Source organism: Hyperolius riggenbachi, chromosome 4, assembly GCF_040937935.1.
Source record: "Hyperolius riggenbachi isolate aHypRig1 chromosome 4, aHypRig1.pri, whole genome shotgun sequence".
In the NCBI taxonomy this organism is placed as follows: Eukaryota; Metazoa; Chordata; class Amphibia; order Anura; family Hyperoliidae; genus Hyperolius; species Hyperolius riggenbachi.
Window position 1 is genome coordinate 205,910,329 of NC_090649.1, and position 72,089 is coordinate 205,982,417.

Consider the following 72,089-nt stretch of genomic DNA (forward strand, 5'->3'; position numbering starts at 1 on the left):
ACTGCAGCTTCGTGCATCAATCCCATTGTGCCTTTCCTGATAACAGGTGGACTGGGACACGCTTCCTGAGAAAACCGCTTAAAGGACAACTGAAGTGTGAGGGATATAGAGGCTGCCATATTTATTTCTTTTTAAGCAATGCCAGTTGCCTGGCTATCCTGCTGATCCTCTGCCTCTAATACTTTTACCCATAGACCCTGAAGAAGCATGCTGCAGATCAGGTGTTTGACATTATTGTCAGATCAGCTGCATCCTTGTTTCTGGTGTTATTCAGACACTACTGCAGCTGAATAGATCAGAAGTGCTGCCGGGCAATTGGTATTGTTTAAAAGGAAACAAATATGGCAGCCTCCATATTCTTCTCACTTCAGTTGTCCTTTAAAGAGAAACTCCGACCAAGAATTTAACTTTATCCCAATCAGTAGCTGATACCCCCTTTTACATGAGAAATATAATAATTTTCACAAACAGACCATCAGGGGGCGCTGTATGACTGATTTTGTGCTGAAACCCCTCCCACAAGAGGCTCTGGTACCGTACGGTACTCTGGGCAAACTGCCACAATGTAACAATGTTCACAGACAGGAAATGGCTGTTTACAGCTGTCTGCAAGGCCAGAACAGCTAGAAACAGCTAAATAACCTGCCCACAGTAAAAATGTCACCATGTAATACATGTCAGAATGTGAATCTGGGAGAGGAAAGATTTTACAATGAGCAAACACTGCCTAAATCATTTATACATAATTATGGTAAAAATGAAGCACTTTTTTTATTACATTATTTTCACTGGAGTTCCTCTTTAAGCTGTGTCAAGTTCCTTTTCCAGACTGCATGTTGTAGTTAATTCCATAGAAGTTCAGGGCTCAAAGAAGGCCACTTCAGAATAGTCCAATATTTTATTCTTTGATATTAATGAGTGCTATTAGCTTCATGTTTTGGGTCAGTATTATGTTGAAGGATATCAGACCTCTGATACTGAACAGTACATAGAAGTCTATATTTTATCATCTATTGTTCCATGCACAGACTCACAACCACACAGTAAGGGCCCTTTTTCACGAGCAGTTGATAGGCAGTGAAAAGACTATTGAACTCTCACAACTGCTTTCTGCTGCCTGGTAACTGCTCACTGAGCACGCAGTTCAACCGTCTGTGGAAAAGGGCCGTTAAAGCGGACCCAAACCAAACATTTTTTTAATTCAAAATATGTATTTGCACCACTCTGACACATACAAAGATAAATAAACACTCCTTCAAGCCTATGAGCATTTCAGTGCATGCTTTTCACCCTACTGTTTTCATAACTAGGTTTATACTGGGGGCAGCCATTAGCAATTCCTCCTTTGCTAGACACCTGCTACTCCACCAGTTTGCCGGATTATTTGCCGGCAATATGAAAGGAAGGGGAGGGGTTTCTCCAATAAATGTCAAATATTTTATATTTGTCATCATGCAGCTGAAAAAAGGCTGCTATTTATTATCATAATTTAGAAAATAGATTTTATTTCTGAAATCTTGTATTTTTAATTTGGGTCCACTTTAAGCATTTTACAAGAGATAAGGTAATTCTTCGACTGTCACTCAAAAAGCAAAGAATGCTTAAATGATATGCAGGTTGGTCTTGACCTTGGAGTTGTATCTCTTTTGAAGTTATTCTTGGCTTGTTGTCTAAAATTCTCAGCACCTTTACGCACATTCTGTGTTTGTTTTACCTCAAGCATTGGTCCACAAAGAGATTGGCTATAATCCCATGGACCTTAAACTTTGTAATGATATTTACAACTTTTGCCACAGGAATATTTAGCTGTTTGCCTTTAACATAATAATACACTATTTTATTTTTAAACTCTTTAGAATAGTCCATCCTTTACTTTCTGTGGTTAAAGCTAGATCACACAGCTTACCAAATAACCAGGCTGAAATTCAGTAGCCTAATATTAAGGTGGCCACTAACAGTACAATTTGCTGAACGATCCTTTGCGAACGATTCTTCATATGAAAAATCTCCTAACCAATCCGATCAGTTTAATGAAATCAATGCGATTTTCAGATCTATTCCGTCAATCTGATTGGATTGGTTTGAGATTTTAAGCCCAAATGGTCATTTCCGATCGTTCATGTGAAGAATCGTTCATAAACGATTGTTCAGCAAATTGTATTGTTAGTGGTCACCTTTACATGCACAGTAATTATATAGATTATTATTAATATAGTTTTGTTTGTTTTTTTTAAATACTGATTTAGCTACATTTTTATGATTTTTTTTATAACTTTTATATGCAAATAATTTGTTACTTTCATGCAACTGTGTGAAGAGCTTTTGGTATGCCTTTTATAAGAGCGGCTCACCAGATTGAAGCCACCTAAGCACAGGTGGGAGCCTCGCTTAATATGTGGTGCACTAGGAACATCAGCCTGCCACATCCAATGATCAAGTAAAAAGGCCTTCTTTTATTCTTAGATAAAACATAAAATAAAACTAATTGCGCAGTATTCAAATACTAATTAAAACAATCCTGCGCCTCTCGCGCCTGTATCACACTCACAAGATCCACATGAAGAGATCAGCTTATCACAGCGGCTGGGCTTAGGGCTCCGTGCGTCTCCTTCCACTGGACCGTTCGCGGCGTCCCGCTATGTCCTGCTCCACGCACTCCTACAGCACTTCCGCGTTGTGCGTCAGGCGTACTGGCTCCTCCCTACGCGTTTCGTCACAATGACTCACCAGGGGCTGATGAGTCATTGTGACGAAACGCGTAGGGCGGAGCCAGTACGCCTGACGCACAACGCGGAAGTGCTGTGGGAGTGCGTGGAGCAGGACATAGCGGGACGCCGCGAACGGTCCAGTGGAAGGAGACGCACGGAGCCCTAAGCCCAGCCGCTGTGATAAGCTGATCTCTTCATGTGGATCTTGTGAGTGTGATACAGGCGCGAGAGGCGCAGGATTGTTTTTAATTAGTATTTGAATACTGCGCAATGAGTTTTATTTTATGTTTTATCTAAGAATAAAAGAAGGCCTTTTTACCTGATCATTGGATGTGGCAGGCTGATGTTCCTAGTGCACCACATATTAAGCGAGGCTCCCACCTGTGCTTAGGTGGCTTCAATCTGGTGAGCCGCTCTGATATTAGAGGTGGTGGGGTCACGATTGGACACATTGTTTGGCACGAGCACGATTAAAGAGTAGCATTGAATGCATGCTTGAAACAGTATTACACTATTTTAGGATTTCGTTTTAGGTATAAGCGCGCAGTGGATCGTTTTGTATGCAGAGTATTTCAAGAGGACTGGACACAGCGCACTTTAGTATAATAGAGACTTGTGGACTAAAAGTGGGGTGGCGCAGCATTGTTGTATGTTATATGCCTTTTATAAGCACTGACATCTTAGGAAGTGGGCTCTTACCAGGGCTGTGGCGTCTGAGATTGAGTCGAGGAGTCGGAAGTTTCAGAAACTGAGGAGTAAGAGTCAGGAGTCGGATGATATTTGTACTGACTCCACAGCCCTGGCTCTTAGCCACGAAACGTGTTGTTCTAGTGCTTAATAAAGTTATCTCCAGCAATTGTGTCTCTTAGGTACATTGATATGCTTACCCTCCCTTTTTTTTTTAATTGTTGAGAATAGTAATTTGTGTACCTTGTCTAATGATTTTTTTCTCTTTATCCCTCTGTACATTGCAGAGCAGGATCATTCACCAGGCATCTTAGGCAGGTGCCAGGTGCAGAGTGGGTGTCAAGAGGCCCACCTGCTGAGCGCTCTTCACTTCTTCTTACCAAAAGGACCACAAGGGGCACCAAATCTACTACCTTGCACCTTTTCCATCTTAATCTATCTATGGTACATTGTATGTCTAATAATCTGCCTTTAGAGGTTTTCTGGAACGATGTGTGAAGATGGCTCCATACAGTCTATCACCTCTCTCTTGCACAAATTAGACATTTTGTATGCGCAGTACATGGGATGAAGTGCGGCCCCGTTCAGCACTCGGTGGCAATGCGATCTGGTTATTTGCCTTCTTCATTGGGTTATTACCTAAACCTGGCTGCTTGCTCACATATTTCTGTACTTACAAAAGGTGAACACATAGGATAGGTAAGCGAGGGCATGGGGTGACAAGGGGGTTATGGGTGGATACAGACCATTCAGTTGCAATTAAACTGAGATAGAGCCAATCGCCTGTCAGTTAAGCCTGGTACACACATACAATGTTCATGGCCAATGACTGGCTCGATAGATATATTTCCAACAGGTGCGATCTAATTTTGATTGTTTTTCTGATAGATTTTCTCATAGAAGTGAATGGAAATCTATCAAAAAAATGTATTACAAAAACGATCGGACAGTATATTTGCTGAAAAAGCTCATCGTGCATTCCCAGCATTAGAGCCAACAGATTTTGAACAGATCATGTAGATAATCCCTCATACTACATGGAAGTGGTAAAATTGGCCAAACATTGGTCAATAAAAGTTGGATGTGTGTATGAGTGTTTAAAGAGGCACTTAAGCCAGGGGAAAAAAATTAGTTTACTGGCCCTGTGTCCCGTCCACTGCCACCAGCTACTTTCGATTCGCTGACAGACCTGGCCACACGTCTCCTTCTACGCGTTCCCGTCCGCAATAGTGTCCTGCGCAGGTGCAGTGAGACTGTCGTCCGGAATACAAAGTAGCTGGTGGCGGGGGACCAGAGGATCCGTGAGTGACTGCGAGGGCACGGGGCAGCTACAGGGGGTTGGTAGAAGCTACAGGTGACTAACTAACTTAAGTATCTCTTTAATCACAAGGTTAACTAAACACAAAACTAATAATGTGGAGAATAAGGATCAGTGACTGTGTAAGTACATTCACAGTTGTAGATGGTGATAGGTTTATGTTATTCATTTTAAACTAGCTCCTTGTCCATTTTAAAGGATACCCAAGGTGAGTGTTATATAGAGGCAGCCATATTTATTTCCTTTTAAACAATACCAGTTGCCTGGCAGTCCTCCTGACTCTGTCTCTAATACTTTTAGCCATAGACCCTGTACAGGCATGCAGCAGATCAGGTACGCTGACTCAGGTTTTATTGGATTATCCATATGCTTGTTCCAGGGTTTTGACTCAGACACTACTTATGCCAGAAGATCAACAGGGCTTAGTTTACAAGGAAGTAAATATGGCAGCCTCCATATCCCTCTCACCTCAGCTTCCCTTTAAAGACTTAAGACATTTCAGTAATTCAAAACTGCAAAAAACCCATAGCACACTCCATACATATTTCAAATTGAATAGTTTCTACTGAAGCAATTTGGTGAAGTGCATTTTTAAACAATGTGTGCCACAGTTCGAAAAATATGCACCTTTGGCGTAGTAGAAAGACTGTAAATGTATATGTGCTCATATAATCACAATGGGTTTGTACAGTATTCCTATTGTTCCACTTTCTTCCTGTATCACAAAAACCCACTGGTAGGTAAACTGGTTTCATTTAGTTTAGGGTCACAGTGGTCAGTTGCATAACGCACACATTAAAGAGAGTCTGAAGCGAGAATAAATCTCGCTTCAGACCTCATAGCTAGCAGTGGCATGCGTGCCCCTGCTAAAACGCCGCTATAGCGCGGCTTAACGGGGGTCCCTGTCCCCCCAAACCCCCTCCGTGCAGCGGGGGAGCGCTTCCTGGTTGGGGCAGGGCTAACCGCCGCAGCCCTGCCCCATGCGCGTCTGTCAGACTCGTATCTCCGCCTCTCCCCCGCCCCTCTCAGTCTTCCTTCACTGAGAGGGGCGGGGGAGAGGCAGCGATGCGCGTCTGATAGACGGCGCTGGGAGGCAGGGCTGCAGCCGTTAGCCCTGCCTCCAGGAAGAGACAGCCAGCGACCATTTTACGACCAAGTATTGCGGGGGGTGGGTTGGGGGTGAAGGGACCCCCGTTAAGCCGCGGGATAGCGGCGTTTTAGCAGGGGCACACGTGCCCCTGCTATATATGAGAGCTGAAGCGAGATTTAGTCTCGCTTCAGTGTCTCTTTAAAAAGGCTGGACATAGACAAATGCAAAGCCTGCATGTAGTGAGTTAGAATAACACGATCTGTTACTCTGAACAGGCCCATAGAATTGCATGGGCAGTGAGTTAATATGCAGGGTCATTCTGCAATGCAACTGACCACTGAACAGGGCCTAAAACTGATAGCCATATAAAGAGTCATTTTAAAATGAATTAAAGAATGTTGAAAATATGATTGCCTAGCTGAAGAACCAGCATTGCTTGGGTATGTATTTGGTTGTTGTTGGGTCCGGCCGGCTACATTTTCTAACTTTGACACACAGTCAATCAATGACCGAATTTCTGAGTTTTGGAGTCCTTGACATCACTAATGTGAGACAACACAAGACACAGAACATTTCTATACTGATTTTCTCCTGGCGGACCAAAAGCACCAGAGCTGCAGCCACTAGGGCAGGCATGGGCAAACTCGGCCCTCCAGCTGTTACGTAACTACAAGTCCCACAATGCATTTGCCTTTATGAGTCATGACTGTGGCTGTCAGACTCCTGCAATGCATTGTGGGACTTGTAGTTTAACAGCTGGAGGCCCAAGTTTGCCCATGCCTGCACTAGGGCGTGCTCAGTAGGCAGTAGCAGTGTTAGGGAGTCTTGCCTAAGGACTCCTTACTGAATAGGTGCTGGCTTACTAAACAGAAAGACCAGAGATTCGAACCCTGGTCTCCTGTGTCAGAGGCAGAGCCAGTACACTATCCAGCCACTGAGAATGGAAGCAAGCAAACAAACAAATCTGACTAGCTGTTTGTGGCTCTACACCTTTTTCTGAATTTGAACCCGAGTCACCCAATCACCAACCCTTCCAGGTTTGAGGCCTCTGCCGTTAACAGTGTAAGAATGGCAAGATATTCAATATTCCTCTTGAAAATCAATAAGTGAATTTTGATTGGCTGTTGTATGCTCCACCCTTATTCCTGAATAATAATCCCAGTCACCCAGTGAGCAAGTGTGCAGAGTTTGAAAATCCTGCAATAAAGTCTAAATTGTGTACACACTTAAAGGATTAATGAAAGACCAATTTTACCACCTTCCATGTAGTATGATAGCTATACTCTACACAGTCTATTCTATTGAGCTGAACTCCCCATCAGATAAACCAGAAAATTGAATACTTAAGGCCGACCCGTCGTTCGAAAAAATCCGACGTGTGTATGGGCCTTTACGTTCTGAAATTTTCTTTTCTTGTATAAACAATGGCGGCATACTTATGGGGCGTGGCCTAACCCATAAGTATGCCGCCATGTTTATGCAAGAAAAATCTTTGCAAGATGCTGCACACAAATATGCTGTACACATTCAAAAGATCAGTATCTGAAAAAGATCGGTCCTGCAAAATGCATTCTAGTGCTACGTACACACTTGAGATGAAAGTCTTTGGAAAAGGCAAGATCACAGACCAATCTTACCCATCTTCCATGTAGTATGAGAGCCATACTCTACAGTCTATTCTATGGAGCTGAACTCATCAGATAAAAATCTTTGCAAGATGCTGCACACAAAGATGCTGTACACATTCAAAAGATCAGTATCTGCAAAAGATCCGTTCTTGCAAAATGCATTCATAGTCTATGATATCTGCATATCCTCATACACACCTTGTTTAACAGACATTCATCTGCATATCTGACAATCATCTGCAGATCTGAAGATCCATCCTGGTGGATCTGATCTGCAGATGAATATCTGTTAAACAAGGTGCATATGAGGATCTGCAGATATCATAGACTATGAATGCATTTTGCAGGAACGGATCTTTTGCAGTAACAGTTCTTTTGCAGATACTGATCTTTTGAATGTGTACAGCATCTTTGTGCACAGCATCTTGCAAAGATTTCTGTCTGATGGAAGGTTCAGCTCAATAGAATAGACTGTGTAGAATAAGTTCATATACTACATGAAATGTGGTAAAATTGATCTAAGATCTTTCATTAATTTTTCAAGTGTGTACACACCATTAGAACGTCAGCAGTTCACATTTCCTATTTAAAATGTATGGCTGAAATTTGATTGGATCTTTTATGCTCCACCCACTTGCACGGTGGTGAAGCCAGCAGCAGACACTGATAGGTAAAGTATTTATGCACGGAGCACATTTTAAACTAGGAGGGACAGCGCCAGGGCCGGTGTCACTAGGCCGATTCCTGCAAGCTTTTATGCTGAAATCGATCGGTAGTCAGCCTGTGGTGTATGGACAGGTGACAGATCAGAGAGAGGTCTCTTGGTTGAATCTGCTCATCATGGCTAGATGTATGGACTCTCTCCCGCCCCCGGCGCACTATGATTTTGTGTTAAGTGCTTTTTCAAAGCGCAATTTGTTTTCTAACTTCCTGACGCAAATCAGGAAGTGAACTCTTTGACCTGGAAAGGAATACAGTGGTGTGAAAAACTATTTGCCCCCTTCCTGATTTCTTATTCTTTTGCATGTTTGTCAAACTTAAATGTTTCTGCTCATCAAAAACCGTTAACTATTAGTCAAAGATAACATTATTGAACACAAAATGCAGTTTTAAATGATGGTTTTTTATTATTTAGTGAGAAAAATAACTCAAAATCTACATGGCCCTGTGTGAAAAAGAAATTGCCCCCTGAACCTAATAACTGGTTGGGCCACCCTTAGCAGCAATAACTGCAATCAAGCGTTTGCGATAACTTGCAACGAGTCTTTTACAGCGCTCTGGAGGAATTTTGGCCCACTCATCTTTGCAGAATTGTTGTAATTCAGCTTTATTTGAGGGTTTTCTAGCATGAACCCCCTTTTTAAGGTCATGCCACAACATCTCAATAGGATTCAGGTCAGGACTTTGACTAGGCCACTCCATAATCTTCATTTTGTTTTTCTTCAGCCATTCAGAGGTGGATTTGCTGGTGTGTTTTGGGTCATTGTCCTGCTGCAGCACCCAAGATCGCTTCAGCTTGAGTTGACAAACAGATGCCCGGACATTCTCCTTCAGGATTTTTTGGTAGACAGTAGAATTCATGGTTCCATCTATCACAGCAAGCCTTCCAGGTCCTGAAGCAGCAAAACAACCCCAGACCATCACACTACCACCACCATATTTTTCTGTTGGTATGATGTTCTTTTGCTGAAATGCTGTGTTACTTCTACGCCAGATGTAACGGGACACGCACCATCCAAAAAGTTCAACTTTTGTCTCGTCGGTCCACAAGGTATTTTCCCAAAAGTCTTGCCAATCATTGAGATGTTTTTTTAGCAAAATTGAGACGAGCCTTAATGTTCTTTTTGCTTAAAAGTGGTTTGCGCCTTGGATATCTGCCATGCAGACCGTTTTTGCCCAGTCTCTTTCTTATAGTGGAGTCATGAACAATGACCTTAATTGAGGCAAGTGAGGCCTGCAGTTCTTTAGATGTTGTCCTGGGGTCTTTTGTGCCCTCTCGGATGAGTTTTCTCTGCGCTCTTGGGGTAATTTTGGTTGGCCAGCCACTCCTGGGAAGGTTCATCACTGTTCCATGTTTTTGCCATTTGTGGATAATGGCTCTCACTGTGGTTCGCTGGAGTCCCAAAGCTTTAGAAATGGCTTTATAACCTTTACCAGACTGATAGATCTCAATTACAGTACTTTTGTTCTCATTTGTTCCTGAATTTCTTTGGATCTTGGCATGATGTCTAGCTTTTGAGGTGCTTTTGGTCTACTTCTCTGTGTCAGATAGCTCCTATTTAAGTGATTTCTTGATTGAAACAGGTGTGGCAGTAATCAGGCCTGGGGGTGACTACAGAAATTGAACTCAGGTGTGATAAACCACAGTTAAGTTATTTTTTAACAAGGGGGGCAATCACTTTTTCACACAGGGCCATGTAGATTTGGATTTTTTTTTCTCACTAAATAATAAAAACCATCATTTAAATAAATTATGTTAAATAAATTATGTTATCTTTGACTAATAGTTAACGATTTTTGATGAGCAGAAAGATTTAAGTGTGACAAACATGCAAAAGAATAAGAAATCAGGAAGGGGGCAGATAGTTTTTCACACCACTGTAAATCCAATGTATTCTTAAAAGCACGAACACAATAGCCAGATAAAGCGATTTGTGAGAGTTTTGCACTTTTCCCATACCTTCCATTGTAGCAAAATTGCCTCGAAAATGGTACATGCAGCGCTTTGCTGAGCAGAAAGTGGATGAAACGCGCTGATGTGAACTATCCCATAAGGATTCATTGCACTCGACATTTCAGGGCGTTATTAAAAAATCACCAGCGCTCAAAAAAAAAAAAAAAAAATTAAAAAAAAAAAAAAAAATGCCCTAGGTGTGAACAAGCCCTCAGTGATTTTTCAGAGTGATTTTAGGCATGTGCCTAGCGATTTTCTAATCATGCCTAGCGATTTTTGGAGCATTTTTTTGTTACAGTACAGCTGGAACTGAACAACTTCTGTAACAAAAAATGCTTGGAAAATCGCTCTGTTCTAGTGCTTTTAAGAGCGATTTTCCATTTTCCCATACTTAACATTGAGGCGGAATCACCTCAGAAAAGCGCAGAAATGTTGCGTTTGGGAGAAAATCACATCGCTCTGGTGTGATCCATCCCATTCAAATACATTAGCCAAGCACTTTTTAAAGCGCTAGCGTTTTTAAAAGTGCTCAGAAGCGCTCTTGGTGTGCACCAGCCCTTATCCTGTGCTAGTCTACTTTAGGGGCCCCAACAGGAAACCTCATAGTGAACAGTTGTCTAATCACAGCACCCAGTGTTTTCCAACTTTTTCAACCCAAGTAACCCCAAACGCTATTCAGTTCCAGCAAAGTATCCCCTGAATTCAGATGAATATACTTTGACGAAATGTAAACATGCAACCGTTATTTGAGTATAGGTAGCCAGTATAGCTGCCACCCAGTATACTGACTACCTATACTGGAGGCTACTGCCTAGCTAACCTATACTGTCTACGGTAGACAGTATAGGTTAGCTAGGCAGTAGCCTCCAGTATAGGTAGTCAGTATAGTAACCACCCAGTATACCGTGTTTTCCCTAAAGTTAGAGCTACCCCGAAAGTAAGGCCTACCTTATATTTCAAGCGTGCTTGAAATATAAGCCCTACTCCCAAATTAAGACCTAGCTGGGGGACGCTTTGTGTATGGGGAGGTGTGTGGTCTCTTAGGCCTGGTGCACACCAAAAACCGCTAGCAGATCCGCAAAATGCTAGCAGATTTTGAAACGCTTTTTCTTCTTTTTCTGTAGCGAATCAATGTGCGCCTGGGACGCACATAATGACAGGGTAGAGAGCGCAAGCGCAGAGCCCGACCTAGCGTACTGCGTGAGGATCAAAGGGCGCCCTCACAGATGAATTACAATGCCGCCGCCACCGGAGGAATTACTAGGAACGGAGGGGGACGCAGCCACAAGGGAGGTACGGTAAGAGCCTCCCCATACACACAGCGTCTAGCCCCTCCCACCCCCGAAAATAAGCCCTAGCACTAATTTTTTCCCCAAAAAGAATATAAGACAGTGTCTCATATTCGGGGAAAGACGGTACGTTAGCTAGGTAGGTGCCCCCAGCATAGTTGCCATCCAGTATAGGTTAGCAAGACAGGTGCCTCCAGTATAGGTAGCCAGTACAGTTATTATTATTATTATTTATAAAGCGCCAACATATTCCGTGGCGCTGTACAATGTAAGAAAACAAACAAGGGATACATAACGATACAGACAATGATATACATCAAATATGAATACTGATACAAAATACAGCACTGCTGATTACAATTTGATTTAACATGATGACTAAAGTGTATAAATGTCTAACAGTGTGCAAGCAATTAAATTAATAACAGTCCATGACACATAAGGATGAGAGCCCTGCCCTTGCGAGCTTACAATCTAAAGGAATGGGGTGGAAACAAGAGGTTGCCACCCAGGATAGGTTAGCAAGGCAGGTGCCTAAATTATAGGTAGCCAGGGGAATAGGCAAAGCAGCAGGGGAGTCGAGCATAGCTTAACAACTCACATTCCGGGAGTCTACTTCCTCTCCCGGGTGTCCCCTGTGATGACATGCGGTTACGTCATCACGGAGGTCACTGTTACCAAAGCAAGGGACGCCTGGGAGAGGAAGTAGAAAGAGGCTGCGGTGGATCCTGGAAGGTGAGTTGTTAAAGGGAAGCCAAGGTGAGAGTGATATGGAGGCTGCCTTGTTTATTTCTTTGTAAACAATGCCAGTTGCCTGGCATACGTAGTGTCTGAGTCAAAACCCTGGAACAAGCATATGGCTAATCCAGTAATGCCTGTGTCAGAGCATCTAATCTGCATATGCTTGTTTAGGATCTATGGCTAGAAGTATTATAGACACAGGATCAGGTGGACTGCCAGGGAACTGGTATTGTTTAAAAGGAAATAAATATGGCAGCCTCAATATCACTCTCACCTCGGGTTCCCTTTAAGCTGTAGAAACAGGCCTGGCACTGGATACCCCTGGTTGTGGTCTCCAGGAAATACACGAACCACGTGTTGAGAAACACTGGTCTACAATGCAGAGTTGTGATTGGCTAAATAGTGTGGGCTCAATTTACCGGAGCAGTGCTTTTCAGCCCTGCTAGATTTGGGCGCAGCCGGCGCTTCCATAGACTACAATAGGAATCATTCCTAGTGCAGCGCTCAGTGAGTAACGTTGGCTCCGTGAGAAGACGGAGCCGAAGTTGCTTAAAAAACACAATAATTCGGCCTCCAGCAATCGCTGGAAGCCGAATTATTTCATTCCCCCACTATCCATGGCGGCCTGGAGGGGGAATAGTAATTAAAACGGCTCGGACTTGTGCAGAAGCAGGATCAGCCATATACCGCTGTATCCTGCGCCCAAGTCTACCGGCGCCGATTTCAAATGTACTCCAATTTACTACTACCTATTGGAAATCTAGATATAATAAGATATGAGGGGTTTTGCTGGGTGCCCTAAAGTAGAATAGTGCCAATTCTACAACGCAACTGAGAACTGAGCCGTTAGCTTTATATTGCTCAATGCAGTACAAAGCAATGCATTCAGGGGTCTCAAACTCGTGGCCCGCGGGCCATTTGCGGCCCTCGATACAACATTTTGTGGCCCGCGCCGGCAAAAGCTTCCTTATAGTACACTTCAGTGCTCCCAAGTAATCCGCCGCATCCCCGCCGCTAAACGAGGGCTGCAGAGCACCCAAATCACCCGGGGGGCAATCCACCGGCATTTCCTGGAAGGGGCAGAGCTTTCAGCTTCAGCTCTGCCCCTCCTAACGTGCATCGCCGCCTCTGCCCGCCCCTCTCTGTGAAGGAAGAGAGGGGCGGGCAGAGGTGGCGATGCGCCACGATTGACGTCAGGAGGGGCAGAGCTGAAGCTGAAAGCTCTGCCCCTTCCAGGAAATGCCGGCGGATTGCCCCCTGGGCGATTTGGGGCTCTGCAGCCCTCGTTTTGCGGCGGGGACGCGGCGGATAACTTGTAATGGAAGCACTGAAGCGAACTAGAAGGTAAAATAGGCAAAATAGTTTGCTTCAGTGTGAATTCGATTTTGAAATTAAAAATCAATGCAAGGGACGGGGGGACGTGATTTGCTGCTGATTGATTGATTCCCTTATGCGGCCCAGCCTCATCCTGACTTTGCCTCCTGCGGCCCCTAGGTAAATTGAGTTTGAGACCCCTGATTTAGAGTGAACCTAAAGCCTGGGAAAAAAATGAGATTAACTCACCTGGGGCTTCCCTCAGCCCCCTGCAGCCGATCGGTGCCCTCGCAGCCCCGCTCTGACGATCCAGAACCCGCCGGCGAACACTTCCGGTTTGGCCGTCACCGGCCGACAGGCATGGGAACGCGAGTGATTGTTCGCGTTCCCAGCCTGTATATCGCCCCCTATGCTGCTATTGCGACCAGGAGGCCGCAATAGCAGCATAGGGGGCAATATACAGGCTGGGAGTGTTCGCCGGCGGGTCCTGGAGCGTCAGAGCGGGGCTGCGAGGGCACCAATCGGCTGCAGGGTGCTGAGGGAAGCCCCAGGTGAGTTAATTTCATTTTTAGCCCAGACTTTAGGTTCACAACTGCCACTTCATGCCCTCATTCAATAATGGTACAGGCGTTCCAGACAGTTTTGATCAATATTTACATCAAAAATTGGTCGAGAGAACCTTTGTTTTTAATAGATTACTGCCTTAATTACAGTTTTATGAAATTCAAAGTCTAATATAGTACAGACATCTAATAGTATATGAGATTGTCCAGAAAGCTCATGGTGAACCAGAACTACTAGGAGTGTGTATGAGGCTATAAGAGATCAAAAAGCCCTCTTACTAAATACTAATAGTGTATGGCAAAAAAAAACACACACAACCAACCATGTTCATTCATAAGCCCTTAAAAAATAGATTCAAATGCAGTCACAGAAATACAAACGTACTAACTAAAAACAATGAATTTCAGTAGATTTATGTGTCCATTGTTTCTGAATAAAACATACTGACCTAAGCATTCACTTCCATCTGAGCATGAGCACGGTTCACTGGCCAGTCAGCCACCACTTAAACAAATCGCTACAAGCCCATCTGTTCCACCAGAAATGCATGCGGTGGAGATAAACATTAGGGATTAGCAACGTTTCTGGTTTAAAACAACACTCTCAACACGCAGCCAAGAGTTTTTATTTAACATGCTATGCAGAGAATAAACCCACAGCTCACATAACAATACATCCATGTGGCATACTTATACAGCATATACACCGGGAGGAAAACGAAGCACGGAAAACAGATCGTAAGCAGCACATCATTATATTTGCAGTAAAGAAATAGAAGCACCATAAGAGACAGGCGTGTAGAGTATTGGAATTATAGTTTAGTGTGTGTTGCATGGACCCGCATTCCAGCTCGCCTACTGCTTTTAATATTTTTCCGCACCCGCAGAGGCAAAAAAAAAAAAAAAAAAAGAGAGAGGCAGGCAAACTCCCCCCAGCAGTACAGATTTGGTGGTATAGCCTGCTCGCTGTTACCATATTGGGAGAATTTCTTCACAGCCGCCCAAAACGGACCGTTCCATTTCCCCAGTTTAGGGGAGCTCAATACTGAAAATCGCACTTCTCGTGAAGGCTGTACAACGTCTCCTGTGACACAAGATTGCATGACGCGCCGCCTACTTCTCTTCCTTAGAAGAGGAAACCCCCCAGGTTACCAGAATACGCATATGTGTGATTTCATACTGGAAGATTAAATGCTATAACTGATCCTGCAATCACTAGGAGAAGCTGTGTCATTTCAGCGCACGGTGGTAGCTTAGACACGTGGGATCATCTACTTGCCGTCTTTGGTTAATTTGACTAATCAGCGCATTAGCGCGCAGTGTGAGCAGCGGGCTTCTAGCCTGCGTACAGATGACATTTTTGCTGGGATCCTCTAGCTGTGCTAGTGGTGAACAGCTCTCGAAGCTGCCCACACTGCACAGCTAACAAATCAACAAAAAGTAAATAGATTATGCGCCTGTGAGGGTAGAAGGTTGCTTATGTACCATATGTATGGTTTATTTCAATATAAAGATGGCCGCAGCAACTCACTCACTGCAGACCTGATCAGACCGCCCTCAGGCTGGTCAGGTGACTGCTGACAAGTTGAACTAGCAAGCTAATGATAGTAGCTGCTGCTGCTGGGCAGCTCAAAGGCAAACTGGCAGGGCAATTATTTCTAATAAACTGCAACCAAATCTTCCATGATGCATACTAATAAATAGAATGTAACAAAACAAAGAGTTTACTTTATACGACAAGGCCGTTGCATTTAATGATCTTTGAGGGTTAGGGCCTAGATTTGTGCATACTACCAAATTGCATGTTGCCTGCTTTGCTTTTAAGTAGAAAACAAACCTGTTCCGTACATTATCCGCATCTCCGCTAAACACAGGAATCGGATCCTGTTAGGATTGTTTCCCACTTGTGCAGAAAACATAACTGCTTGGTACGTTTTCTGCACCTCTGCTAAACGTCAGGAAGCGGATTGTATTGCCTTGTTATCTTAGGCCCGGTTCACATTAGCGTTACCTGTCCGGATTCGCCGGGCCGGATCCGGACCGTATACTGTACAAACGGAACGTACGTTCCGCATAGCAATGCAAAGGCTATGCGGACGTTCACATACGTACGTTCCGTACAGTACGGAGCCGGACCGGATCCGGACACTTTTCCAACATGCGCTATTTTTTGGGTCCGGATCTCTGGCCCACGCACCCGGACCGGAGCCGGACCTGAGCCTGACAGCACCATCCGGAACACAGAAACCAATGGGAAACGGAAGGCACAGAACACACTGCCTACAAACACCTGACGTTCTGCCCCACTTCCTATGCGTATCCAAGCGGCCATTTCGGATGGGGACACATGGGCCGAGCATGTCTGGAGTGGAGCAGCAGTGACAGACGTGCTGGAGCTGTTTGGCAGAATGTCGGAGGTGGAGGTGAGGCCTACAGCGGAGGAACCTGATTCTACAGGTGCACCTTCTGCTGACCCCAACATTTTTTTATTTAAATTTCGCTATTTTTTGCCCACGGATCCGGATGGCAACCTGATGCATGCCTGATGCAAACGGACCGGATCCGTACGGTTCTGATCCGGATCAGGTCCTGATCCGATCAGAATCCGGTCCGTTTGCATGGCAAAACGCAAGTGTGAACGGGGCCTTATTGCTATGCCTTGTTGATCTAAACCTAAGTGTCATACCTGTAAGTCTCTACCCCTGCTGGTCCAGAGGCTTCCCAATATTCCTACATCCCTCCTACTCTGCTGGGCCCCTTTACTCAATCTTTGACAATAATGTTGAAGATTGCTCGCGGCTGTGCTCCCGTCTGTGTACGCGTGTAGCTGCACTGCACACATGCAAAGTACTGCCTGCGCAGTAGCGTGGACACCCATCGTACACAGCTTTTTTGTCATGTACAAGCAGCTCTGTGCTACTGTGCAGATGCGGGCCATACTTTCCCCCTGATCAGCGTGGCCACACTCTTAAATGGACATTGGGGAAAACGCTGGAGCAGCCAGAGGCTTCACACAGATGGGTCCTGTGCCTGCTCAGTGGAAACCAGCTCTTAACCACTTAACGACCAGCCAGTGCCGATAGGCGGCAGCTCGTCGCAGTGGTGTTTCCATGGGGCTGTTCCATGTCCGGTGTTTCCATGGGGCTGTTCCATGTCCGTTCACGGAGGGAGTCTACGTGAACAGCCTGTGAGCCTTCGATCGCGGCTTGCAGGCGAAATGTAAACACCCGGGTAAGAAATCCCCGGTGTTTACAGCATACAGTGCTGCTGTCACAGCAGTGCCGTAAAGGAGATTGGCGATCCCCCGCCTCTGATTGGCCTAGGATCGCTGCCGTCTAAAAGGCTGAAGCCTATCAGAGGCGGTACAGGACGAATCGCCGTCCTGTACAGCCCATAGAGGGGAGGGAGGGGGGAATAGCGCTGCGGAGGGGGGCTTTGAGGAGCCCCCCCCCACTAAACACAGATAGCCAGCGATGATCAGACCCCCCCCCCCAGCTGGACATTCCCCTAGTGGGTAATAAAGGGGGGAAGTCTGATCGCCCTGGCTAAAACCTGATCTGTGCTGTGGGCTGAAGAGCCCACCCAGCACAGATCGTATAAAAATCCTGCGGTCCTTATGTGGTTAATCTATCCTTTTTCTCTTGCTTTGCAGCCATTAGTGGTGAAAGTCTGTCATGCAGAAAGTGGCTGGTGTCTGGACTCCTCACCAAGCATTAGTTTTACCAAGGATTTCATAAACCATAATGACCGTCTCCAGATAATGCCAAGAATGTAGTGCGTACAGCAGTCCCTAAGTGATCGGTCTGGTGAATAAAGGGCTGTTTCAAATGGACGGCAGGCCGCTTCAGGCGGCAGGAAGCCGCGTTGTCCTGTGACGTCTCGTTCGGTGGGCGGCTTCCGCTTCCGATCAGTGTTTTTCGTCCCCGCAAGGGGATATGAAGCCGCGGCTGCTAGTCGACCCTGGACTCCCGCATGCAGCTTCTAGGGCCGGCTGCAACGACACAGTAAATCGGGATTGGAACGCCGCTTTTGCGCAATCGATGGTAATCGCCGGTAACCGCGCAAGTAGCCGACGAGTCCCGAACGATTGTCGGTATTCTTCGCGTTCCCAGCCTGTATATCGCCCCCTATGCTGCTATTGCGGCCAGGAGGCCGCGTTCCCATGCCTGTCGGCCGGTGACGGCCAAACCGGAAGTGTTCGCCGGCGGGTTCTGGAGCGTCAGAGCAGGGCTGCGAGGGCACCGATCAGCTGCAGGGGGCTGAGGGAAGCCCCAGGTGATTAAATCTCATTTTTTTATACTTGACTTAAGGATCACTTTAATAACTAATGGGGGATTTTTTGGGGAAGTGTATTTTTATTTTTTGACCATTAGATATCCCCACACTTTCTCCTGTGTACTGTTCTCAGTACATAGGAAGTGTTGTGTATGTGTCTTTTTCATTCATGTTATGAATGACTACAGGCATCTCGCTGATGCTGGTGGTCATTCATGGATCAGCGGGACGGTGACGGAGGAGCACACGGCAAGGAAAACAAACAGAGATGCATATCTACATCCCTGATCCACAAGTGAGGTTATCAGCGGCTTACATATGCGTAGGAAGGATCCGGAACTGGTTAAACATCAGGAATGCAAGTGACAGTTTCTGTCCAGTCAGGACCAGGTCTTGACCTAGTAGGACTATAGCATAATCCTCACTGATGAGGAATGACAGTCATAAAACACTCTCCTTGCAGAATATGGCTTCTGAGAGCAGGAAAGAGATACAAAGAGTCAATAGTTCATAGATTTTTAACGCTGGCATACTTCAATGAATGTGTCATTGAGCAGAGACAATGAAACAGTAAAAACTTTAATATCATATATAATAAAACCCCTGTGTCCCTGCGTCCTCCTTTGTGTCCATGCGTTTAGCGTAGCACACATGCGCAGCATGCAGGCGGATTTGGGACAGCAGGAGGACGTGTGTGCGTGGCGCGCTGGAGCACAGCCATTGCAGGGAGAGGAGTTGCGGCAAAGACTTAGAGTGTGCTTATTACTAGTAAAAATATAAAATGAAACTGGATGGGTGGTGCCAGCACTGCTATTCTATATGCAGGCCGCTGATATTTAAAGGTGCAGTGGGCCACATTTATAAATAATTCATCTTGTGTTTGGGGGCCAGTGAAAAAGCCTTGGGGGGCCGCATTCGGCCCGCGGGCCGTAGTTTGAGGGCCACTGGTCTAAAGTCTTATAATCCTATGTACAATGAAGTGTCACTGGATGTACTTTACATGAATCTTTAAAGAAACAAAGGTTTTACCTTACAGATTGTTTTTTTTTTCCCCAATGCTAGGAGTTCCACTTTAAAAGCCCATTTCCAGGAATTACAGTGTAGGAATTAAAGAACCTCCAACTTCTGTCTGCAAAGTTCTATTGTTTAAAACAAACAAACAAAAAAAAGCCTCCTATAGAGCACTGTAGGGGTAAGTGATGGACCTGAAATGCTACACTTTTCAATTATAAAGCCAGAATGTGAGGACAACACTAACGTGTTTGTTATATTCTTGAAGATCTGCTTTTATGTGTCATTGTATTTTCCTTTAGGCTTCTTACACACTAAGACGTTACGTTAGGTGCTACGTTAAGGTCGCATAACGTGCACCTAACACAACGCATGGTGGTGGTGGCAGAGGACTATAGCAAAGAGCCGCGTTAAGCGGCTCTTTGATGCGTCCGTGATGCGTACTATAGTACGCATGCGATGGTGGAGACCACGTGAGCGGAACACTCCGCATCACGTGGTCCCGCCAGTGACGTCAGCATAGTGCAGTGAATATTAATTAGCCATGTGGCTAATCACTGCGCCTGTGCAGGCAGGCTAACGCGGCAAAGCCGCTCTAACGCCGTAGCATGCTGCACTTTAGATTGACGTGCAGCGTTACAATGTAAACAGCCCATTGCAGTTACATTGCTGTGCGTTGGGGAGAGCGTTACAGGCTGCACTAACGTGCGCCTGTAAGTCTCACTGTGAAAGCAGCCTTAAAGTGTACCTGAAGGCAAATTAAAAGAAAAAGTTAGATACTTCCCCAGTCCCCCTCGAGGTCGCCGTTCCAGCACTGGGAAACTCTGAACCTATTTGAAGACACTTTGTAAAAAAATGTCAGCCTTATTTCTTCTATCCTATAAGTTCCTATTCCTGTTCTAATGTGGTCTGGCTTATTGCAGCCTTCTGTAGTTTCACCGTCTATGAAATATCTTTATTTGGATCTCATCCAAATTCCTTTGTCAACCCATGTCGAGGCTCGGGAGGACGGGGCTGCCTCTGTTGTAATGGGGACAAATTAGGCACGCCCCGTCCACACCCCCTCTAGGCTCGCTCCTGTGTGCTGTGTTTATGTATCACAGACAGCCTCTGTGCTATCAGATTTAGCTGCTCTGTGAGGCTGTCTGTGTGTCTGCTGGGGGAGGAAGCTGTCTGTCACAAGCTTCACATGCAGACAAGCTGTGAGGAGTGCAGAGCCTAAAGGGGCCCATACACTCAGCCGATTTTGTGGCCGACCGATTGCAAATCGGTTGGCCAATCGACCGATCGATGGCCGATTTCGATCGATTTCGATGGATTTCCATCGAACTGGCAGGGTGGAAAATTTAGGTCGATCTGATGAGATTGCTTATTATTTTGCATTGGCCTTAATGGAAATCTGATGGCAAAAAAATGCCATCAGATCGAATTTCAATAGATTTCAAACTGAAATCTATTGGAATTCTATCCTGGTAAAAAAATGTTCTAAAAACACATCAGATAGATCATCAGATGCATTTTTTATCTATCTGCTGCCAATCTGACGAGTGTATGGGCACCTTAATAATACCAGAACGGAGGGAACAGCTGTGTTTACACAAGATAAGGATTGTCACACTTATGCCTGGCAGTTTGTTTCTTATCAATCGAACCGCTGATGGCCCGATTGATAATATCCGACAGGTCCGATGACCTGCCAGATAGATTCCCCGCTCAATCCCCACCTGCGGACAATAGCGGGGAATCGAGCGGCTGATAAGGAGCGCCAGCGGGGACAAGCGGGAATCGATCCGCGCGGACGAGCGGGGATGCAGCAGGAGTCGATCCGGCGACTAATCGGCCGCCGGATCGACCCGTGTATGCCAGGCATTAGGCTCGGTTCACATTGAGGCCGCATCCGCTCCTGCGCTGTGTTCCTTCGGCAACGTCTGCTCCGACGAGCAGAATGCAGGGAGCGGAACTGAGTGGAACGTAGCAATGTGAACTTTCCCATCGGGAAAGCATTGCTTCTGCCGCTGCGTTCCGCTCATCGGAGCGGAATGTAAGCTATTTTAGGCTCAATGTGAACCGAGCCTTAGCAGCACAGATCCCCAGCAGGAAGGAGCAGACTGAATGAGTGAATCATATAAGCTTGTAGTACACAGCAACAAGATTGATATTGATAATATATATATATACACACACACACACACACACACACGCTCCCCGCCGCTGTTCAGCCCATAAAAAAACACTTTTAGAAAATGGCCGCCAAAACTAGAAGTACATCACATGCACTAATATATGTGTGTGTGTGTATCTATCTATCTATCTATCTATCTATCTATCTATCTATCTATCTATCTATCTATCTATCTATCTATATATATGCATACATTCATACATATCTATACACACACACACACACACATATTAGTGCATGTGATGTACTTCTGGTTTTGGCGGCCATTTTCTAAAAGTGTTTTTTTATGGGCTGAACAGCCGCGGGGAGCGGCAAAAATAACACAGGGGACAAGGAGATGTCCCCCAACAAGGTGATATGTTTATTTTCATGAATTTTTTGGGATACAGATTCTCTTTAACAAGTCTTCTTGAATAGGTTGACGTGGCTGCGCTCCTGTCCATGAGCAAGTACTGCTGCACTGAGCAGGCGCACTGATAGCCCCCTTTCCTCCGTGTACGAGCGGCTCTGTGCTACTGCACAAGTCATCAGTGCAACTGTGCAATGCAGCTGTGTTTGTTTATGGAGGGATGTGCAACCGTGCGGAAGAAGAGGGTTCCCATGAGCAGCATTGGATTTAAGAAGGTTCAGAGATTTTACCTTAATGAGGTAGGTATCTAACGTTTTTCTCAAGAAAACTAGTTAATGATATACAGTATGTCTGTTCCAGGAACTTTGAGCATTTCCTTGGAAATCGGACACATTTCTAAATTCCAATAGTTAATTTGCATATAGTCAGCAGTGATGCACTGGGAGACATCTCATGCTCACTCCAACCTGAATTATCGCAAATTCTTTCTCTTTTAAGAAAGCAAACTTTTGTTTTTCTTTAAATTCCACGGATAAATGTCCTAAAGACTCTAACTGCTTGAGCTTGCAGTTGAAAGACTACTGAAAAGTCGTACCAAAAACTTACAGTGAACCACTGCTAATCTGCTGCAAAAATTGTAAGTGAAACTGCTTCTGGTTAAAAAAAAAAAAAAAAAGCTATAAGAAACATAAAGTCTTTTTTGTAATTTCATTAAATGTTTTAAAAGATTATCTTCATTTTCAGTCAGCTATGAATTTCCAAAACTGACTAAGGCCTAGTTCACGCTGGCAATTAAGTGGCCAACGGATCTGTCAAAACGGATCTCATTACCGGTCGATCGGATCCGTTTTCACTCCATTGCCACTCGGCTGCTTCCATTCCGTTTTCCCCACCTCCCCCCGACCTCCATCTCCAAAGTGGATTTTGCTGGCTAGAACGGTCTGTTTCTTCACTAGTGTGAAGAAACGTTCCATTTTCTCCTTGCCCTCAATGCTCCACTGGGCTTAGTGGTCCGGAAAAGTTGCTGCAGAACCAAATTTGCGCTGAACAGACTGCAAGTTTCGGTCTGCATCGATTTTTCCAGATCAACGTGGCTGTCGTATTGACTGTGCCCTAATGGAACGGAGGTTCATGGATCAAAAACCAATGCCTATTAAAAACTGATCAGTTTTTGATCCATCCACTGTGAACTGGGCCTTAGGGATGTCAGAGTGCCCCTCTCAAAATCTCTGCAAGAGATGGAAATATGAGTCTGCCATAAACTGCTTGGACAGCTTGCAACGTATTTACTGGTCTCGGTGTATTTTTTCCCAAAACCAGAATGACACGTGTTTATATATAAAGAATAGTCACCTGAGGCTTATAGGCTGAGGCAGTCCAGATGATGGCAAAGATAGCAGGCTGTGGCTGAGGTATTCAATCACTAAACAGATGCATGGTCAATAACAGGCCAGAGTCTGTCCAGGCAGAGTTCATGGAAGTCCATTTAACAAGCAGGGGTCAATCCAGGCGGCAATCAGGAAAATCCAGGTACTAGCTGAGTCGGCAACGGGTAATCCAATAGAGAAGAAAAATCGGCAGCAAGACAGGCAACTCGGCAACAAGCCCAGCATAGGCTATCACGGACAATAACTGAGGGCGCTCACCTTACTTTTATACCAGGACTAACCAATCAACATAAAGGGAATCCAAAGTAACCAATTGCTAAGCGGCGTGTCAGCAGGTTAGCTGACACGCCATGCACCCATGCTGTCACTGTTTACAGCGGCGGAGCGCGTACTGAGGACGCGTCCGCCGCCTAGCCACTGGGAGTTGAGTGCTTTGCGCTCCACTGACATCAGAGCCTCGCCGAGACCCGGAGGCTTGCACCTCAGCATGGATCTTGGGGTTCTAGCGAGATCTTACAGATTCATGAAAACATGACACAGAGTGGTAAGAAGGTCCTGTCTCATCAGCCTTGCACTATGAGAGTTGGGAAAAGACTGTATGCAAAAGGATATGCAGATTGCAAGAGCTGGAGGACTGTCAAAAAATGTTAAAGGGACTCCGAGCAGTGCAGAAACTATGGAAAGATGCATATCATTTTAAAGCTCTCTTTCTCCTCTTTCCAATGATATATAAACCGCCGCCCTACGCCTTTTAGTTTTTGCTATTTTCGCAATTGACATTGCCACGGCCGCGATTTCGATCGCGAAAATAGAGAAAACTAAAAGGCGTAGGGCGACGATTTAGGGGTCGTCAGAAAGAGGAGAAAGAGAGCTTTAAAATGATATCCATCTTTCCATAGTTATATTGTATTACACAGGGCGACTTTTTCCTAAAGTCAGCAGCTCCATTCTGTTGAATGGAGCGGCTGACTGAGAAAAAGTCGCTCTGTGTAATACAATGTAACTATGGAAAGATGGATATCATTTCTCCTCTTTCTGACGACACCTAAATCGTCGCCCTACGCCTTTTAGTTTTCTCTATTTTCGCGATCGAAATCGCGGCCGCGGCAATTTCAATCGCGAAAATAGCGAAAACTAAAAGGCGTAGGGCGGCGGTTTATATATCATTGGAAAGAGGAGAAAGAGAGCTTTAAATGGAAGGTACAGGGAGGGTGGGTAAAAAATAAAAATCAATTTCCACTTACCTGGGGCTTCCTCCAGCCCGTGGCAGGCAGGAGGTGCCCTCGCCGCCGCTTCCGCAGGCTCCCGGTGGCCGACCCGACCTGGCCAGGCCGGCTGCCAGGTCGGGCTCTTCTGCGCTCCAAGGCCCGGCACTTCTGCGTCCCACAGCGGCGCGCTGACGTCATCGGACGTCCGCCGGGCTGTACTGCGCAGGCGCAGTAGTTCTGCGCCTGCGCAGTACAGCCTGGCGGACGTCCGATGACGTCAGCGCGCCGCCGTGGGACGCAGAAGTGCCGGGCCTTGGAGCGCAGAAGAGCCCGACCTGGCAGCCGGCCAGGTCGGGTCGGCCACCGGAGACCACCGGGAGCCAGCGGAGCGGCGGCGAGGGCACCTCCTGCCTGCCACGGGCTGGAGGAAGCCCCAGGTAAGTGGAAATTGATTTTTATTTTTTACCCACCCTCCCTCAACCTTCCCTTTAAAATGATATGCATCTTCCCATAGTTTCTGCACTGCTCGGAGTCCCTTTAAAGGTGGTGGAAAATTTTTTGAGTGGATGTGTCTTTGGAGATGTTGATAGAAGCACAGAGACCTTAAGATGTGATTTGAAGAATGAAGGGGGTGTCTAAATCTGGTAGCTACAGTATATGGCTGCTGTCTTGTGATGCAAGTCGAATTACTGTGCTATTTACAGACTGAGAAATGTTGAAAGGTGGGTCAACGCAAGATAATAAGCTCAATGTTATGCAGGGTAAAGAGTAAGCCCTAGTCTTCATATGCAAAAAAAAAATTAATTCTTACTGTACAAGTCAACCCCCCTCCAAAGTGGACATAAGAAAAACTTTGGAAGTATGAGTTGAGGGGTGCAAATACATAACTGTGTGTGGGGGATGTTTGATCTTTAATACATGTGCTCTGGCATGGAGGCAAGGGTAAAGCAGGGAACACACTTATTCCTCTGATATCATGATCAGTTCTTTGTTCTTCCTTTGCTCTGGGATTGCATTTTCTGCACAGTTTAAGAATTAGCAACACGCATGGTATGCAGAACAAGACAGAAGTTATCTGAAAACGCAAAAACAGAATGTAGGCAATGGCAAATACACCCAATTCTTGGGCAGCCCATTGACTTTAATTCCATGTGTGGCAGTGCTGGTTTCCCATAGTTTGGCAAAATGTCCATGATTTTTTAATAACTGCTGCCTACCTAAGGTTTTTTTTTTTTTTCTGTAAACACGTGTTTTAGCAATGTGGCACTGAAAGGAGTTACCAGTTTCTTTATTCAGGTTGGTGGGTGGGTAGAGGAGGAGCTCCTTTATTTGTATGACTCTGTACTAGCAAACAGCAGATGAGGGAAATGATTGGAGGCAAAAAGCAGCAGGCACAGGAGCAACTACAGCAGCGTATGAGAGGAATCAGCGCGGGAGACTTGTACCAGTTCCCAGCCGCTTAAATACTATTCCCCCTCCAGGCCGCCATGGATGGTGGGGAATGAAATCATTCGGCTTCCAGCAATTGCTGGAGGCCGAATTATAGTATCTTAAAAGTAACTTTAGCTCTGTCTTCTGACGGCGCCAAAGTTACTCCCTGTGCGCCCAAGTCTCCTGCGCTGAAATGGCTGTGTTCGGCTGTAGCAACCTGGAAGCAGGAAGGCAGGCAGACAGACTCACGTGAGATCTGGCAATTAAGGAGGTACGGAATTGGAGACATTTAACAGGAATGACCATGTAGAATGTATGTGGCAGTAGTACAATGCAATTGTATGAACTGAACCAGCCTATTGATTAACATGGAATGAAAGCTCTATTCTGCATTGTGGAAAAAAAGCATCAGGTAGAAATAAGCCTTTTAAAATGAACCTAATGGCCCATGTGCAATTCACTTTTTCTCCTAGGTGATATTTTCAAAATTGTCAATAAAATGCCCTTTAAGCCACCAGCAAGCAAGAACATACTCAGAATAACTTTGACAGTACTTTTTCAACCCATTTTTGGTACTTTTTCATTTTCAAAGTGCTTGGAAATTTTTTGTAAATAGAAGATGAAAAATTGTCTCCTAGTAGAAAACTCGGGATAAAAAGTGAATTGCATATAGCCAAAGGTGTCAAAAAGTAAAAAAAGGAGGAAGTCTCTGGATTCTATAGAAGCTTCCCACACCGTCCTCTGCTCCAGTTTCCTATTGTGGACCCTCTGAAGATTACTAACAAGGACTGCCCTCTTCAGGCAGGAGTGCGGCCATACTGCGCCTGTGCAAGTAGGGCCAAGCCTGCACAGTAAGCTGGAGCAATGAGCAGCTCTGTGCTACGGCGCAGGCATGATCACACCAGTAGAGCAGTGCCGCCCTGATGTTAAGGAGTGTCTGGGAGTGGCACAGGACCGGAGGACAGTGTAGGAAGCCTCAGGAGGATACTTAGGTAAGTATTTGCTTTTCAAACTTTATTATGCACATTAAGTAGCATAAAATATGTTTTCAGCATTGAAGGTTTTTTGCGAGTGAGTAATCCAGTGAAACAACCCACTCAGTGAATCATACTTTGCATACATTTTCTCCCACAAAGTATTCAGGTTGCAAATGTTAACCTGCAGACATTTCTTTTTAGAAAAATAGATACTAAAACCTATAAATGTTTAAAAGTAAAAATTACAATCGAATAATAGTTATTTCACCCAAAAGCAATGTCCTGATTTGGTGGGAAATGGTCGAAAACGGATGACTGCAGATCTACACTGTGGCCTAGCAGGAATATTCCGGCCTGCATTGATGCCATAGCTATGATTAAATGTAGCATCAGACTGTATATACTGTTTACATTGCTCTGCAAAGCCCATGAAAAAGTACACTTTCATGCCTTGCTTTGTCCAGTGGTCTGGAATATATGGATGCAAAGGACAATGAAAATAGTGTCACAGCTGAATAGTCACAGGGCACTGCTGAGAAATAAGGTGGGGGCCTCACGCCACTAGTGCATCTGACAGATGCTTATACAAGTCAGTGCATCCAACTACACTCGTAACAAACAAAATGCTGTCCATGAAAAAGGCACTTTAAAGTATGGCACTATAAAGTATGCAGAAACGAACAATGTAACAAATGGAACATATACACTACATCTTCCTAAAGCTGGCCACTAATGGTCCAATTTCTAACGAAAAATCGTTTGAGCGATCAGAAATTCTGATCGAATTGGTTGTAAATAATCGCAGTTGATGGGCACAATCAATAATGAACGATTATAAAAACAATCGTCCAATTGAATTTTCGTCGAACCAAAATTTGGATTTTCTTGTTGGTCGTGATAGATAGGAAGCAATGATTGGTTAGTTGATGGTGTAGTGAACAATTTTTCATCTGATCAGAATTTCTGATCGCTCTAACGATTTTTTGCTAGAAATTGGACAGTTAGTGGCCACCTTTAAGGTGAGTCTAGTAAGGCCTCATCTGAAATATGGGATTCAGTTCTGGGCACCACATTACAGGAAAGACATTGCAGTTCTAGAGCAGGTGCTGAGGCGATTAACAAAATTGATACAAGGGATGGAAGGTCTCGGTTACCAAGAAAGGTTAGATAAACTGGGTTTATTTAGTCTGGAGAAAAGACGCCTTAAAGGGGATCTAATTAACATGTATAAATACATCAGAGGGCAATATAAAAGCGTGGCGGTTGAGCTTTTTGTCCCTAGGCCTTCTCAAAGGACTAGAGGACATGATCTGCGCATGGAGGAAAAACGGTTTAGACATTTACTGTAGAGAACCCTTTCATAAATAAGAGTGATTAAGATGTGGAATGCATTGCCACAGGAAGTAGTTATGACAAATTTTATATCTGCATTTAAAGGGAGCTTAGATGCTTTCCTTGCGTTGAAAGACATCCATGAATATAATTACTAGGTAATGTCCAGTGGTGTTGATCCAGGGATTTTATCTGATTGACATCTGGAGTCGGGAAGGATTTTTTTTACCTTTTGGAGCTAATTGGACCATGCCTTGTAAAGGTTTTTTGCCTTCCTCTGGATCAACAGGGATATGTGAGGGAGCAGGCTGGTGTTGTACTTTGTTTTCTGGTTGAACTCAATGGACGTACGTATGTCTTTTTTTCAACCCAAATAACTGTGTAAGGGATCTGTCACACTAGCATAATGAAACACATGTATTTTCCACCTCATATCCGTATGCATCTTTGTTGAGGGCACAAACACAATGCCCACTGCAGTGTGTGTAAGAGTTCATGCGACTTCATGTAAAAAAACATGTGCATATGAATTTTAAAAAATACCTACACCTGAAAAAAATAAGTACAAACCACACATCTAGTATGAAAGAGCCTCAAAGGAGATAAGCTGTGAACTTATCTTTCTGGTCATTCCAAACATCCAAAACTATTGTCCATAGTTACTGCATGAAATCAGCAATAGGAAGAAGAGGAGAGGTCCGCACTTGTCAGTAAAACGTAAATCCTTTATTATGGACGTATCCAAGAACAACCATGGCAAGCATACGGACCTCTCCTCTTCTTCCTAGTACTTTGGATTTGCTGCCCAGGTCGAGCACTGCAGTAAAGAATGGTGGACTAGAGCGGTGTTCACCTTGTCCTGTATACATGAAATCAGCAATGTCCCAGCCTCTGGAGCAGACATCTGGGGAATAACTCAGATCACACATCAAACATACAGTAGGAGAGAGAGGGTCTGAATGTAGTAATAGATGGGCCTGTAAAAGTTTCACAGGGGATATAGTAAGACATAGTTATGCCCCTGAGTAGAATTCTCCTCTTTCTAACAATGCTTTAGTGATTGGTTAACTGCACAACGTATACATCACCTGAAAAAAGAGAAACAATGAAAGGTGGGAACAATGGTGAAAAGAAAAAAAGGCATAGGCTAAAAGTCTATACTGCCTCTTGACATATGTAGTTCTTTTTCAAAGTAGTGGTTTATAGCATACTTGGAAAAAGGAGTACCCTGAGGTCAGATGGTGGTGCAGGAAGCAATACAGGGACCAACTGTCGTAAAAAAGCTTTGCAGCTTCCCCACTTAACAAGCTGACACATCATTGCATTCTAGTGGTTCTGGAGGTGTGGCTAGCTTACAGGGACAACAAAGGATAATTTCCATATTTAGCAGTGATGCATTGTGGGAGACATCATATGCTTACTCCAACCTAAATTTTAGCAAATACCTTCTATTTTAACCACTTAACATCTCAGTCGTTTTCAGCTTATGCATCCGAGCAATGTTCACCTCCCATTTATTAGCCTATAACTTTATCACTACTTATCACAATGAACTGATCTATATCTTGTTTTTTCCGCCACCAATTAGGCTTTCTTTGGGGGGTACATTTTGCTAAGAGCCACTTTACTGTAAATGCATTTTAACAGGAAGAATAAGAAAAAAAATGAAAAAATTAATTATTTGTCAGTTTTCGGCCATTATAGTTTTAAAATAATACATGCCCCCATAATTAAAACCCACGTATTGTTATTGCCCATTTGTCACGGTTATTTCACCATTTAAATTTTGTCCCTATCACAATGTATCGCGACAATATTTTATTTGGAAATAAAAGAGCATTTTTTCCGTTTTGCATACATCACTATTTACAAGCTTATAAAAAAAAAATAGAGAGAAATATTTCATCTTTACATAGATATTTAAAAAGTTTAGACCCTTAGGTAAATATTTATGTGTTTTTTTTTTTTTTATAGTAATGTTTTTTTTTTTATTTATTAAACATTTTATGTGGGTATTTTTTGGGAGGGTGGGATATAAAAGTGTTTTATTTGGGGAAATATTGGTGTATTGTAATGTTTTTTGGCATTTACTTGTAGTTTTACTTTTTGGCCACAAGATGGCAATCTCGAGTTTGTTTACATGACGTCACTCTAAGCGTACAATGTACAGGACACAGCTTCAGAAAGAGCGAAGCTTCCGAGAGAAGCTGTCACTTTTTCAGCGGGGGAGAGGAATCAGTGATCGGGCTCCATAGCCCGATACATTGATTCCGTGGCTACCGACTCCGCGGCCGGGAGTGCGCGTGCACGCGCGCGATCGGCCGCGGGAGCGCGCGGGGGCGCGCCTGTCCTCCTTGACGTTTTTATACGTCAAGGAGGACAAAGTGGTTAAAGAGTACCTAAATTATAAATTACAGTTTGCTTTAAACCTAATAAGTTGCCAAGATATCTAAAATAACACATGATAATGTGTGATTTTTTCACCCCCAGGGTCCGTATTCCACATATGGTCTTGAAATCCCCGCCCCCAGTGTGAAATTGGGCCCTGGCATTTTTTTTCCAGACCATAGGTGCAAAGGATGCTGGGGAATTGATGTCATAACTCCATCCTTCATGTCCATGTGATCTAGGCAGGCAGACAAACATCTGAAATAAGAATTATAGCAAACAGACATGCTAATGCTAGGTAAACACGATGCGTTTTTTCAGTCGATTTTCCGCTCAATTCTTTTATCTTCTTATCAATTTCCATTTGCTTCTATGAGAAATCGACCAGAAAAATGATCGGAAATAATATCAGATATGACGGAATTTATCTATTGAACCATCTATCTGCGGCAAAAACGTATGATGTGTACCTAGCATAAGACAGGCTACAGCAGTTCTTACACACTGTGAAAAGAGAAGTAATTTGATCCAGGCAGGCAGAGAGTAGGGGAGGGAGGGTCAGAGGAGGGAGCCAGGCTGTTGGGGGAGACACAAAGCTTCAGCATTAGGAGAAATAAGGAAGTGCTGCTACAAATATAAATGTGAGTCTGTTCTATCCACTATGATGTACCAGATGTAGGCTTTATATGTTCAACTAACTCCACACAGTGCATAGACTACATATATTTATTGCCATTCAGACCTTTTTTTGGGCTGGAAGTGGTCTTTAAGAAGACAAACTTTTGTTCAGCTTCCCCACTGAAGTGCAAAATCCACAAATTATTCACACAAGACAGAGACAAAAATCTCACACATCAACCCCCAAATGGTCAGTAATCAAAGCCACATAATTTAAAGAGCTACTTGCCACAAAGTTTTCTAAATGGACAAGTGCTGAAAATGATGATCTGAGATTGCCTTGTGTGTAGCTGTACTCGGCAATACTTTCAGTAGCAGTGTTTTTGGTTCCTTTGGATCCACAACTAAGTTGGGTAGCTCTCCACAACAACTGGCTGCCCTGCATTTTTCAGGAATCAAGTCAGCTATTTGTGAAAAAATGCTGCAGCAGCTTCTGAACATACATGTGCAAGCATGTGCTGGAATTCCACCAGAAGCACTATATGAAAGGCAATTTAAGGTAAACCAGTTAAAGCTCAGGGAATTCTAAGCAAATGTCATCTCACTGGATGACAAGCACTGGACAGAGTGTAGTGTTTGTTCCTGTTATAGATGGTGGAATTCCCCCTCCCATGCAGACATCTATTGTATGCACAACAGCTGCGTCCGGCAGACGTTGCGTGGACCAAGATATAAGGAATCCTAGGCACTTGGCTCTTGCATACACCAGACTATACCCCCATGATTTGTCAAGTATTGGAATTAAGAGAGATCATATTCCTGGCTAAAGCAAAAGTAACCGAACAGCAGCTTCTTACTAACAAAGTGGCCTCAGTCCAAATGTGTGAGGTCTCCATGAATAATGAGCCATGAAACTGGGCAGCAATCATGGAAGGGGATTCCCAGCTCCCATGACAGAATATGAACATGCACTTTTAAGTAATACGCATAATCCGCAAACAATTTCCATTTCATTAAGGCCAGAGCACACTGACACAGTTGTGTCTGCTCTTCAGTTACACATCAATGTTATAGATACTGAAAAGCGGACGGAAGCGACACAACTGTGTTAGTGGGCTCAGGCCCTTAGGAAACACTGAGACCCAATTATGTTACTCAGGATTACTGATTCCTTGCTCACAAATGTACAAAACAATTTCCCAAATTTATTAGTGTGGATTCAATTCACACTATTCAGCTAAATGGCATTTCTCCTGAAGATGGCTACAGACAAATAGATTAAGGATTGATTTACAAAGCAGTGAGCTAATGGTGGCCACTAATGATCCAATCTTTTTCATCAAATCTTACCATTTCTATGTAATAGAAGAGAACTGCCTAAATTATCCATTCAATATATTCACTCAATTTACCCTTCTAGATTTGAATTGGTTGAAAACTTATGTTGCCTATACATTAGATCAATTAGTTCGATTATTGTTAGATCGAATATAAAGATTTTTCCAAGATGGATTTTTACTGAAAAAAACGAGATAACCGTTCGTTTTTCTTGATGGAAAAAAAAGATTCTTTTTGACTTTCTTTTGATTCGATCGTTTTGGTCAAATAAGGGGGAAAATCAAACGTTTTTATTGTATTGTGTATGGGCACCATTAGATGATAAGCCACAGTCCTGTGTGGGAGGGTACACACTAACTACGTGTGGGAATTGTACGCATAATTTTTCCGCACACTATGTTCAGTTCCTTTACAACACACAGTTAAGCAACCATAGACCTGACTGTCAAGGGGAAATGTGGGTGGTGTGCGGTAAAGTAGTGATGTAGTACGTTTTTTTTTCGCCCACACTAAATGTGAATCAGCCCACTAATTAACATGGGCTGCCACATGTGGTGTGATTCTGCATGCAGGACAATATGTTCGATTCCCTCAAGTTGTAACCCAAGAAAAAATAGTGCCCATACATGTGACCTGCGTTTGTGCAATCACTCAATGCAATTCCCAAACCATTTATCAGCCATCTGTACAGTATCATATGACCCATGCACATAACAAGCAATGCTGCTTTATAGTCACTGAGGCTACTTTCACACTGGCATGTTGTGTCGGACAATATAATCGCATAGCAAGCATGATTATATTGTAATGGTACATTTACATTGGCACGTTAGCAGTTCTGTGGAATCTGTTAGAATAACAGTGTGTATGGTATTGCACAGTGATGCTGTGCAGTACCATACCACATACATATTTTCAGTTGCGGTGAAGCATACTTTTTAAGTACTGAGTGCGTTGCATCGCATGTGTAACACACGATTTGACTTTTCTCACCCATTGCCTTGCAGTCAAGTCTCTACAGTAGTAGATAGGGATACACCGCTCTCACTCCCAGAATCCGGACAGTGCCCGACCACAGATAGCCAGTCCACAGAACAAATGTAAGAGAAGATAGTCCGCACTTAGCCCAGAATGTCCAAATGGAAATCTTTATTATGGACATATCCAATAAAAACAGCAACCTGCATACACCATCAGCTTACATGTTTCGGACCTCCATGGTCCTTAAAGAGACTCTGAAGCGAGCCGCTATCCCGTGGCTAAACGGGGGTCCCTTCACCCCCAACCCCCCCCCCCTAAACTTGGTCGTATATTTTCTCTTCCTGGAGGCAGGGCTAACGGCTGCAGCCCTGCCTCTATCAGACACGCATCGCCGCCCCTCTCAGTGAAGGAAGACTGAGAGGGGCGGGGGAGAGGCGGAGGTACGCGTCTGATAGACGCGCATGAGGCAGGGCTGCGGCGGTTAGCCCTACCCCAATGCGGAAGCGCTCCCCGGCTGCACGGAGGGGATTTGGGGGTGAAGGGACCCCCGTTAAAGCCGCAGGATAGCGGCGTTTTAGCAGGGGCGCACATGCCCCTGCTATTTATGAGGTCTGAAGCGAGATTTATTCTCGCTTCAGACTCTCTTTAATCATAGCCAGTGGACATTGCACCTATCCCCAGTTTATATGCATACAAGGGTACATAGCCACTCCCCTGGTGGGATGAAGTGATCCGCCTCCAAAAGGCACCTCCTAAAGGTGAACCTTGATATAAGGAGGGTTAATAAAAAAGGGAGCACTTCCTCCAATCCAAAGTCGGCAAACCTTCACAAGGGAGGGAAAAGAAAACAAGGGATTCCTTAAAACCTCAGATATATAAAAAAAAAATTAAAAAAAAATTACTATATATACACACACACACACACACACACACAACCATGCATATATATATATATATATATATATATATATATATATATATATATATACACAACGTAACCTGAAAATCCACAGGGCTTCTCTACTTAGCAGCTGTTTGTATTGGTCACCTCCCCTACGGGAGGGACAAATCCAAGCCATGGAATGAAAGCCCTGCCCTGATGGACTTGGCGGAAATGTTTGGCTGCATTGGAGATATTATTACTTTGCCTTGAGGTTCCCTGTAGTATTACCCTAGCCTTACCCTGAGGGGTCTAGTAGTACAGCCTACGTATTGGAGCATACACTCCTTACATGTAATCGAACACACCACATTAGTTGAATTGCAATTTAAAAATTGCTTAACCACTTCTCTACCACAGGGTTTTTCACCTAAAAACCACAGCAATTTTCACATTTAAGGGAGGCAAGGGTTAATGGGCTTAATGGGGGTATAATTTATTTAAAAAAAACCTCACTGATGCTGATCAGTCACTAATGCTGTGTTAGTTATCTGAGATCCTCTCACGAGTGATCTCAGTTAAGCTGGCCACTAACGGTCCAATTTCTAGCGAAAAATCATTCGAGCGACCAGAAATTCTGATCGGATTGGTTGTAAATAATCTCCATTGGTGGACACAATCGATTATGAACGAGTGAAAAAAATGTCACCCGAATGAATTTTCATCGAACGAAAATTTGGATTTTCTTGGTGGTCGTGATAGATAGGAAGCAATGATTGGTTAGTTGATGGAGTAGTGAACGATTTTTCGTCCGATCACAATTTCTGATCGCTCGAACGATTTTTCACTAGAAATTGGACCGTTAGTGGCCAGCTTAACTGTAACAGCATAGAGACTGATGCAATGTTTACACACATTCTGCATGAATGAGCACCGTCATTGGCTTTGTGAACACATGTTCACATCAGCCAATCACGGACCAGCAGGTGCCCGACGCGTATCCACATCCGCGTGCACGCGAACGCGCACGCGATCGCGCACAGCAGCAAAATAAACAGGAGTTGCCTATCTACGCCCCTGTGACTCAGGTGAAGTTTAAAAGGGCGTAGATAAGCGTGGCAGAGGTTGTTAAGTGGTTAATGGGGAATGGACAGAGTTTACCATCATTCCATGGCTTGGTTATACAAATTATATATCAGGCGAGGATATGGTTTATCATTATTTTAAGTGGTTTTAATTTGTTGACCTAATGAATATTGCTATACATGTATACAACAGGCGATGAGCCATTATTTTCTCTTTTCTGAATGTCTTTCTTTATGGCATAGCACATGTAGTGATTTGATTGGTGCAGCACATTTCCTGAGTTTGTTTGGTAGTTTGGTTATGTGGATGACCACCAGTTAAGTACAGAAGCAATGGAAATTAGGAACTTGCTGGTGCCTGGATCATTTCATTTTGATTTGTACTACTGTATTTGTACTTTTAGGTCTTGCCCATTATTTGCCCATTGCCCACAATCTGTCCTGACAAGGCCCACATTTTACCGTGACACACCTTGTCAGTCACACAATTTCCCTTACTTGTGCCCAAAGGTGCCCAGATTTTTTGGTGTCATTCACACCATGGGCCATATGCAATTCACTTTTTCACCTGAGTTTTCACCTAGGAGATAATTTTTCATCTTCTATTTAAAATAACTTTCCAGCACTTTTCAACTAAAAAAGTACCAACACGTAAATGAAAAAGTACTATCAAAACTATTTTGTGTATTTTCTTGCTTTCTGGTGGCTTAAAATGGATTTTATCAACAATTTTAAAAATATCACCTAGGAGAAAACTCAGGTGAAAAAGTGAATTGCATATGGGCCCATGGGCCATATGCAAGTCACTTTTTCACCTGAGTTTTCTCCTAGGAGATAATTTTCATCTTCCATTTTAAATAACTTCCCAGCACTTTTCAACTAAAAAAGAACCAAAAAGTAGGTGAAAAAGTACTATCAAAATTATTTTGAGGATTTTCTTGCTTTCTGGTGGCTTAAAAGGCATTTTATTGATAAGTTTAAAATTATCACCTAGGAGAAAACTCAGGTGAACAAGTGAATTGCATATGGGCCCATGTGTGGTGTGTGTACAGAAAGAACATAACATTAGCATTTATTGGCATCATGTGTTCACACATTTGTGTTGTAACAGATTGCATTAAAATAATATGCAATTTACAGTGCGTTTTTGGATAATGCATGCAAGTATTTAAGCGTATGAATTGACCAGGCTTATGACATAACAAACCTGTTCTATAACGTAGCGCGTTAAGCAATACACATAGCAAAAACAAGGATCGTAGCAGTGCCCCGACTAACACTGTGGAACAAGCACTGGAATTATAGCAAACATTCATATAAGGTGTTAGGATATGGCTATAGACTTTGTTGTTAAGTATATCCAGTAAACCATGTAAATGATTTCAGCATCTTCATGAGAGCACATTGATTACAGGCTCTTTAAACACAGTGAATGTGTATGTATAAGGAAGTGCACACAAATATAATAGAGAACTAACGATAATCTCAAGAAGCCCATCTTTACAGTACTAACTGCAGCAGCTGTATACTTCCTTCCACAGGGCATTCATTTTTAGACAACTGCTTTTGTGGGCAATAAAAAAAAGTGTAATCACCCATCTCAGCTGGCTAACAAATAGCAAAAAGCGGGTATTTATTTAGCATCTATTTGTTGTCCTTTATAAAACAAATTGTAGGCCTAAAGATACCGGTTTCTGCAAATGCTGAATTCTAACCTCTAACTTTTAGCCAGTTTTCCTATTGGATACCATAGGCCTCAGCACACTGTGTTTTCAGTTCTTTACCGGCAAAAAGTACGAAGTTGGTAAGATGAACTTTAACTGCTGTGGTGGAGATAACCAGTTGGAAATGCTTGAAGAATGATAGTAAGGAACTTGCTTAAACTTAAAGGAAACCCCAAAGTAAGAGGGATATGGAGGCTGCCATATTTATCTCCTTTTAAACAATACTAGTTGCCTGGCAGTCCTGCTGATCTCTTTAGCTGCAGTAGTGTCTGAACCACACACCTGAAATGAGCCTGTGGCTAATCTTGTCAGATTTTTGCCAGAAACATCTGATCTGCATGCTTGTTCAGGGTCTATGACTAACAGTATTAGGTGTAGAGGATCAGCAGGACAGACAGGCAACTGGCATTGGTTAAAAGAAAATAAAGATTGCAGCCTCTATATACCTCTCACTTCAGGTTCCCTTCAAGGTTACTATGGACTTTCAAGTTAATTCTGCAAATAGTAGTTTGACTTCTCATATTCAGAGCAATGTCTGGCCCTATTTCAGCCGACAAACTTTGACTGGTGGTGTGTCAGTGCAGCGGTGAATGAATGTTTTTTTTACCCATGTACTGCAGTCTGGCTCTGTCTTGGTGTAACTGTTGCATTGTTTGTTTTTTATTGTTATACCTTGTATGCTGATGTACAGCGCCACAAGTTGGCGCTATATAAATCAATAATAATACAATCTATACTGTGGGTCATTCAATTTAATAATTGGGAGGTGATACCATTTATTTATTGAATCATGTAATTATCCATAGTGCTACCTCCTACAATTGTGTACTGCATTTTGTACAAACTTAATGATATAATGAATTAGTTGTGTAGTACGGCTACTTAATAGAACATTAGTAGTGAAGAAAATAGTGTTATTTTATTTTCAGGTATATCGCTTTTTTTTATATAACAATACATCATTCTCTAATAATTGCAGTTCCCACAATACACTCAGCATTTTAAATTATTTCACAGAGAAGGCTACTGACCCTTTTAACTTTAACTTTTAACCTTTTAACTGAAGTTTTTTAACTCTTCCTGTACTGGAAACAATATGAGACTCATATCTGTGCTAGTAATGTTTTATTTCTTAGCTGTACTACACATACAAATCATTACTTCATACATTTATTTTCACTTTAGATTCCCCTAATCAGCAGCTAAGTACTATCATTGAAAGGAAAAATAATGTAGCAAGAACTGCACTTTGCAAATAAAGAGTCAACATCTATAGATCCTATTTTCTTCTAATAACATCATCGACATATAATATATAAACTAGAAACTTTTAACCTGTAATTCTCACTATTTCCACTAGGTGGCACCCTAATCTAGATAATAAAAGTAATCGCTAGTATGTAACATCAACGTGCTATATATGGTAGAGCAACATTTCCTTGTTTCTGATACTTGGCGACAGTATGACTTTCCGGTATGATACTTTACACTGTTTTAATAAGTATCTTTCTAGGAAACTTTATCTTGAAAAGATATTTACTTTTGCGTCTGCTAGCCTGAGTCCAATACCAGAGGATCTTCCAGTACTCTCCATAGAGCAGTGAGAGAAGGAAGCAACATTTTTTATTTTATTTTGATGGTGGTGGGGGATAGTAGTAGTAAGGTAAAGAAAAAATACAGAATCCAATGATTCCAGGGGGTTGATGCACTAAATTGTGTAGCATTGCTGTACATATACAGTGCAGGCAATATTACATTACTACCGGCAGCATTGTACCTGCTAGCTATTAGCGCGATCCGCAGTATTTGATTAGCGCAAGCTTTGCTACAGTAACATGCATTATTAACAAGCGTTAGGGCTCATTCACACTACAGAACACATGCACGAATGGGACTTCATGCATGCTTTGCTTTGAATGCACGTTGTGGTGCACTTAGGCCCTGTTCACACTGCACGCGTTTCCAGCCGCGTTTTGGAAATGCGTGCAGGTGGCCGACACGCACGACATCAGACATTGCATAGAGTGCAATGTCTGATGTTCACATTGCATGCGTTCCGGACCTGTGCGGTCCGGGAACGCATGCTGCATGCATTTTTTGTAAAAACTCATGGCTGTCCATTCACTTTTCAGTGATGGGATCAGCCACGCAACGCACACAAACGCGGATGGCGTGCGTTCGTACGCGTTGCGGTCCGCACGCGTTCCGCACGCATGGCCATCCGCGTTTGTGATGTGAACGGGGCCTAAATCGCAGATTTCGGCCGCCGATCCATGTTGCCACATGGATCGTACACTATGTGCGTTGTGTCAATACTGACAGCGCAGCACATAGTGTGAATGAGCCCTAACTGTAATGCATGTTACCATTGCAACGCTTGTGTTACCATTGCAACGCTCACACTACCCGAGTACTGCGTGTTATGCTAATAGCTTAATGTGCGGTACAATCCTGCCAGTAGTAACAGTGATACTGCTGTGTGCTGTCTGCACACAATAATATTACTGCATTCTCGTACATCAACTTTTTGTATATAGAAAGGACCATAAAAGTTTATGCAGAGGTTTTGTAAGGCAAAAATTATCAAAAAATGCTTTATTGACACAAATTCATAAAAAATCCAGGAATGCTCTCAATGAAAGGGCTCCTTATAGATATACAGAATCTTCCAAAAACAGGAATAAAACAATTTAGTGCAATACAGAACAGGCAACGACACGCTCGTTTCGGGCTCAAGGCCCTTCGTCAGGCCCAAATGCACAGAGCACTATCTATTAGTCCTTAGGAAATGTATGACAGGAGCATCACAAAATGGAGAGGACATCTGAAGCAACCAGATGTATATAGCACAATCCTGAAGGCTGGTAGAGGATCAATTCAGCTGCTAAATCTCGTACATCTCGTACATCAACCCCCAGGACACTCATCTTTAAAGAGGAACTCCAGCCTAAACAAACATACTGTCATTAAGCTACATTAGTTATGTTAATTAAAATAGATAGGTAATATAATCTCTTACCCACACTGTTTTAAAAGAACAGGCAAATGTTTGATTTCATGATGGCAGCCATCTTTTTGTTTGAAAGGAGGTGACAGGGAGCATGAGAGACAGTTCCAACTGTCCTGTGTTCTGAGCACCTCTCCCAGTTGCTAGGCAACGTGAATAACAACATAGGAAATCCCATCATGCTCTGCACAGCATCAGGGGAAAAAAGCCCGGGCTTTTTTTCTTTGATGGGTGGAGCATAGCTAAAAACGCAGCTAAAAATGATGCTTTGGTAAGAAAAACAAAGTTCTGCCTTTTCAGTTCTGCTGAGTAGATTTTTAGTCCGGAGGTTCACTTTAAGCGAAGTTCACATTGAAGCCATTGAGATGGTAACGTGTTGCAAGGCACAATACCTTGTCACCATTCCTTTGTAGCACGGGCATAACATGCTTGTTATACATTTGCGCACAGCTGGGCTTGCGCTACAATGTGAACACATTAGGAGAAACTAACGCACTACAGGAGAAATTCACTATTTTAGACGATTGCTGGATTGAAAGTTTGAGACAATAGAATGAGTGGCTTCCAAAGTAGGGAGATTTTTTTTTTCTACTATATTATTGTTTCTTATTTCTGTAGCCCAACATCTTCTTTAGTGCCGCATAAAGCTAGGTCCACACTACAGCGGATGCACAATGGTGTGATCTCAGCATATCCTGAGCAGATACGCCATGCTCCTTTGCAGCATCTGCCACCATTCAGGTCCACGACAACGCCACTGGACTAGGGGACAAATGCCAGTAAGCTCAGGGCACCGGGAGAAGCACAGGGCTACCATTGGTCCCCAAGCCCAGCAGTGGTCAGTGCGCTTGGAGGGCCCAAATTGTTACCCGAAGAATACAGAAGACAGGTTAGTAGATCTGGAATGGAGGGGGAAAACAGTCTAGTGAGAATGGACACTGTACATTCTCATAGATTTGCACTGATTCTGTGAGGATCTGCAGCGCATGCGGGCTCCCGAAAAATCAGGCTAGTTCTCCCTGTCATTAGAAGGGAGCATAAATACAGGAGTAGTTCCACACAGTTCAAGATGTACATCCAGCAAGACAAGTACAAATACATATCATATGTGGTTTGGAACATCACCAATACTGGTAAAAGTTAACTTGATAAAGTACAACAGAAACAGGAAACACTAGAGGGAGGACTCTGCCATGACTGGCTGATAGCAAAATTAAAATTAAATAATTTTGTGTGTGCAACAGACATTCATAAATATTACACCGATTTGTTACTCCTGGTCAAAGGTGGCTACTGGCTGAGCACAGATAATACCACACAGTACACACCATAAGTAGCCCATTTTCTACTGCCAATTGTAAAAAATGTACCTTTTGTAAAGCAGAATGTGGAAAATGCTTGCACATTCTGCTTTTCTCTACATTCAAATGATTACCTACATAAAGTTTCAATTTCAGCATAGGCAAAAAAAAGTACCATCAATAATTCTATTTGTAAAAGTATTGTGTATTATATAGGACAGTGTGGTGGGTTGCACTATGGTTGGCCTCTTGCACACTACATGCGATTCCGATTTATTTTTTTATACAATCCGATTTTTGATTCAGATGAAAAAAGTACTGCATGCTGCTATGTTTTTTAATCGGAATCAAAAATCGGATCATATAAAAAAATTGGAATTGCATGTAGTGTGCAAGAGGCCGTAAGGTGGTTAGAGCTCTGACCTTGCTTTGCCGCAGATAGTGGTTCTGCATGGAGCTCATATGTTTTCCCTGTCTTTATTTATGGTTCAGGCATTCATCTGCATATCTGACAATCATCTGTAGATCTGAAGATCCATCCTGGTGGATCTGATCTGCAGATGAATGTCTGTTAAACAAGGTGTGTATGAGATCTGCAGATATCAAAGACTATGAATGCATTTTGCAGGAACGGATCTTTTGCAGGAACAGATCTTTTGCAGATACTGATCTTTTGAATGTCTACAGCATCTGTGTGTGCAGCATTTTGCAAAGATTTTTACCTGATGGGGAGTTCAGCTCCATAGAATAGACTGTGTAGAGTATGGCTCTCATACTACATGGAAGGTGGTAAAATTGGTCTAAGTTCTTTCATTAATCTTTCAAGTGTGTATGTAGCATAAGTGTGGTTGTGGGTGGAGCCAAAGTACACAACTTAGAAGCTATGTAAGTAGCCCTGCACATCAAAACATTGGATGAAGCCCCCTCTCCTTTAGTATAAGAAAATAATACCCACAAAAAATATAGCATATCACATAATTAGGCAGTGTCCCTTAAATACGCCTTCCACGCTCCCCTCATACCAGTGAGTCCATGATTAATGTTTAAAATACCAGGCTAGTATCTTACAATGTACTTTGGTTAGCTCCACCCAACAGATGTGACATAAATAGCTCAATAGGTGCAGTGTAAAATGTCAGGTATATATAAAAACATAAAGATAATTAGATTGTGATCCCCACTGAGAGGCAGTGTGGCTCACTCAGTGTTCTCTATAGAGTGCTGAGGAAAATGTGTCAGCACTATGTAATGCATAACAAAACATAGCAATCACCTTTCTTGTTTCAGCTCACTGGTTGAACACAAACAAAATGAGTAAAGATGCAAAATAAAGGTAAAGGACAACTGAAGTGAGAGGAATATGCAGGGGCAAACCCAGGATTTTCAAGGGGTGGATTCCTGAAAGGTCTCCCTCAGCTATCCACAATACTGTATAATAATATGGTAGGACATCATGCTGGGTACACATAATGCAATTTCCCATCCAACCAATCGACAACGGGATCGATCAGGAACAGTTTGGATACAGATAATAATGAGGACAGCCTACATCGGTAGTGAAGCATTTACCCAGCAGGGCACAGGGCTTTGCTCATACCGGACTCTGTTATGTTCCGCAGAGCTGCTTGATGCTCAGTGCACACGCTGCTGCTCCATCCAAAGTCAACTGTAGCAGGAAAAGAAAGGGGGCAGTGCTGTGAGCTGCAGTATGCCTGCAGATATTCTGGTGTCTCAACTTGTGCCTGTCCACAAACACGGCACCAGCCCTGGTTTGAGGGGGGATTCCGGGCATCGGTAATTCCCCCCCCCCCCCCCCCCCCCCCTGCGCTTTTGCCTATGATATGGAGGCTGCCATATTTTATTTCCTTTTGAACAATACCAGTTGTCTGGCAGTCCTGCTGATCTATTTAGCTGCAGTAGTGTCTGAATAACATTAGAAACAAGCATGCAGTTAATCATGTCAGATCTGACAAATGTCAGAAACGCCTGATCTGCTGCATGCAATAGAGGCAGAGGATGAGCAGGATAGCCAGGCAACTGGTATTGCTTAAAAGGAAATAAATATGGCAGCCTTCATATCCCTCTCGCTTCAGCTGTCCTTTAAGTACAGTTTGAACCTGGGCATCTTTTAGATGTTTCAGAGGCAATACAAAAACAACATTGACACTTTCAGTCTGTCCAAATAAAAGTGAAGTAATTAATAATGCAGAATATGTTGGCGCTTTATAAATCAATAATAATAATAATAGCTTACAATGGTCCTGGTAAGACGAGAGTAAGGCCCGATTCACATTAGTGTTTTTTGACGGAACTGGACATACGGATCAGGCCAGCTGGATCCGGTGAAAACGGTCCGTTTTACAGCCAGTGTGATGTAAAACATCCGTTTTCATTGGTTCCTATATGCTGCAAAACCTTCCGTTTCCGTTCTGCTGAGTGAAACGGTCCGGAAAATTGGGTCCTGAAGCATTTTTTCGTCCGTTCAGCGGAACAGACCACGGAACAGTACGGCGGATTGGGTTGGCAAGCGCTAATGTGAACCGGGCCTTAAGCTGCAACCCAAACCTTTTGTTATATATTGGGTAAGGTGCCGGATCACTGTCTGTACCCCTGCTGGACAGATGCCTCCTTACTTTCTGTCCTATATTTACACAAATATTTCACAAAAATGTAAAGGAAAGCTATCAGATCATGGATTTATGAGGCTTTGATTTGCTTTCATCACTACTTGCTGTAGCCTTCACAGGTAACAAAACTGACCCATGATTGTGAACAGAAAATCACGATTACAGTATACCTGATGAAACTATTCACATGCTTTTTCAAGGGTTCATCTACAGAGGAAATTCTACTGGCAACTATAATGTCCCGTATTTTTCGATTATTATAAAACGCCCCAGACTATACGATGCACCTAGGTTTAGAGGACCAAATCCAGGGGAAAAAATATATATAGACTAAACCTGCTGCATACATGGTGCATGGGCGTCTTATGGTCTCCCTGTGTCTTCCTCTGGCCCCCATGTCCTCCTCCGTTCTCTCTGTATCCTTCTATGGTGCCTGTGTCCTCCTCTGGTGCCCCGTGTCCTCCTCTGGCCCTCCGTGTCCTCCTCTGGCCCTCCGTGTCCTCCTCTGGGCCATTAGGGTCCTCCTCTGGTCCCTGTGTCCTCCCCTCCCCCATGTCCTCCTCTGGTCCCCCAGGGTCCTTCTCTGGGCCCTAGGTCCTCCTCTGGTCCCCCTGGGTCCTCCTCTGCCCCCCCCATGCCCTCCTGGTCCCCCTGGGTCCTCCTCTGGCCCCTGTGCCATCCTCTGGCCCCCCCGTGTCCTCTCCTGGTGCCCCTGTGTCCTCCTCTGGTCCCCCTGGGTCCTCCTCTGGTCCCCCTGGGTCCTCCTCTGGCTCCCCGTGTCCTCCTCTCGCCCCCCTGTATCATCCTCTGCCCCCCCCGTGTCCTCCCCTGGTGCCCCTGTGTCCTCCTCTGGTCCCCCTGGGTCCTTCTCTGGCCCCCGTGTCTTCCTCTGGTCCCCCTGAGTCCTTCTCTGAGCCCCGTGTCCTCCTCTGGTCCCCCCATGTCCTCCTCTGGCCCCACCTGTGTCCTCCCCTGATGCCCCTGTGTCTTCCTTTGGTCTCCCTGGGTCCTTCCCTGGCCCCCGTGTCCTCCTCTGGTCCCCCTGGGTCCTTCTCTGGGCCCCGTGTCCTCTTCTGGTCCCCCCGGGTCCTTCTTTGGCCCCCCATGTGTCCTCCTCTGGCCCTCCGTGTCCTCCTCTGGTCCCCCTGGGTCCTCCTCTGGTCCCCCTGGGTCCTCCTCTGGCCCCCCTGTGTCCTCCCCTGGTGCCCCTGTGTCATCCTCTGGTCCCCCTGGGTCCTTCTCTGGGCCCTGGGTCCTCCTCTGGCCCCCGTGTCATCCTCTGGCCCCCATGTCCTCCCCTGGTGCACCTGCGCCCTCCTCTGGTCCCCCTGGGTCCTTCTCTGGCCCCTGTGTCCTCCTCTGGTCCCCCTGGGTCCTTCTCTGGTCCCCCTGGGTCCTCCTCTGGGCTCCCGTGTCCTCCTCTGGCCCCCCTGGGTCCTCCCCTGCCCCCCCGCCCCCGTGTCCTCCCCTGGTGCGCCGTGTCTTCTTCTGGTCCCCTGGGTCCTTCTCTGGGCCCGTGTCCTCCTCTGGTCCTCCATGTCATCCTCTGGCCCCCTTGTGTCCTCCCCCGGCCCCCCTGTGTCCTCCTCTGGTCCCCCGTGTCCTCTGGTCCCCCATGTCCTCCTCTGGTCCCCTTGTGTCCTCCTGGCCCCCCTGTGTCCTCCTTAGAGATGGTTCGAACCTCCGATTTTCGGTTCGCGAACCTCAAACGCGAACTTCCGCAAAAAGTTTGGTTCATGCATACATTTCGAACCGCAATAGACTTCAATGAGGAGGAGAACTTTGAAAACTAGAAACATTTATGCTGGCCACAAAAGTGATGGAAAAGAGGTTTCAAGAGGTCTAACATCTGAGTTTTTGCATGGCGGAGTGGGATACACAGCAAAAGTCCCGGGGAAAAATCTGGATTTGACGCACAGCAGCGTTTTAAGGGCAGAAATCACATTGCATGCTAAATTGGAGGGCTAAAGTGCTTTAAAACATCTTGCATGTGTATACATCAATCAGGTAGTGTAATTAGTGTACTGCTTCACACTGACACACCAAACTCACTGTGTAACGCACCGCACACAGCTGTTTGTGTAGTGATGGCCGTGCTGGACTGGTGCGCACCATGACGAGAGTGCAGGTGATGGCGGCTTTCCAGCCCATATGGTCGCTGGGCTGAGGTAGCTCAATGACAGAACAGTGACTGTCCAGCTGATCAAATTTGGTCTGTCCACAATGAAGCAACCACCTTATTATTTTGGGTGTGCCCCCCCGAGACACTCATATACTCGACGGTCATTGCTTCATTGTGATACGCAAGCCCCTTCACCGCGACAAGGTAACGATCAGGAAGGGGAATTGGCACATGTACATGACTTTTGTTTTGTTGTTGCAGCTGCAGTGCAGCCAGAAAAATTAGGCAGGCATGTACACACACCAGAATAATTACTATAGCCGCGGCCTTAAAAATTCAGGAATCCGCCTGGAGTCCTGGACCCTGTTGGTGGTGGCTGAGAAGGCAGTCAAGCGGCCTGCAGGCAGAGTTGCTGTGTGGGGACCGACTTAGTCATGGGGCAGGCAGTCACATGGCATGCAGGCAGACATGCTGTGTGTGGGGACTGACTTAGTCTTCGGTTGGGCAGTAGCCCTCCGGGATCCATGCCTCATTCATTTTGATAAAGGTGAGGTATTGAACACTTTTGTGACCTAGGCGACTTCTCTTCTCAGTGACAATGCCTCCAGCTGCGCTGAAGGTCCTTTCTGACAGGACGCTTGAGGCAGGGCAAGACAGTTGAATGGCAAATTGTGACAGCTCTGGCCACAGGTCATGCCTGCGCACCCATTAGTCCAAGGGTTCATCGCTGCTCACAGTGTCTACATCCACACTTAACCTCCTTGCCGGTTATCCCGAGCTCAGCTCGGGGTAACCTGCGCAGGAGGATATCTCAGGCCCCGCTGGGCCGATTTGCATAATTTTTTTTCCCTACACGCAGCTAGCACTTTGCTAGCTGCGTGTAGGTCGCGATCGCCGCCGATTCGCCGCTACCCGCCGCGCCGAGCCGCCCCCCCCGCCCCAGACCCCTGCGCAACCTGGCCAATCAGTGCCAGGCAGCACTAAGTGGCGGATCGGAGTTTCCTCTGACGTCATGACGTCGGTGACGTCATCCCGCCCGGTCGCCATGGCGACCGGGGAAGCCCTGCAGGAAATCCCGTTCTCAACGGGATTCCCTGCATACTCTGATCGCCGAAGGCGATCGGAGTGGGTGGGGGGATGCCGCCGCTTAGCGGCTATCATGTAGCGAGCCCTGGGCTCGCTACATGATTTAAATTATAAAAAAAAAAAAAAAAAAGTGCGGAGCTGCCTCCTTGCCGGATTTTTTAGACCGGCAAGGAGGTTAAAGAGACACTGAAGCGAAAAAAAATATATGATATAATGAATTGGTTGTGTACTACGGATAATTACTAGAAGATTATCAGCAAAGAAAATATTCTCATATTTTTATTTTGAGGTATATAGTGTTTTTTCTAACATTGCATCATTCTCTAATATTTGCAGATTACACAACACTCAGCATTCTAAATGATTTTTTTCAGAGCAGGCTATGAACTATTGACCTCTCCTCTGGCAGAGAAAAACAAAAGTTTTCACTGACAGATGAGATAATAAACTTCAGAAGACAGCCCTCTCCACGACTTTGAAAGTAGTAGAGATTAATGGTTTTTTTGCATAAAGATAACAACTGGAGTTTCTTAACTCTTCCTGTACTGGAAACAATTAAACTTATGTCTCTGATCTTAATGTTTTATTTCTTAGCTGTACTACACATACAAATCATTATATCATAATTTTTTTTTCGCTTCAGTTTCTCTTTAACCTCCTTGGCGGTAACCCCGTATGTGACACGGGGTAAGCCGCCGGAGGGTGCCGCTCAGGCCCTGCTGGGCCGATTTACATCATTTTTTTTTCAAACACGCAGCTAGCACTTTGCTAGCTGCGTGTTTGGTCTGATCGCCGCCACATCCCGCCGCGATACAGGAGCCCCCCCCGCATACCCCTTGCGCAGCCTGGCCAATCGCCGCCAGGCTGCGCTATGGGGTGGATCGGGATTTCCTGTGACGTCACGACGTTGGCGACGTCATTCCGTTCGTCGCCATGGCGACGGGGAAGCCCTCAAGGAAATCCAATTCAGAACGGGATTTCCTTATGGGCAAGCGGCGCCGGCGGTGATCGGAGACTACGGGGGGACGCTGCAGGGAGGGGGGAAGCATGTAGCTAGCGCTAGGCTAGCTGCATGCTAAAAAAAAAAATGAAAAAAACCCTACCGCGGCCGCGCAACCGCACATATCATACCGCCAGGGAGGTTAAGGCCAGGTAGTCGGCTACCTGCCGGGCCAGGCGTTGGTGGAGGGTGGATCCGGAAGGGCTAAGGCGAGGCGTTGGACTAAAGAATGTCCGCATGTCCAACATCACCATGAGATCGCTAGAGCGTCCTGTCCTTGCCTGCGTGGACATGGGAGAAGGATTACTGGCAGTGATACCTTTATTCCGTTGTGCTGTGACATCACCCTTAAACGCACTGTAAAGCATAGTTGCCAGCTTGTTCTGCAAATGCTGCATCCTTTCTGCCTTCTGGTGATTTGGAAACATCTCCGCCATTTTGTGCTTATACCGAGGGTCTAGTAGCGGGGCCTGTCACCCAGTACAGCTCATTCCCTTGAATTTTTTTTATACGGGGGTCCCTCAACAGGCTGGACAGCATGAAAGCTGCCATCTGCACAAATTTGGATGCAGACGTACTATCCATCTCCTCTTGCTCTTCCTCAGTGATGTCAGGTAAGTTCTCCTTCTCCCCCCAGCCATGAACAATACGACGGGTAAGTTGAGCAGCACGAGCCCCCAGTGACACCTGCTGCAGTTGTTCTTTCACCTCCTCCTCCTCCAAAACAACACCTTCCTCATCATCTGACTCCTCTTCCCCACACGACTCTTCCTCCTCCTCCTCTCCCCTCTGTGCCGCCGCAGGTGTTGAGGAATCATCTGCTTCTGCTGAGAATTGATCCCACAACTCTTTCTCCTGTTCCTGTTCCTGCTCCTCCACAGCTTGATCCACCACTCTACACACGGCACGCTCCAGGAAGAAAGCATGGGATCAAGTCGCTGATGGCGCCTTCACTGTGACTTACCAGGTTTGTCACCTCCTCAAACCGCATGAGCCTGCATGCATTTCGCATGAATGTCCAGTACTTCGGCCAGAACATCCCCATATTCCCAGAGCATGTCCTTTGACTGTAGTTGTAGAGATACTGTTTGACGGCTTTCTCCTGTTGTAGCAGGCGGTTGAACATCAGGAGCGTTGAATTCTAGCGAGTCAGGCTATCGCAAATCAAGCGTCTCACCGGCAATTTGTTTCTCCGCTAAATATCGGCAAAGTGTGCCATTGCCATGTAAGACTGCCTGAAATGCCCAAACACCTTCCTGGACTGCTTCAGGGCGTCCTTTAAGTCTGGGTACTTAGACACAAATCTACGAATTATTAGATTCAGCACGTGCCATGCAGGGTACATGTGTCAACCAAATTCAAAGCCGAAATGAGATTGCTGCCGTTGTCACACACCACGTTGCCGATCTCCAGTTGGTGCGGGGTCAGCCACTGATCCACCTGTTTGTTCAGAGCAGCCAGGAGAACTGCTCCAGTGAGACTCTCCGCTTTGAGGCAAGACATGTCTAAGATGGCATGACACCGTCATACCTGGCATGCAGCATAGGCCCTGGGGAGCTGAGGCTGTGTAGCTGGAGAGGAGATCGCAGCACCAGTAGAGTTGAACTGCTACTCAGCCAAGGAGGAGGAGGACGACGACAGCGAAGAGGATGTAGCGGGAAGAGAGGAGGTGGCAGGAGGCCTGCCTGCAAGCAAGCCGTGGAGGTGTCACATCTAGGTCCGCTGCACAGCCACGTACTCCCTGCTTGCCAGTAGTCACCAGGTTGACCCAATGGGCTGTGTAAGTAATGTACCTGCCCTGACCGTGCTTGGCAGACCAGGCATCTGTGGTCAGATGGACCCTTTACCCAACGCTGTGTGCCAGAGATGACACCACTTGCCTTTCAACTTCCCGATACAGTTTGGGTATCGCCCTTTTTGAGAAATAATTGCGGCCTGGTATCTTCCACTGCGGTGTCCCAATGGCCACAAATTTTCGGAAGGCCTCAGAGTCCACCAGCTGGTATGGTAACAGCTGGCGAGCTAACAGTTCCGCCAAGCCAGCTGTCAGACGCTGGGCAAGGGGGTGACTGGCAGACATTGGCTTCTTCCACTGATAGATTTCCCTCACGAATACCTGGCTGCTGCTGTGTGCAGAGGAGCAGGAACCGCTCAAGGTGAGAGGCGGCGTGGAGGAGGGTGGCTGTGATTGTGAAGGTGCAAGGGAGAAAGCGGCTGAAGATGATGCACCTGAAGGAGGAAGAGGAAAAGGAGGGTGGCTTTGCTTTTGTATGCAGCTTTTCCTCAGGTGGTCTTCCCGTTGCAATTTGTGCCTTTTCTCCATGTGCCTTCGTAAGGCAGTTGTCCCTACGCGGCTGTTGGCCTTTCCACGGTTCAATTTTTGGCGGCAGAGAGAACAGATGGCATTGCTCTGATCTGAGGCAGACACACAAAAAAATTTCCACACCGCTGAGCCCAGGGGTGTGGGCACTATGGTGGCATCAGCAGCTGACGTTAAAGGGCATGTTGGCTGGCTGTCCATAGGTGGCGATACATGGCGCCGGACACTGCCACCAGCTGTTTCTGATGACGAGCTCTCCCTGCTTCTTTCAGCAACTCGTCTCCTCCTACTTCTCTCTGAGTCCCCCTCTGAACTGTCCCCTTGGTCATCTTGTCTATTAGGATCCCACGTGGCATCCATGTCAGTATGATCATCATCATAATCATCCTCCCCAGCTACGCTTGCCTCATACACCTCATAAACTGCACCAACAGCAGGTACTTCATCATCCTCCTCCTCACACCATTACGTCCATAGTGTTGCCTAACTCAGACATATGAAGTGGTGTAACTTGCTTAGCGCCTTCATCTTGTTGTAACAATAATGGCTGTGAATCAGTGAATTCCCCACAAAATAGCTTCTGCGAAGTGTCAAATGCAGCAGATGTGTTGCTTATAGTAGCGCTGGTGCCTGTGGAAGATGAGGTGTTCTGTGACAATAGTCAACCACGTCCTGACAATCTTGGGAGTTGATGGGACATGCCTTCTTCAGAGCACTATACTTTGGGCCAGGGCCGAACGAAATCACATCAGCACGACCTCGAACAGACCTGCCAGGTGGCCTGCCTCTGGGACTGCCTCTGACTCTGCCTGTTGTTTTGTCCATATCGGGGGTTGAAATGAAAGGTATGCACTGACTTGACTAATACAATGTGCAGTCACACAGGTGCAGTGAAAGGTATGCAGTGACTGGTATTACAATACAATGTGCAGCTGTCACACAAGTGCAGTTAACAGGTATGCACGGACTGGTATATTACACAGCGTGCGGTCACACAGGTACTGTGAACAATTATGCAATGACTAGTATTACAAATGTGCAGCTGTCACACACACAGGTACCTTGAACAGGTGCAGTGACTGGTATATAATATAACACTGCGTGCGCTCACGTAGGTAGGTGCACTGAACAGGTAGGTATGCAGTGATTGGTATTACAAGTGTGCAGCTATCACACACACAGGTACCGTGAACAGGTGCAGTGACTGGTGGTATATAACACTTTGTGCACTCACGTAGGTAGATGCACTGAACAGGTAGGTATGCAGTGATTGGTATTACAAATGTGCAGCTGTCACACACACAGGTACCCTGAACAGGTGCAGTGACTGACTGGGATATAACATAACACTGCTTGCGGTCACGTAGGTAGGTGCACTACTGAACAGGTATGCAGGGATGGTATTACAAATGTGCAGCTGTCACACACACAGGTAGTCACTGAATGTGCTGGGCCTGGCAGTGGCACAGTAGGAATTACCAAGGTCCAGCAGCTGCGACTGACTGACAGGGCTGTATATGCAACACAAGTGTCTGTGGGACACACAGAAAAAAAATAGATCACAAGAACAACATTAGCTCTCAAAAGAGCTGTTGAGGATGAGGAGTGCTTTTTAGCACTAAGTATCAGCAAGGAGCAAGCTAACAAGCCTAACACAAGAGCCTAACTAAGCTTTCCCTATGTCAGCAGGTTCTCTCCCTTCTCTAATTACTGCAGCCACATGAGTGAGTGAAAAGGCTGACGCTGCCTGCATTTTATGGGGGGGGGGGGGGGGGGGCTCCAGGAGGGAGTATAGCCTGATTGGCTACTCTGTGTCTGCTGAATGTGATGTGGAGGGTCAAAGTTGACCCTAATGATGTAGTATAGGGGGTGGGTCGAACTCGCATATAGTTCGCGGTTCACCGCGAACGCGAACCACCGAAGTTCGCGCGAATCAGTTCGCGGTCGAACCGTTCGGGCCATCTCTAGTCCTCCTCTGGTCCCCTGCCACCTGTCTCCCTGTCCCCATAAGTACATTCACATGTCCATCCGATAGTGTGGAGCAGAGGCAGTACAAGGCTTTACAATGATCCACTGTGACTCAATATGAGGTCTTGAGCTGTGGGTCTGCTTGAGACCTCAATCTACCAATTTGAGGGGGGGTGGCAGATGCTGCCCCAGGCCCACCAATCACAGCAGCACACGGCTCTGCTCCATTCTCTTATTGGAGCCAATCGTTCCGCCTCCGAGACCATCAGGTCCAGTGAGAGAATGGAGCAGAGCAGTGCGCAGCTGTGATTGGCGGGCCTGAGTCAGCGCCCCCCACCAGTTTTGGTGGATTGAGGTCTTGAGCGGATGCACAGCTTGACACCTCAGATTGAGTCACAGTGACAGCCAGGGGAGCAGGACTGGAGCCAGTGGGAAGACCAGAAAGGATAACTGTCAGTAGCGAGTACTGGAGCTGGGAACTCACTAGAAGCAACATGTGCACGTGTGCGTGTGATATGCACCATCCCTATAGATACATCATCGTACTGAAATGTCACGATTGGGCAGCAGGGAATTCCATGCCTGCTGTGATTGGGATCTATGTGTGTGTGGTGGAGAGGAGGGGCATCCCACAAGAAATCCTGGAACCAGGGATGTGGTTAATGGATACTGAAGAAGCGCTCCAGCTGATCGGAAGGTACCTGATTAAGTGTACATTCGGACTATAAGACTCACCAACTTCCCCCCCCCTTGTTTTGGGTGAGAAAAAGTGCATCTTATAGTCCAAAAAATACGGCATTTTGTCTGATCCACTGCCAATTGACACAGGAACAGGAAGTGAAGTGAGATCTCTCCTACAGGGTCAGAGACAATGTAAACAAGCCAGAGATTCTAACCCTTTCCAGTCCTCTCAAAAGTTCCACTGAAAAGTTACAAGTACATAAATAAACGAATCACTGTTTGATAACTTTAGCTATAGCCATTCATTTCACTTTGGTCAGTCTATATATTAGCCTCTTCAGGGCTGTGGAGTTGGAGTCGAGGAGTTGGAGTGCTCCAGTGGAGAGATCACTAAGCAACAGCTGATCACACACTAGATTCTTAGCCAAGAATTATAAATATACTGTACATGATTTATGAATCAATAAAATGTGTTAGTATCTGATTAATTAAACTTGCAGCTGTGATCCATCATGTGAAAAAACATGCATCCATGTATGTATTCTAGCAGCACAGTTCTCATCTTTGCACATGGGAAGTACAAAGTGAAGTTAGAGAAGTGTTGTATATTGTGTACAGCGTTGCATCATGAAAACCACTAGAGATGTTTAATTAGCATGAGGAGAGATGTTGTGTGCACTCTAGGGAAACTACGCTTCACGGAGGGATTCTGGAGAGAGTCATTATCCTACACACAATAATAGGGAACCAGTACTGGAAAGCAAGAGCGTATAAGGAAAGACACAAACCTACAGGGCAATGGGCTTTTTTTGTTACAATTTTTTACTGGTTAAAAAATACAATTTAGAAAATTATCAGCTCAAACATGGCAAACTTCATAGACAGTCTCATCAGCTCTGATTCACTATACAGCGGTAACACTGCAATGTGTGGTTATTTTACTGGACTGAATGCAAGTAACATAGCACATGTTATATAGGTAACGCTCTATGTGCACAATGCATACTTTCCTAAATACCAATAAAATTGCTTTGCGTATCTGCGCACTGCAATTTTACCCCTGTACAGTGAATTAGGGACATTAAAGAGAAACCGTAACCAAGATGTAACGATCGGTGTCAGCACGCAGAGAGAATCTGAGTATTGGCGATCTGCAGTATCACCAAGAATACAGATATATACCCGATTATTGATGATCTGCAGAATCACCGATAATACAGATATATTACTAACCTCTGGACACCTATATAGTGTGAGTGTTTGGTGCAACAGTAATAACTTTGAGTGAGGACCACCCAAGGAGCAGGTGGTCCTTGGCAGTATGAGAAATACCTCCCTTTGGAAGTGCAGCAGCCTGAGACATCCAAGGGGCGGAGTCTCAGGCTGAATAGCAAGAAGACCCGGTGACTAGTGACCCCTGGAAGATGGGCGTCACAAGCAGGTCTGGAGAATAACACAAATGATAATACAGTTCCCTAGTCTTGGGTGCGAGGTCCGTGGTCTCAGCACCCTGGAACTAGTCTGGAATATAACACAAATGATAATACAGTTCCCTAGTCTTGGGTGCGAGGTCCGTGGTCTCAGCACCCTGGAACTAGTCTGGAGTATAACACAAATGATAATACAGTTCCCTAGTCTTGGGTGCGAGGTCCGTGGTCTCAGCACCCTGGAACTAGTCTGGAGTATAACACAAATGATAACACAGTTCCCTAGTCTTGGGTGTGAGGTCCTTGGTCTCTACACCCTGGAACTAGTCTGAACAATAATACAATGATAAACAAAAGTAATCTGGCTCAGTGTGAATTCCCAGGTCCTCCTGGTTCTAACACACTGTAGGATCTGACTATGGTCTGAATGCTTCCACGTAAGTGTTCGCAATGGCAGACAACCAGCAACTGGCAAGCAAACTGTATATATAGTTGCAGGACTCTGCTGCCCCGCCCGAGCCACTCAGCCAATCAGGCGTCCAGCAGGAATCAGCTGATCGTCCTGATCAGCTGATCCATCTCCAGCTGGTATAAAGGTCCTGACTCCTGGCGGGCGCGCGCGTAGCTCTCCATGCAGGTGCACTAACAGACCCAGCCACAGCAGACACACACTGCTGTGTGCAAACCGCCGCGTTGGACGCGGAAACAGCCGCCTTGCTGGCAGTACATGCGGCGGCTTTTCCGCAATCTATCAGTGTCAGACGCATGCTGCTGCGTACAAACCGCCATGCTGAAAGCGGAGCCAGCCGCCTTACTGTCTGTACACGCGGCGGCTTTTCCGCGTTTTCTCACACAAGAATTGAACTTCATCCCAATCAGTAGCTGATAACCCCTTTCCCATGAGAAATCTATTCCTTTTCACAAACTGATCATCAGGGGGCTCTGTGTGGCTGAACCCCCTCCCACAGTGTGATGTCAGCGCCTCACAGCACACTGTGGGAGCCTTGTTGCATTGTAGGAAATAACAGCTGTTTCCAACTTCCACAAAAGCAAGCAGCATCTCCTTCCAGTGACATCACCTGCAAGCAGTAAAAATGTGATAAATGTCAGAATGTAAATCAGGGAGAGGAAAGATTTTACAATAAAGCAAACACTGACTAAATCATTTATACATAATTATTGTAAAAATTAAGCACTTTTTTTATTACATTATTTTCACTGGACTTTATCTTTAACCACTTGAGGACCACAGTCTTTTCGCCCCTTAAGGACCAGAGCCTTTTTTTCCATTCAGACCACTGCAGCTTTCACGGTTTATTGCTCGCTCATACAACCTACCACCTAAATGAATTTTACCTCCTTTTCTTGTCACTAATACAGCTTTCTTTTGGTGCTATTTGATTGCTGCTGCGAGTTTTACTTTTTATTATATTCATCAAAAAAGACATGAATTTTGTCAAAAAAATGACTTTTTTTAACTTTCTGTGCTGACATTTTTCAAATAAAGTTAAATTTCCTATACATTTGAGCACGAAAGTTATTCTGCTACATGTCTTTGATAAAAAAAAAAAACATTCAGTGTATGTATATTAGATTGGGTAAAAGTTATAGCGTTTACAAACTATGGTGCCAAAAGTGAATTTTCCCATTTTGAAGCATCTCTGCCTTTTCTAACCACCTGTCATGTTTCATGAGGTGCTAAAATTCCAGGATAGTATAAATACCCCCCAAATGACCCCATTTTGGAAAGAAGACATCCCAAAGTATTCAGTGAGAGGCATGATGAGTTCATAGAAGATTTTATTTTTTGTCACAAGTTAGCGGAAAATGACACTTTGTGACAAAAAAAAAAAAGTTTCCATTTCTTCTAACTTGCAAAAAAAAAAAAATGAAATCTGCCACGGACTCACTATGCTCCTCTCTGAATACCTAGAAGTGTCTACTTTCCAAAATGGGGTCATTTGTGGGGTGTGTTCACTGTCCTGGCATTTTGGGGGGTGCCTAATTGTAAGCACCCCTGTAAAGCCTAAAGATGCTCATTGGACTTTGGGCTCCTTAGCGCAGTTAGGCTGCAAAAAAGTGCCACACAAGTGGTATTGCCGTACTCAGGAGAAATAGTATAATGTGTTTTGGGGTGTATTTTTACACATACCCATGCTGGGTGGGAGAAATATCTCTGTAAATGACAATTTTTTGATTATTTTTACACACAATTGTCCATCTACAGAGATCTTTCTCCCACTCAGCATGGGTATGTGTAAAAATACACCCCAAAACACATTATACTACTTCTCCTGAGTACGGCGATACCACATGTGTGGCACTTTTTTGCACCCTAACTGCGCTAAGGGGCCCAAAGTCCAATGAGTACCTTTAGGATTTCACAGGTCATTTTGCGACATTTGGTTTCAAGACTACTCCGCACGATTTAGGGCCCCTAAAATGCCAGGGCAGTATAGGAACCCCACAAATTACCCCATTTTAGAAAGAAAACACCCCAATGTATTCCGTTAGGAGTATGGTGAGTTCATAGAAGATTTTATTTGTCACAAGTTAGCGGAAATTGATTTTAATTGTGTTTTTTCACAAAGTGTCATTTTCCGCTACCTTGTGACAAAAAATAAAATCTTCTATGAACTCACCATACTCCTAACGGAATACCTTGGGGTGTCTTCTTTCTAAAATGGGGTCATTTGTGGGGTTCCTATACTGCCCTGGCATTTTAGGGGCCCTAAACCGTGAGGAGTAGTCTTGAAACCAAATGTCGCAAAATGACCTGTGAAATCCTAAAGGTACTCATTGGACTTTGGGCCCCTTAGCGCACTTAGGGTGCAAAAAAGTCCAACACATGTGGTACCGCCGTACTCAGGAGAAGTAGTATAATGTGTTTTGGGGTGTATTTTTACACATACAGATGCTGGGTGGGAGAAATATCTCTGTAAATGACAATTGTTTGATTTTTTTTACACACAATTGTCCATTTACAGAGAGATTTCTCCCACCCAGCATGGGTATGTGTAAAAATACACCCCAAAACAAATTATACTACTTCTTCTGAGTACGGCGATACCACATGTGGGACACTTTTTTGCAACCTAGGTGCGCTAAGGGGCCTAACGTCCTATTCACAGGTCATTTTGAGGCATTTGTTTTCTAGACTACTCCTCACGGTTTAGGGCCCCTAAAATGCCAGGGCAGTATAGGAACCCTACAAGTGACCCCATTTTAACCCCAAATAAGACACCCCAAGGTATTCTGTTAGGAGTATGGTGAGTTCATAGAATTTTTTTTTGTCACAAGTTAGCGGAAAATGACACTTTGTGAAAAAAGAAAAACAATACAAATCAATTTCCGCTAACTTGTGACAAAAAATAAAATCTTCTATGAACTCATCATACACCTAACAAAATACCTTGGGGTGTCTTCTTTCTAAAATGGGGTCACTTGTGGGGTTCCTATACTGCACTGGCATTTTAGGGGCCCTAAACCGTGAGGAGTAGTCTGGAAATCAAATGCCGCAAAATGACCCTTGAAATCCTAAAGGTACTCATTGGACTTTGGGCCCCTTAGCGCAGTTAGGGTGCAAAAAAGTGTCACACATGTGGTATCGCCGTACTCCGGAGAAGTAGTATAATGTGTTTTGTGGTGTATTTTTACATATAACCATGCTGGGTGGGAGAAGTATCTCTGTAAATGACACATTTTTGATTTTTTTTTTTACACACAATTGTCCATTTACAGAGAGATTTCTCCCACCCAGCATGGGTATGTGTAAAAATACACCACAAAACACATTACACTACTTCTCCTGAGTACAGCGATACCACATGTGTGACACTTTTTTGCAGCGTAGGTGCGCTAAGGGGCCCAACGTCCTATTCACAGGTAATTTTGAGGCATTTGATTTCTAGACTACTCCTCACGGTTTAGGGCCCCTAAAATGCCAGGGGAGTATAGGAACCCCACAAGTGACCCCATTTTAGAAAGAAGACACCCCAAGGTATTCCGTTAGGTGTATGGTGAGTTCATAGAAGATTTTATTTTTTGTCACAAGTTAGTGAAAAATGACACTTTGTGAAAAAAACAATACAAATCAATTTCCGCTAACTTTTGACAAAAATAAAGTCTTCTATGAACTCGTCATACACCTAACAGAATACCTTGGGGTGTCTTTTTTCTAAAAAGGGGTCACTTGTGGGGTTCCTATACTGCCCTGGCATTTACGGGCCCAAAACCGTGAGTAGTCTGGAAACCAAATTTCTCAAAATGACTGTTCAGGGGTATAAGCATCTGCAAATTTTGATGACAGGTGGTCTATGAGGGGGCAAATTTTGTGGAACCGGTCATAAGCAGGGTGGCCTCTTAGAAGAAGTTAAATGCATATGGTCACTTTTCATAAAATGACAGGTTGTATTGGGCCTGAGCTGATGGATAGGAGTGCTAGGGGGGTGACAGGAGGTGATTGATGGGTGTCTCAGGGGGTGGTTAGAGGGGAAAATAGATGCAATCAATGCACTGGGGAGGTGATCGGAAGGGGGTCTGAGGTGGATCTGAGGGTTTGGCCGAGTGATCAGGAGCCCACATGGGGCAAATTAGGGCCTGATCTGATGGGTAGGTGTGCTAGGGGGTGACAGGAGGTGATTGATGGGTGTCTCAAGGTGTGATTAGAGGGGGGAAATAGATGCAAGCAATGCACTGGCGAGGTGATCAGGGCTGGGGTCTGAGGGCGTTCTGAGGGTGTGGGCGGGTGATTGGGTGCCCTAGGGGCAGATAGGGGTCTAATCTGATGGGTATCAGTAACAGGGGCTGATTGATGGGTGATCAGTGGGTGATTGGATGGCAGAACAGATGTAAACAATGCACTTTGGAGGTGATCTGAGGGTAGGTCTGGGGCAATCTGATGGTGTGGGTGGGTGATCAGATTGCTCGCAAGGGGCAGGTTAGGGGCTGATTGATGGGTGGCAGTGACAGGGGGTGATTGATGGGTGATTGATAGGTGATTGACAGGTGATCAGTGGGTTATTACAGGGAAGAACAGATGTAAATAATGCACTGGCGAATTGATAAGGGGGGATCTGAGGGCAATCTGAGCGTGTGGGGCGGGTAATTGGGTGCCCGCAAGGGGCAGATTAGGGTCTATTCTGATGGGTAACAGTGACAGGTGGTGATAGGGGGTGATTGATGGGTAATTAGTGGGTGTTTAGAGGAGAGAACAGATGTAAACACTGCACTTGGGAGGTGATCTGTTGTCGCGTCTGCGGGCGATCTATTAGTGTGGGTGGGTGATCAGATTGCCCGCAAGGGGCAGGTTAGGGGCTGATTGATGGGTGGCAGTGACAGGGGCTGATTGATGGGTGGCAGTGACAGGGGGTGATTGATAGGTGATTGACAGGTGATCAGTGGGTTATTACAGGGAAGAACAGATGTAAATAATGCACTGGCGAATTGATAAGGGGGGGTCTGAGGGCAATCTGAGAGTGTGGGCGGGTGATTGGGTGCCCGCAAGGGGCAGATTAGGGTCTAATCTGATGGGTAACAGTGACAGGTGGTGATAGGGGTGATTGATGGGTAATTAGTGGGTGTTTAGAGTAAAGAACAGATGTAAACACTGCACTTGGGAGGTGATCTGATGTCGGATCTGCGGGCGATCTATTGGTGTGGGTGGGTGATCAGATTGCCCGCAAGGGGCAGGTTAGGGGCTGATTGATGGGTGGAAGTGACAGGGGGTGATTGATGGGTGATTGGCAGGTGATTGGCAGGTGATCAGGGGGGATAGATGCATACAGTACACAGGGGGGGGGGGTCTGGGGAGAATCTGAGGGGTGGGGGGTGATCAGGAGGGAGCAGGGGGCAGTTTAGGGTTAGAAAAAAAAATAGCGTTGACAGAAAGTGACAGGGAGTGATTGATGGGTGATCAGGGGGGTGATTGGGTGCTAACAGTGGTCTGGGGGGTGGGCAGGGGGGGTCTGAGGGGTGCTGTGGGCGATCAGGGGGCAGGGGGGGGGGAATCTGTGTGCTTGGGTGCAGACTAGGGTGGCTGCAGCCTGCCCTGGTGGTCCCTCGGACACTGGGACAACCAGGGCAGGAGGCAGCCAGTATAATAGGCTTTGTATACATTACAAAGCCTATTATACTCTTTACATGTGGCGATCCGGGTGCTAGTAACCCGCCGGCGCTTCCGAACGGCCGGCGGGTTACAGCGTGAGGGGGGCGGAGACAGTTGCCGGCGGCTGATCGCGTCACGAATGACGCGATCGCCGCATAACCACGCCTGCCACCGCCGATGGGCGTATTGTGGTCGTTTAGGCCCAGTCTTTGCCGCCGCCCATCGGCTGGGGGCGGTCGGCAAGTGGTTAAGTGCGGGGCCATTGCTCTCATCAACTTCGTAATGGAGTCTACTAAAACACCAGGCTAATGGGGTACAGAATAAATCTCAGTGAAATGGAATGCATGCACAACATCACTATAAAGACAGAATGAGATGTGTTGCAGTTTTTCATGTACTCCTACACCGGTATAAAATTAAATTGGCCTTTAAGGCTCATTCACACTATGTTAAGTGCTGCCAAATTTGATGCACTGTACACAGTGTGTGATCTGCAAGGACATGGGAAAGTCCAAACACTTTCACATTACCATTCACACATTTGCTGTGCAGCGCATCATCACTTTGTAGAGCACATCATGTACACTCCAAAGTCCCCACATATGCAACATCCTCTAGGCCATGGCCTGAGTTCCCTTTGCTGGGATTCAGCCTGGGCTCAAATAACAAAAAGGGTTCACGCATGGTGGAATGCAAAGGTGTTCCCAACATGCATAAGATCCATGAGGCACATTTCCTACACATTCTCAGTGCTCCCTTGGCATGGGTACCAGCTGGGAGATCAGGTGTAATGGGCATGTACCATCAAGAGTCACCTGAGTGCTTTGTGCAACATCCATTTTGACCTGCCAGAAGGCAGGAATAGAGATGGTGCATCATGAAATGCTAATGATTTCAAGTTGATGTAAATTTTATGTTCATGTTAAGCACATTTATAAAAATGGAATTAGAGTAATCAAATGCAGTCGCTGATGATTTCGATCACCGTTTTAAGCTGCTTAATATGCCCAAAATGATCGTATATTTTAGCAGCATCTCACTGACCATCTCTACGCAGGTGTAAGTAAGTAAGTAAGTAAGAAAAAGCGTCTATTAGCTATTGTTTACTACTGCATTCCCATCTGGGTTGAGAAGTACTCAGTAGAAATAAGTAATACATGTTAGGCACCCTGTTTTGAAGTATAGTATGGTCTCAGGGGCATACAGTTCCTCATACTTTTCTTTAATAGAGTAAATGAGCTCCTTCTGATGTAAGTTATCTGTGCTTGTGTAAGCTGCACTTTCATCTGAACACGCACATTCCCTTCCACCCATCTTAAAGCCTAGTAGGTGTGACTGCCTTGCAGTCCCAGATGAAATGGAAGAAGCTGTGCTGAGAAATGGAGGAAGGTTCTCGTCTACCACATCACACCACTGTGTGTCAGCATTTCCTCAGAATATAGCGGACATAGTAGTGACACACACACACAGAATACACTGGCTTTATATTTGAAGTGCTCAGCAGATATTTGCATATGTAAGATGATCCATAAGAGCTGCTATACAAGCATAGCTGCCAAAATATTAAAATAACTTCCATGGGCACTTTGCTTTTTGAGTTACTATTTCTAAGCTGTTCATACATTATACAGTCTATGAGGGCCCTGGGGTTATATATACACAATATATATAGTTATTTTTAGAGTATAGAATTATGTTTTTCTGATCCGGCTGAGTTATCAATCTTAATTTCCAGAGACAGATATTTAAAGGACACCTGAAGTGAGAAGAATATGGAGGGTGCCATATTTATTTTCCTTTTAAATAATACCAATTGCCTGGCAGCCCAGCTGATCTATTTTGCTGCAATAGTGTCTAAATAACACCAGAAACAGGCATGCAGGATGCAGCTAATCTTGTCTGATCTGTCAATAATGTCAGAAACACCTGATCTGCTGCAGGGTCTATGACTAGAAGTATTAGAGGAAGAGGATCAGCATTCAGCCAGGCAACTGGTATTAAAAAAAAATGAATGCCAGCCTCCATATCCCTCTTGTTACAGTTGTCCTTTAAAGCCTTTGAGTGTACTAAGTACTACTTTGGTATTGAATACCTATGTTATATCTGACATGACATCTGTGTCCATGGACAACGACTGCCTATAATGACATAATGAGACACCCCTCGGCAGTGACTGGAGAAAAGGAACTGCAAACTCACTAAACACACTAAAATTCCACCCTCCAGTATGTGGTAGGCAGAAAAACGGTTTTGCCGCACATCCAATAAAAGTCAATGGAAAAGCGCACTCTTGCTGAAATTTGCGGATTCACTTATTAGTATGCGTGAAAAAAAAAAACCTTACTCCTTGTAACATACATTTACACATCACATGCAAATTCCAATTAACTTTTATTAGCAGTTCTGAAAAAAATGCTTTTGAAAATTTGCATATGAGCAAACATTAAATTACTGTCTTTAAAGAGACACTGAAGCAAAAAAAAAATTCTGGTATAATGAATTGGTTGAGTAGTACGGATAATTACTAGAACATTAGTTGCAAAGACAATATTCTCATATTTTTATTTTCAGTTATATAGTGTTTTTTTTTATAACATTGCATCATTCTCTAATATTTGCAGTTTACACACTACTCAGCATTCTAAATGATTTTACAGAGCAGGCCAATGAGCTTTTGAACCCCTTCTCTGCAGAGAAAAAGAAAATACAGTGACTGACAGTTGAGATAACAAGCTTCAGAAGACAGAGTTCTCTGCGACTTTGTAAGTCGTGGAGCTCAATGGCTCTTTTGCATAGATAACAACTGGAGTTTCTTAACTCTTCCTGTACTGGAAACAATATTAGACGTATGTCTCTGCTCCTGATGTTTTATTTCTTAGCTGTACTACACATACAAATCATTATATCATTTTTTTCGCTTCAGTGTCTCTTTAATCTTTTAAACACAAACTAAAACAATGAAATTCTAGAAAAGTTCTGTTTAGAAATAGATACAATTGTCTGTCCCATAAGTTTATTTTCAGTTCAGATTTGATTTACCTACTGTATATAATCCTGGCTCAGAGGAAAACCTACAAAGCTGAGGGCAGGTCTATAATTCCTAGTAGCAGAGGAGGTTGTGGTGTGACAGAGTAATAGACCCAGCAATATGATGAATGCAGGAAAAGTTGCAAGTAGAGGTTTGTTTCATTTTGAAAATGGCCATGACTCTGTTACATAATCACTTCCTCCACTGTAATGTGTATGCAGTGCAGGTGCTAGTTATGTAAGGACTGTGTAGTGAGAGATGCAGGTGCTCTAAGGTCCCTAGTAAGGTATGGCTCTAAAGCTGCCCAGCTCCATTTAGATCTGCAAACATGAATGAAGTGGTGACACCACAGTGGTAACTTGCCAGCATCTTGGGCTGCATTTGAGTACACCGGTAAATAAGTGAGGTCAGACGGACCGCTATGCTGTCTGGCTACGTTTTATGAATTAGAATAACAGGACTGACGTGACAAAATTACAAGTTATTTAGCAGGTAGAGAAATTTGCATACAGTATATTATACAGTATTTAACTGTTTTCCAGGAGCTTTGCTTTAAATGGAGCTTAGCTATTTCTTTGCAAAGCTTGATGACTGAAATCAATTGTATATATTGATTTTGAGGCAAACCTAGGACTATACATCTATACACTGTAACACGGGATGTGGTAGTGAGTGCTTTTGCCTTCTGGGACAGGCAAAGCGCAAAGCACATCTGGACATAGCACTTGTATTTTATAGACACTGGTGTACAAGTCATTTACAGTAAACAACAAAAGTCTCTACTGAGAGCAAACCTACTGTTTGTCCAAAACCAAAAACAACAAAATACATGCGACTTCTACAGTACAGAACTCACTTCTGCAGTCCACCACAGCCATGTGGTTTCCACAGCAGGACAGGTTGGACTGGCCAAAGCATCCTGTTAAACTATCCTGGGTGTCTGTCTCAAAGAGAACACCATCAGAGTCACAGATACACACCATCACTTTTCCAGACACCCTCTCCTTGCAATTGCCAGAACAAAAAAATAATAAAATAGTTTATATAAGATAATTTGTATATGCTACCCGGCGCTAGAGTTTCTTATATATATATATATATGTATATATATATAAGAGTGAGCTGCGTTGTTAGTTGAGGGATCCCTAGCACCCTCACAGTATTGAGTCAAGGTAATATATTAAATCTAACACGCGCTTCAGGTATAAAGCTAGATTCCTCTTTATTCTCCGTTTCTTATGTTAAAATCCACACATAAAGTAAAAGTAAAATATCAATAGGATAAACAAACAACCCTATATAAAACCCTGATCCTCCAAGCCCATTCATTCATATACATTCAAAACACATATATAGAAGGGCCCTTCTATCACAACCTTACTTGTCAATTCGTGTAAGGAAAAGACGTATTAGAGATATTCCAAAGTGTAATGATAAAAGGGGATCTAAAAAAGAATCTAAAAAAATATTGGTAGATCTCAAGATGTCCTCATGGGGAGCCCGTTCTGTTCCCAGCCAACGTCTGTTTCCAAGGCTTATAAAGTTATGCTGTTCCTCCAATTAGAAAAAAGAATTCCCACTTACAGTTCTGCAGTAGGTCTATCAAATCGAAGGATGGGTCTACTAAATTTCAAGATGCACTCCTTCTTATAGGTCTCACCACCACAAACTAAAAGTCCGTCTTGATGGTGAGCCGTCTCCTTGCTGCTCTCCACGCCGTATAGTTGAGGTGCGCATACGTCACTTCCGTGTGTTAAAACTCACGGGTCCGCTCGTCGCACTTTCTTTCTGGCTGGCTGCAGTCTCTCTGGCTAATGTGGGTGACGTCACCGCTAAAAGATCCGTTGAACCTCTGCTTACAGGCGGCCGCTGCGCGCTATCACGGCTTGTCTGTAGTCCACGATCTTTGCCAAAAGATAATGAAACCTCTACGCGTTTCTGCCAATTAGCGTTGGCTTTCTTCAGGAGGGTTTACACTGAGTCATCTGAGGCTAGCATTGTCCATCCTTCTTTTATAGTATTCATTTATCATTCCTTCCTTCCCCTTAATCGGATTATAGGTCATGGTTCAAAGGGTACCCTATTACAGATGTATCATTTCCTTGTATTATTCATCAAGCAGATAGCAGCATCCCATTTTGCTTGATTCAGTACCCAATCAATCAATTAATAATCGATACAAATAACAGAAAAAAATAGAGCACAATAAAAATAAAAATAAATATATAAATAAAAGTAAAAAGATAATAAAAACACAGTTGAGTATGAACATTCACTCTCACCACTCATGAATATCTCTCAACATCCCTTCCTCCCACATAGAGGATCAGTTATCGATCTCAGCGTTTGATATATCCACACTATATAGGATAAAGTATACTTAAGTACGTAGAGAGTATAAGGTAGGCGTGACCCAACAGTTATCCCTCCCCCCCCCACATATGCTCAACCACCCCAATCTCAAAGGTGATTTTGATATCAACCGGAGTCATTTAAAGAATGCGAACAGCTCCATCTCGCTGTTAAGTCCCTTGGGGATAAGGGTGTCCAGTTGAAAGATCCATTTGGACTCGCTCCTGGACATTTTCTGTATGTAATCCCCTACCCTTGTATTCCGTTGTACAATTTCTAGACCAAAAAATATGGTCCCCCTAATCCTCCCACCGTGTTGTTCCTTATAGTGCTTTGACAGGGGGTGCCCCTCATTCTTTTTCTCAATATTATTAAAATGTTCCCCTATCCTCCTCAAAAGTGATCTTTTAGTTCTCCCAACGTACCTTTTATGGCAGGGGCACTGGATGCAGTAAATGACCCCACAAGTGGTGCAGGTCATGGAGTCCTTGATTCTATATTTCACTGCATCCGGTGCCTCAATTTCCATTACTCTACCCGGATTGTCAGTCCTTCTACAATTCAGACACATCCCACATCTGACAAATCCTGCTCTACCCCTATCAATTCCATGGTTTCCCCCTTTATTTACTTCATTTGCCGCTGTTGCTATTGAGAGTCCCAAATTGGGTGCCCTCTTAAAAATAACCTGTGGGGTACCAGGTAATTTCTCACCCAAAATCTTGTCCTCCCTCAATACATCCCAATGCTTTCGAATTATGTTTACTACTTTATTGGATTGGGATGAATATTGTAGGACAACACTGAGATCTTTCTCATCCCATTCCCGTTTGATCCTCGGGCCTAATAGGCCACCACGGTCCTTGTGTCTAATATCCTGTCGGGATTTAATGACACCTTCCTCTGGATAGCCCTTCTCCAGGAAGCGGTCCACGAGTCCCTCCACCTCTCGATCATAATCATCCAAGTTCGTACAATTGCGGCGGAGCCTCGTGAACTGCCCCCTGGGGATGTTATTGAGCCACCGTGGGAGGTGGCAACTAGTGTATAGAATATAGCTATTCACATCCACTGATTTGTGGAATGTCCTTGTATTAAGGGACTTGTTCTCCACATACAACTCCAGGTCCAAAAAATTTACGTGTAACTTATTAATATCTGCCGTGAGTTTTATTCTCCAGTCATTAGTGTTAAGGTCCTCAATAAACTTCTCCAAGGACAGGGTATCCCCTCTCCATATCATCAACACGTCGTCGATGAAACGACGCCAGAGGACCAGGCTCGCACCCGGGCCACATTCCCCATAAACATAGCTCTCCTCCCAATATGACATAATTGGAGGAACAGCATAACTTTATAAGCCTTGGAAACAGACGTTGGCTGGGAACAGAACGGGCTCCCCATGAGGACATCTGGAGATCTACCAATATTTTTTTAGATTCTTTTTTAGATCCCCTTTTATCATTACACTTTGGAATATCTCTAATACGTCTTTTCCTTACACGAATTGACAAGTAAGGTTGTGATAGAAGGGCCCTTCTATATATGTGTTTTGAATGTATATGAATGAATGGGCTTGGAGGATCAGGGTTTTATATAGGGTTGTTTGTTTATCCTATTGATATTTTACTTTTACTTTATGTGTGGATTTTAACATAAGAAACGGAGAATAAAGAGGAATCTAGCTTTATACCTGAAGCGCGTGTTAGATTTAATAGTTTATATAAGATACTATATAATTGCTCTCCTTGATCACATTTCATTGCAAGGAACCCGAAGACACAGATATGCAATATGCTAATATAAGGAAAAAAGAAAGTCCCACATAGCATATTTTAATATCATCATCATCAGTTTCAAGGAAGCAAGCAGTAACAATTGGAACACAGGGTTGTGGTCAAGGACAGGCTAAGGTCAGTGCCAGCAGCAAACTGGCATATCTGGTAGCATAGAAAACAGTGCAGCAGGTGGCATACATGTGGTGTTAAACATGCAAAAGGCCAGGGCAGTAAATGGACAGACGACCATGAAGCAGGAACAAGACACAGATGTAAAAATAGAAACACACGAACGCTTAGAAATACTAGCCCAAAGAAAATGTCACGGGTCTCTTTGCATGGTGCTAAATATCCTTGTAATAGACTCCCTTTTGTTGCACCAAACATGCAGCACCCTGGGTGCAGTGTCCTCTTCCAACCGGCAAGGGGCATGGGAATTTTTCTACAGAAAGCATGCTTCTGTTAAAAAAAACCCAAAAACTGGAGCTACAAGCTGACAGTGATGGCGACCAGGGGAGGACTGGGACCTTTTGGCCTGGAGGGAAAACACAAACTAGAGGCCCAGTTGCATGGCAGCCCCAGCCCTAATGACATCACACGCGCCCCACATGCTATATACCGGTAGTCATGTGGTCACCAATGCAGAAAAACATCAAGGATACTAGAGGGACAGCATGACAGGTAAAGTATAAGTGCACAGGCACCGTGGGGCACATAATACATTTTGAGGGACAACGGCCATGGTTTCCATCGCGTTCATAGTTTGTAATTATCGCACTTCACGACCACATCGGCCCGAGATTTCCCTTGTTCTCAGATTGAACTACTTTCCACCCAAATAAGTCAAATTGTTGATTAAGCATGCTTGTGGCGGCACAGATTTTCATCCGATTGGATAATAATGATTGAAGCGGTTAGTGGATCGGCCAGCCCTAAATCATTAAATGAGAGGCAGTCTGGGGGGAAATCTCCCCCCTGGCCAGTCCTCCCCTGATGGCGACAGAGCTACAGTGGGTAATGGGATGCATTCTGGCCTTGTCATATGGATTCGGTCAAAACAGTGAATGCCCTAATAAAAAGCAAGTGGTACAGTGTGCATATATATCCCCCAGAGCAAGCTGAGAGAATACAGCCGTTTCTCATAGACATGTCCCAAATTAGTTCTACAAGGAGGAAGTCAGAGAAACACCCAGTCTCATACAAACAAGTTGGTGGCACTCTGAAGCAGATCCTCAGTGAATGTACAAAAACATGCAGAGTAATTGTCTCATTGTTCAATTAGCACCAATTAAGAAGCCCTGTACTGTCTGCCCTTACTAGTACTGTCATCTCACCTAGCTGCTCTGTGGTGCAAATTCTGCAGTCTCTGTTTCAAGAACAGTGCCATCTAGCTTTCTGAAAACTCTGAAATTGACATTTCCTACACAGCTTGTTTTAAGTAACATCTGACACTTGCTTCAATCTGTCTCTGCCACTAAGCCCCCAAGTGTGAAAATGCTTTCACTAGACAGTCACAGCAAGGTCAAGCTGCAGCTCAGCTCTGACATTGACAGCCCTTCACTATAGAAGTGGACAGTTGTAAATGTCAGTATCTTCTGAAAACAGCATGAGAGGTACAAACGTTATGTGTAGAATTGTCTTGGGGGTTGAAATGCATCCACAGCTTTTATTTGTAAATCTATTCCCAAATCCAGGTACACATTATTATTATAATTACTATCATTATAAACCTTCAGGAAGTAAATTTGAGCTGTCCATCACACATTCACTTACTGTCCACTTCAGCTGGAACAGAAAGCAGAGAAGAAAAACAACTTTTTTTAACTTCAGGATAAGGAGACCAACTGAAAATCATGCTAAAAGGCTGGAAGTATGCTGGGGATGCCACCTTCCCTATGCCTATCGGTGTGAGGCGGTCGGGAAGGGGGTTAATACAGATGGGATAGGAATGTCAATAGGAATGCCTCAATCCTAAAACAGGGACATTCATATATGAAAGATGCAAAGGCAGAGCAAAACTGGAGCTCCAGGAACTTGGAAGAATGCTTGCTTCAAGCTCTTAAAGATATTACATCAATTTAGGCCTCATTTCCACTCTCACTCTACATGCTACACAGGTGGCCGTGGTGATGCACAGCTCTGTGTTGCATTGTGATTCTCCCAGATCCGCTTGCGATTACATGTATCAGACAGCGCAGTGTATGCACCGCTGATGTCTCTGCAATTGCGCACTGAGCTGCATTTCCAATAGTGCCTAAAATTGCACCTAAAATCGCACAGATGGGAACAAGCCCTTATCCGTCAATAAGTACACATAGGCAGCGCTCCACTTTATAGTGCAACTCAGAAGCCCCTCAAGGGGCCGCACTCACCCAAAGGTTGTGACCACTGTTAGATTGGTCTCAGATCGCTTGCAACACTCCTCTTTGGCCGACTGCCCGATTCCTGTTGTGCTGTAGTCCTGCTGTAAGCTTTATTCCACTCCTGTCATATGAGTATCAGTGTTTCTCAGGAAGGAGAAGACCTCACATAGCGTAATTCCGTAAAAGTTAAAAGTAGCTTTATTTAAAATGAGTTACTCACAAACATCTCCTGTAAACAGCGTATTGAGTATTAACGGGCTCTCCCCCGTGCCTCTCCGGATAGGCTCGTTGGGTTCGCCGGTATCTCCGCTGTGGTGCTTCCTGCTCGTCTTGCTAGCTCCACCCTACGCGTTTTGTCACGTTCGCGCAACTCATCAGGGGCGTGGTTTGCCAGCAAGACGTCAGGAGTAATTATAGTGACTGCGTGGTCCCTCCCCCCATGTATTTTCAAGCGGCATGTACGCGCTTTCTGAGCGGCTGCGTCGTTTACGTCATGCGTAACATAGTTACGCCATTGCGTCATCCTATACGCAACCTCCCCCGTGCGTGCCCAGTGCAACAATCAGCCTGGTGAGCCGCAACGCCGGCGCGTCATAGGAGTAGGCGTGCCACATCCGCCTCTGGTGATCGCGTCCCCATAGGATGCGCGCACATGCCATATGGGGAATAAACAAAATATCACCTGCAACACCAAGGGGGTGGTATATATGGTGTGGTGCCCCTGTAATGTCCAATACATAGGCAGAACTAAGAGGAAACTTAGAGATAGGATAGGTGAGCATGTGGGAAATATCAGGCGAGGCCTAGTGGGACACAGTGTATCAGATCATTACAGAACCCACCACCAATCAAACCCGGACACACTGCGATACTGTGGAATAGAAAAAGTAACATACCCCTGGAGAGGGTGCAATAAAATAAGGGAGATATCCAAGGCTGAAACAAAGTGGATCTATAACATGGGAACACTGAAACCCAATGGACATAATGTTGATCTTGATTTGAACTGTTACATCTCAAACAGTTGAACCCCAGTGGGTAGGGAAGCACTAGGGGGGAGAGGCACAGCCTTTTAGACATGACAGTAAAACTAATAGCATCACCTGGTGACTACAGGGTCCATAGTTGCTCTATATGCAATATATTGCCTTCATGTATTGCATGTGGTTTTATGCATGTTATGTATTTCTAGGTATTTTTAAGTATCTTTTTAAGTACCATTATGTATACAGATGCACCCATGTCATCATGTAGATATGCATGGACACTCTGGTTGGCAGAATGGTGTCACACGCACAGTGACCACGAGAGGGCATTATACCCTATATGTTATGATATGTTATGTATATATGTTATAAGAAATATACTCTCAGGCCGTGTAAAAATAAGAGACAAGAGACAAGGTCATTTTAATTTGTTTTAATTTGCTATAACATTCTAATATTGTATTAAGCTCTTTGGTTTATGTCAAAAACGGACTCTCTCCCGAATAGACATCTCTTATTCCCCATATGGCATGCGCGCGCATCCTATGGGGACGCGATCACCAGAGGCGGATGTGGCATGCCTACTCCTATGACGTGCCGGCGTTGCGGCTCACCAGGCTGATTGTTGCACTGGGCACGCACGGGGGAGGCTGCGTATAGGATGACGCAATGGCGTAACTATGTTACGCATGACATAAACGACGCAGCCGCTCAGAAAGCGCATACTTGCCGCTTGAAAATACATGGGGGGAGGGACC